Below are 71758 nucleotides of genomic sequence, written 5' to 3'. Positions count from 1 at the left end.
TTAGAAAGAAGGATGTTGTTGTTAACTCTTAAAAGTTCAATTGATGGAATAGATTAGGAAATTAAAGCTGAACTATAATTGTAGTAAGATGAAGTAATAAAAGCAACTGAGCTTGAGAATGGTGTATAATAATATGTCTTGGCTTTAAAAAGAATTCCTGAATAGGTGGTTTTAAATCAGTGATTGTCGTTGTTCAGTCACCCAGTCATGTCTGACTCTTTGCGACCCCATGAACTGCAGCACACCAGGCTTCCCTGTCCTTCACTATCTCCCAGAGGTTGCTCAAACTCATGTCCACTGAGTCAATGATGCCATCCAACCATCTCATCCTCTGTCATCCCTTTCTCCTCCTTCCCTTAATCTCTCCCAGCATCAGGGTCTTTTCCAATGAATCGACTCTTCACATTAGGTGGCCAAAGTATTGGAGCTTCAGCTTCAACACCAATCCTTCCAAAGAATATTCAGGGTTGAGTTCCTGAATTTCCAGGTTGAATTGACTGGTTTGATCTCCTTGCAGTCCAAGGGACTCTCAAGAGCCTTCTCCAGGATAATGACTTCTCCTTTAAATCAGTAGAAGTTATTATCATGAATAGGATTGTTTTGTCTGCCTAAAACTCCTCCCTCCTTTCTCTGAGGCAGCACCTCTTTCTCTTGGTAAATGTTTCTTTCCCCTTTGCAAACATTTGGCTTAAAAAATATGTAATTTTCTTTCCAACTTCAAGCTCCCCACAAACATAATAGTCAGTCCAAAAGGCAGGTATCTAATCCAAACTGAGTCAGTCATGTAACCAACCACCTCACTCCAATTATAATTGATCATATAGGTATCTGGCTGACCCTGGCAAGGCCAATCACATGTCTTTTTCATCACTTTTCAAACTGGACTTGGAGGAGGAGATTCCCTCCTTCTTTGACAGTGAGAATTAAGAGACATGCATCCTTGGAACTGTAACTACGCACGTGAAGGAGGCCAGGCCGGACAAGATCACGGAGCCAATATTAGAAAGAAGCTATGAAGAAAGATGGAGAGCAAAGTAATCCAGGTATAACTACTGCTTTGCATTCCTTCTCGCTGTTACATGGGGGAAAATTTTTCCTTTTTGATTAAGTTAGTTCAAGCTGAGTTTCTGTCCTTCACAACCAAAAACATACCATTTAACTAAAACAAAACAAAACAAAAAAGGATGGGCACTAATACATTTATTTGCTTCCAACTTCATTTCATTGACAGTGTAGTAATGCTAAGTTGCTTCAGTCATGTCCGACTCTTTGCGACGCCATGGACTGTAGCCCGCCAGGCTCCTCTGACCACGGTATTTCCCAGGCAAGGATACTAGAGTGAGCTGCTATTTCCTACTCCCAGGGATCTTCCCAACCCAGGGGTCAAACCCATTTCTCTTATGTTTCCTGCATTGGCAGGTGGGTTCTTTACCACTATGTGAATCTAAAAAGGAGCTGATAATATTCACAACTCTACAGATTAGGATAACTATAACTTTTAGAATCTAAATCATAAAATTCTGGAATAGGAGAGTATTTGTATATTCTTAAAGAATATCTGTTTCCCCAAAGGCCATTTTTCTAGTTGAGTAATCAATCATTTGATGAAAAATAGTAGGATGAATATTCACAGGTTCAAAGACCAGAGAGTGATCTGACCACATATCTCATCTATAAATAAATTTAGAAGTTATTTTCAGCAGCTTACTGTGTGAAAAAACTAATTTGAAAACAACTTCTAGGTGAATCTCATAATTGCTACAATGCTGAGCTTGAAAGAATGTATGAGATCAAAAAAAAAGGAATAAGCGAAACACACATTTAGACATGGCACAGTTAGTGCAAAGCTTCATGTCAGAGAATGGAGTCCAAAGTTCCTGTTTCTGGTGTCTAATGTGAATAGAGATAAGAATGTTTTTGTTGTTTAACCTTTTAGAATTGAATTAAATAAAGCTATTTTCAACCCATTTTAGAAAATAGTACATGTAAATGCAGTCTGTGTATAAAAAGGCATAATTGTTAAAGCAAAACAAAGTGACAAGCAGAGAAGGGAGAAAAACAATTTAGTCGAGTAGATTTCAGGCTTAACTACTAATTTTCAAAAAGATAGAATTCACTTTTCAAGAAAAGTCTCATTCTATATTTAAAAGCTAAGCCAATTTATAAAGTTTAGAAATAGAAAATGGACTAAGACCTCACTACTAATTTCTAGAAAAAGTGTAAATGGCATTCAATATACTAGAAGACAATGCATAAATTATTAATCATAATAGTCACTGAATACATAGTGAAAAGGCACAATAAAAGCAGAACATTTTAACGATTTTACATTCAGTCAATGTAAGCCTTAAACATGTTGTTGTTGTTGTTCAGTTGCTAAGTTGCATCCAACTCTTTGCAACCTCATGGACTGAAGCATGCCAGGCTTCCCTGTCCTTCACTATCTCCCAGAGTTTTCTCAAACTCATGTCCGCTGAGTTGGTGACGCTCTCCAAACATCTCATTCTCTGTCACCCACTTCTCCTCATGCCCTCACTCTTTCCCAGCATCAAGATCTTTTACTGGAACTTCAGTTTCAACATCAGTTCTTCCAATAAATATTCAGGGTTGTTTCCTTTAGGATTGACTTGTTTGATCTCCTTGCAGGGCAAGGGACTCTTAAGAGTCTTCTCCAGCACAGTTTCACTAACGGTAACAAACTACCTCCAATCCAGCTCAGCTTCCTTATCAGATTAACTGGACCCCTCAGACTTACAAGTGGATCCCCCTCCAAAAAAGGCTTGCCAGTTTCGAGGAATAAATGCTATCAACCTCAGTCTCAACTGTTCTATATATAATGTGCATAATTTAATTTAAAAACTTGAGTGGGACAAATTGAGAGAGTAACATGGAAATGTATACATTCAGCCTTGGTGTATTCCTTTCCCTATTTGAAACCAGTCTATTTTTCCATGTCAAGTTCTAACTGTTGCTAGAACAAGAAGACCTGCATACAGGTTTCTCAGGAGGCAGGTCAGGTGGTCTGATATTCCCATCTCTTTCAGAATTTTCCAGTTTGCCATGATCCACAGTCAAAGGCTTTGGTGTAGTCAATAAAGCAGAAGTAGGTGTTTTTCTGGAACTCTCTTGCTTTTTCCATGATCCAGCAGATGTTGGCAATTTGATCTCTGGTTCCTCTGTCTTTTCTAAATTCAGCTTGAACATCTGGAAGTTCATGGTTCATGTACTGTTGAAGTCTGGCTTGGAGAATTTTGAGCATTACTTTACTAGCATGTGAGATGAGTGCAATTGTGTGGTAGTTTGAGCATTCTTTGGCATTGCCTTTCTTTGGGATTGAAATGAAAATTGACCTTTTCCAGTCCTGTGGCCACTGCTGACTTTTCCAAATTTGCTGGCATATTGAGTGCAACACTTTCACAGCACCATCTTTCAGGATTTGAAGTAGCTCAACTGGAATTCCATCACCTCTACTAGCTTTGTTCATAGTGATGTTTCCAAAGGCCACTTGACCACATTCCAGGATGCCTGGCTCTATGAGAGTGATCACACCATCATAATGATCTGGGTCATGAAGGTCTTTTGTATAGTTTCTTGTATATTCTTGCCACCTCTTAATATCTTCTGCTTCTGTTAGGTCCATACTATTTCTGTCCTTTATTGTGCCCATCTTTGCATGAAATGTTCCCTTGGTATCTCTAATTTTCTTGAAGAGATCTCTAGTCTTTCCCATTCTATTATTTTCCTTTATTTCATTGCACTGATCACTGAGAAAGGCTTTCTTATCTCTCCTTGCTAGTCTTTGGAACTCTGCACTCAGATGAGTATGTCTTTTCTTTTCTCCTTTGCCTTTCACTTCTCTTCTTTTCACAACTATTTATAAGGCCTCCTCAGACAACCATTTTGCCTTTTTGCATTTCTTTTTCTGGGAGATGGTCTTGATCGCTGCTTCTTGTACAATGTCATGAATCTCTGTCCATAGTTCTTCAGGCACTCTATCAGATCTAATCCCTTGAATCTATTTGCCACTTCCACTGTATAATTGTAAGGGGTTTAATTTAGGTCATACCTGAATGGTCTAGTGGTTTTCCCTACTATCTTCAATTTAAGTCTGAAATCGGCAATAAGGAATTCATGATCTGAGCCACAGTCCACTCCTGGTCTTGTTTTTGCTGACTGTATAGAGCTTCTCCATCTTTGGATGCAAAGAATATAATCAATCTGATTTCGGTATTGGCCATCTGGTGATGTTCATGTGTAGTCTTCTCTTGTGTTGTTGGGAGAGGGTGTTTGCTATGACCAGTGCGTTCTCTTGGCAAAACTCTGTTAGCCTTTGACCTGCTTCATGTTGTACTCCGAGGCCAAATTTGCCCGTTACTCCCGGTAACTCTTGACTTCCTATTTTTGCATTCCAGGGCCCTATGATGAAAAGGACATCTTTTGGGGGGTGTTAGTTCTAGAAGGTTTTATAGGTCTTCATAGAACCATTCAACTTCAGCTTCTTCAGCATCACTGGTCCAGGCATAGACTTGCATTACTGTGATATTGAATGGTTTACCTTGGAAACAAACAGAGATCATTCTGTTGTTTTTGAGATTGCATCCAAGTACTGCATTTGGACTCTTTTGTTGACTATGGAGCTACTCCATTTCTTCTAACGGATTCTTGTCTGCAGTAGTAGATATAATTGTCATCTGAGTTAAATTCACCCATTCCAGTCCATTTTAGTCCACTGATTCCTAAAATGTCGATGTTCACTCTTGCCATCTCGTTTGACCACTTCCCAATTTGCCTTGATTCATGGAACCTAACATTCCAGGTTCCTTTGCAATATTGCTCTTTACCGCATCAGACTTTACTTCCATCACCAGTCACATCCACAACTGAGTGTTGTTTTTGCTTTGGCTCTATCTCTTCATTCTTTCTGGAGTTACTTCTCCACTGATCTCCTGTAGCATTTGGGGCATCTACTGACCATGGGAGTTCATTTTCAGTGTCCTATCTTTTTGCCTTTCAAACTGTTCATGGGGTTCTCAAGACAAGAATACTGAAGTGGTTTGCCATTCCCTTCTTCAGTGGACCATGTTTTGTCAGAACTCTCCACCATGACCCATCTGTCTTGGGTGGCCCTACACAGCATGGCTCATAGTTTCATTGAGTGAGGCAAGGCTGTGGTCCATGTGATCAGATTGGTTAGTTTTCTGTGATTGTGGTTTTCAGTCTCTCTGTCTTCTGATGGAGAAGGATAAGAGGCAGAGAGGGTGACAAAACAATGCATTTGAATTGTATTTTATATTCAGCCAGTACTCAGTACTGTCAGAGTGCATAGTATCAGGACACAGGTGACTGGCAAGTTCAGTAGCAGGCATGCTAGAAACTTCACGTGTTAGATGTGGCAGCAGAAGGCAGCACGAATTAGACTTACCAACCTAGTGACTTTCCAAGGTGAGTAGATCCCAGGGCAAACATAGATTTGGGGGAAGCAGAGTTCAGCACTTTGAGAAGGTCCCAAATGGGGCCTCAAATGCAGGACATGTCAGCACCAGGTAGTAACCAGGGACACATAATGGTAATTGGCTCATCTATTCATTGAGAGCTGAGCGTTCAGGGAGCAGGATCAAGCTTCCCAGGGAACAGGTGTCCTAGTGGGTGGGGATCACAGACGGAAATGGACACCGAAGTTCTATGGTACTGGTCATTGTAGAGGTCACACTAGGAAAGTGATGACCCAGGAAGCTCATCCAGCCACCACAAACCATCTGTTAGGAGCACTCCTTGAAAACTCTCATAGTACAAACAGCTGTATGTAATCTTATTGGCTAGGATTACTCCACAGGATGGTGATTCTTAGAGACAGGAAAGGCAGAGATGGACAATACCAACATTATAAAATAACGAGTGAAATATTAAAGATGTATAGGGTCCAATTATTCAGGCAATTTAAATAAATCCGTATGAAATTAGATGAGAAAATGCAGAATACACTGGAATATACTGTCACCCAAAAAATTGTAAACAAGCCATAGATGTATTTTTAAAATATCAGCCACCAACCTCCTAACAGTGGGAATTCTGCTAAGAAATTCTCTAACCATAATCCATTTGAATAATAAAAATATTAACAAATTGTTTAATTTCTTGGTATATTAAAAAAATACTTTTAGGAAGTAGTAATTAGCTTAGGAAAGAAATTAAGAATGCAATAAAACTATTTTAAAGTAATAATAAACATATTATTCTATATATCAAACTGTGCTGGGATGTGGCCAGAACAGTGTTTAGAAGAAAATGTACTCATTTCAAGGTCTTTAATAGAAGAAATGTTTAAAAAGAGATATTAAAGAAAAAACACAATATGGTAAAATTCTAGAACAGAATGAAGTTTACATTTAAAGCAAGATAGAAAAATAATGTAAAAGTATAAATGAATAACATGGAAAAAAACTGGTGTAAATTATTTATAAAATTAAGAACTAGCTATTTGAAGAGGGGAAAATTAATAAACTTCTGATAAATTAAGGCATAGACTAATTCTAGTGCATAGAGAAATCTGGATAGATGCCCACACATCTCCTGTCCCATCTCTGAGACTGTTGCAACATCTACCTATTAAAAATATCAAAGCACACACACACGAGGGCACAAGCGCACATACAGATGAGGAGTCATAACCTTCCCCCGATTAACCTTCTTTGTTGGCTTCTTCTCTTTCTGGTCACCAAGTATTGGAGAGGCCGTGCTCTCACCTCTTAGATAGACCCCTGTGTGATGTCCTCTAGGCTCTTGGCATTAAAGGTAGTCTTTTAAAAGTCAAATTTCCAATGTGTTATCTCTATCTTTGACTTTTCTGTAGATCTCTAGATGCTTATATTTAATTCCCTACTCAACATCTCAGCTTCTACGCCTAATATCTTTCTCCAGGCACCCACTCACAGTTTGTTCCTCTCTCAATGCTCTTTCCCTTAGGAAATGACACCACGATCATCCAGCTATTCTGGTATCAAACTTAGGCATTATGCTTGATACAGCTCTCTCTCTCTCTCATTTCGTTGCACATGGAATCCATCAATTCATCTTATTGGCACTGTCTTAGAATATATCTAGGTTTCAGCTGCTTCTTACCACCTCCATTGCTATCACTTTAATCCATATCTTCATCATCTCTTGCCTGGATTTTGCAATGATTCTAACAGCCTCCTGTTTCTATTCAGCACTACCTCCCCCAGGAGACTGGGTGACTCTTAAAAAAAACTTTCCAATGTCTTCCCATCAGACATAAAGGAAAGTTCGAAGTCTTCCTTCCAGTTGCACAGCTGACTGACTCCTTCAATCTAATGCCAGAACACATTATCAAAAAATGGAACTTCATCATCACCAGCCTCCCCATCTCTCCCCGATCCCTTTTCCTGCTTTATTTTTTCTCACAGTTATAGCTACCAAAAACAGTTATAGCAGTTATAACTACCTAAAAGTGAAGTGTTTACTTGCATATTGTTTATTGTCTGCTTGTCTGTCCCTCTGGGTGCCATAGCATTGCACACACCCTGCCCCTGCCCCACCTTTAATATGTAAAAAAATTTAAAAATCTAGGAACAGCAATTTCCAAAAACAGGCAGAAAGGTGGCATGGAAATCTAGAAAGTAGTATATGGTCTGAAGCTGTGGGAAGCCTCCATGTGTCATGGCCAGAGGCAGGTAAAATGAGCAGTACTTTCAACACACTCTAGAGGTTAGAGTTTTTACACAAAATTAAGAAGCTATGACCTCAGTTGAAAACAAGTGTAGTAATAAATACCTGCTAGAGATATAGGCAAGGCTTGGAAGTGCTCCCTGCAACCCATAAATAAGAGAACTGGAGCTGAAGGTCATCGGCTTAGATTTTCTAGTTCCTAGGTCACTTCATGGCAAATAGATGGGGAAACAATGGAAATAGTGAGAGATTTTATTTTGGGGGGGCTCCAAAATCACTGCAGATGGTGACTGAAGCCATGAAATTAAAAGACACTTACTCCTTGGAAGAAAAGCTATAACCAACATAGATAGCATATTAAAAAGCAGAGACATTACTTTGTGGACAAAGGTTCATCTAGTCAAAGCTATGATTTTTCTAGTAGTTATGTATGGAGAGAGAGTGAGAGTTGGACTATAAAGAAAGCTGAGAGCCAAAGAATTGATGCCTTTGAACCATGGTGTTGGAGAAGAGTCTTAAGAGTCCCTTGAACTGCAAGGAGATCCAACCAGTCTACCCTAAAGGAAATTAGGGTCATTGGATAGTCATTGGAATAGTCATTGGAAGGACTGATACTGAAGCTGAAACTCCAATACTTTGGCCACCTGATGCGAAGAACTGACTCATTGGAAAAGACCCTGATGTTGGGAAAGATTGAAGGCAGGAAGCGAAGGGGACGACAGAGAATGAGATGGCTGGATGGCATCACTGACTCGATGGGCATGAGTTTGAGCGAGCTCCGAAAGTCAGTGATGGACAAGGAAGTCTGGTGTGCTGCAGTCCATGGGCCCGCAAAGAGTCGGACACGACTGAGCGACTAGACTGACTGAGGTGGAGCTAGAATGGGTATATTTCTCTAAGTGCATCTCAAGATGTTAACAAAGTGTACCAGCTTTAACCCACCTTTCAGGGGAGAAACTTAGATCAAAGAAAGGATGAGAGAATTATTTTATGACTTCTCAGTACTCCAGGGACAGACAATATATGGAAGTGCTGGGAGAGAAGTTTGGGGGTCATCATCTTGATGGTCTGCACGCCCTCAAGGAAGTTGGCTGTATGTTTCACGAACCTCAGGAAGCTCAGGAGTAGTAGCCTGCACAGAGGTGCATGTCCTGTGGCTTCAAATATCCACAGACAGGTAGCCTCTGGATCACCTCTTTTCAGGAGAACCACAGAGTGTGGTTCTGACCCTTAGCAAGAGCAGCTAAGCATTCCAAGCACAGTTTAACTCACTAGTCTTTTAAATATAGACTGTAAAAATCCAGCAACACTCTTGCATTTCAAACATAGCATTGGCACCAAAACCCAAACTGCTGTACTAAAATCAAGCTGTATCCGCCAGTTCTATATTTATGGACCACAGGCTTTAGAAAATGTAGAGGACAATCTGGAAAGCAAAGTAAGAGAATTTTATGTCAGAATAGCATTTGGTTGGGCGACTCCAGTCCCCAGGAAAGAGCTGTCCTGAAGAGCCCTTACCAAGATAATTGATCACACACGTAGGTCTAAAGCAGGGATGGACACAAAATACACGTTTTCTTGTTGTCACATGACAAAGCTGAAAATCTTATTTTGTTGAGAAGTAAAAACCACCTGGGAGTAGACTTATGAGAATCTGGTCAAATGGTGGGATGAGGACACTTTTTATCTCTCTACTTTTAACTCCATCTCCTGAATATAAGCTCTATTGTCATATGGGCTTCCTACAGCTCTGGGGCTATGTGTTTTCTCCATTACACTAGTCAGACCTGGATGGTAGTAGAAGGAAAAAACTTAAAACTGGACCAACTTAGGGCATATGCTCACTCTTGAACCAATCTGTGGCCAGCACAGCACAGGTCATATGTGCTGTTGAACCATTCTGTGGCCAGAAGAATGTCTAGCACTGTTTGATTAGAACTGAAATAATCACCTTGGCGAGGCTTTGGAGTGTGTGTGTCTGTGTGTGTGTGTGAAATCACTCTGATTGCCTTAGGTCAAATAGTATGGTGGTAGAATTAATTTCACCTAAACTGCATTTACCATGGGATATGAGTAGAATAGGTATTGAGGAATTCATTGGAGTTATTGCTGAATGCTAAATTTCAAATGATTTTTGTCTTCTTTCTTAGGGCTTTTTTTTTGATTTTCAAACTGGCTCCAATGACCTTGCATTTTGTAATTTAAAAGAGAGCTGAAATAAAAAATAAAACTAGAAGTAAAGAGAATCTGTAGCAATGGAAGAAATGTTGAAACTAAGAAATGTTAGGCACACTGAAATCAATTGAGAAGTTCAGTGAAATGAATGACTTGTTAATTAAAATACAATATATCAATACTGAATCAGGATATAAGGAATAAAAAGAAATGAAAGGTACAATATGTAACTTCCTCCCTCCATCTACCCTGTTCAACAGAATTTGAAAATTTTCTTTAAAATTCAAAAAGTAAATGATCCCTTTTTGGCAGAACATGGTGTTATGACTGGGGTAGACATTTGCCATGTTCGGGTCTGACAAGTATCTTTTGAACACCTTACTATTCAGGGAGAGTTTCCCATATTATAAACCCCTCTTTTCTAGGGTAGAACCGAGGTCATGCTCCCCGAGACTCTCCTGCAGTCAGAGCACAGCAGAGACACCTGTACCAGATATTAGTGGTAAAATAAAAATGATAGGAGAAAGAGTGTAGAGTGTGGATCAATTTTGGGCAAACGTTGTGTAGAGCTTCTGCTGTCTGGCCCCAGCGTCGCTCAAGGTGACCACAGGATCCTGGCAGCAGAGGTGGCAGGAGCGGGTACTTTGGCCAGAGCATGGTGATCCTAGTGTCTTTGCTGCATAGGCTCTGACTCTGCCTATCTCTGGTATCTCAATATCTTTGAATAGATTTTCTTTCTGACTAAATGATCTAGAATAAATTCTGTTGCTTGTAATAAGGAATTAAATTGCTTCATTGGCGAGTTTGTTCTATGGGACAACTTTGGACCTATCTTGCAACTTGGCAATCATCTTAAAATTAAATTTTATATTTTAAGATATCTCAAGATCCACAGGTAGTTGTATGAAACAGTATAGAGAAATCCATGTACCCTTTACTTAGTTTCCCACAATGGTAACATCTTGCAAAACTGTAATAAAATTTCTCAGCCAGGAGATTGATGTTGGTATGACATTGATACAATCAACATGTATAACACATCCATCACCACAGTTCAGTTCAGTTCAATCGATCAGTCGTGTCTGACTCTGTGACCCCATGGACTGCAGCACACCAGGCTTTACTGTCCATCACCAACTCCCAGAGCTTGCTCAAACTCATGTCTATTGAGTTGGTGATGCTATCTAACCATCTCATCCTCTGTTGTCCCCTTCTCCTGCCTTCAATCTTGCCCAGGATCAGGGACTTTTCCAGTGAATCAGTTCTTCACGTCAGGTGGCCAAAGCATTGGAGTTTCAGCTTCAGCATCAGTCCTGCCAATGAATACTCGGGACTGATTTCCTTTAAGATTGACAGGCTTGAGCTCCTTGCAGTCCAAGGGACTCTTAAGCCTCTTCTCCAACACCACAGTTCAAAAGCATAAATTCTTCAGCGCTCAGCTTTCTTTACGGTCTACCTCTCACATTCATATATGACGACTGGAAAAACCATTGCTTTGACAAGGTGGACTTTTGTTGGTAAAGTAATGTCTTTGCTTTTTAATATGTTGTCTAGGTTGGTTATAACTTTTCTTCCAAGGAATAAGTGTCTTTTCATTTCATGGCTGCAGTCACCATCTGCAGTGATTTTGGAGCCCAGAAAAATAGTCTCTCACTGTTTTTATTGTTTCCCTGTCTATTTGCCATGAAGTCATGGGACCACATGCCATGATCTTAGTTTTCTGAACGTTGAGCTTTAAGCCAACTTTTTCACTCTCCTCTTTCACTTTCATTAAGAGACTCTTCAGTTCTTCGCTTTCTACCATAACGGTGGTGTCATCTGCGTACCTGAGGTTATTGATATTTCTCCTGGAAATCTTGATTCCAGCTTATGCTTCCTCCAGTCCAGCATTTCTCATTATATACTCTGCATATAAATTAAATAAACAGGGTGACAATATACAGCTTTGATGTACTCCTTTCCTGATTTGAAACCAGTCTGTTCCATGTCCAGTTCTAACTACTGCTTCTTGACCTACATACAGATTTTTCAGGAGGCAGGTCAGGTGGTCTGGTACACTTATCTCTTTAAGGATTTCCCACAGTTTTCTGTGATCCACACAGTCAAAGGCTTTGGCATAGTCAATAAAGCAGAAGTAGATGTTTTTCTGAAACTCTCTTGTTTTTTTGATGATCCAATGGATGTTGGCAATTTGATCGCTGGTTCCTCTGTCTTTTCTAAATCAAGTTTGAAGATTTGAAAGTTCACGGTTCATGTATTGCTGAAGCCTGGTTTGGAGAATTTTAGCATTACTTTGCTAGCATGTGAGATGAGGGCCATTGTGTGGTAGTTTAAGCATTCTTTGGCATAACCTTTCTTTGGGATTGAAATGAAAACTGACCTTTTCCAGTCCTGTGGCCACTGCTGAATTTTCCAAATTTGCTGGCATGTTGAGTGCAGCACTTTACAGCATCATCTTTTAGGATTTGAAATATCTCAACTGGAACTCCATCACCTTCACTAGCTTTGTTCATAGTGAAGTTTCCTAAGGTCCACTTAATTTTGAATTCCAAGATATCCGGCTCTAGGTGAGTGATTACATCATAGTGATTGTCTGGGTAATGAAGATCTTTTTTGTATAGTTATGTGTATTCTTGCCACCTCTTCTTAATATCTTCTGCTTCTGTTAGGTCCATACCATTTCCATTCTTTACTGTGTCCATATTTGCGTGAAATGTTCCCTTGGTATCTCTAATTTTCTTGAAGAGATCTCTAGCCTTCATGTTCCACTTTTACAGCTGTGCCCACTTTCATACTATGTCTACCCTCCTTAACTCCTGGCAATTTGCTCTTCTTTGCTATAGTTTTGGCCTGTAAAGTGTGTTATGTAAATGGAATGATATAGTATGCAATCTCTTGGGAATGACTTTTTCCACTAAGCATAATTCTTTGGAGATTTATCCAGCATGCTGTATGTATCGATAGTTTGTTGCTTTTCATTGTTGATAAAATTTCCATGGTGTGGGTTACTATAGTTTGTTTCATCATCCACCCATTGAAGGACATCTGAGTTGTTTCCAGTTTATCTATTATGAATAATGCAGCCACAAGTATTTGTATACAGGTTTTGTGTGAATATAAACTTTTATTTCTCTGAGATCCATGCCCAGGAGTGCAATTGATGTGTCATTTAGGAGTTGCATATTTAATTTTTTTATAAACTGCCAACTGCTTTCTAGAATTGCTATACCGTCTTACATTCATGGGTAACATATGAGTGATATAATTTCTCTTCGTGCTCACTAGTGTTTGCTTGTTTTAGCCACTCTGATATGTAGTACTGATATCTCATTTAAGTTTTAATTTGCATTTCTTAAATGACTAATGATATTGAACATCTTTTGATGTGTTTGTCATCCTTATATCCTCTTTGAAGAAATACCTTTTCATGTCTACCGCCCATTTTCTTTTTTCAAATTAATTAATTTTTTCTTTCTTTTGTTTCAAATTATGAAAGTATGATAACACATTTATAGCAGACTTGGAAAATACAGAACAAAGTTACATATAGTTCCACTATGGGTGCGTGCATGTGTGGCTAAGTTGCTTTAGTCATGTCTGACTCCGCGATCCTATGGACTGCAGACTTTCAGGCTCCTCCATCCATGGGATTCTCTAGGCAAGAATACTGGAGTGGGTTGCTACAGCATCCTCCAGGGGATCTCCCTGACCCAGGGATATAACCCCCACCTCTTACATCACCTACATTGGCAGGGAGTTCTTTACAACTAACATTACCTGGGAAGCCCGGTTCCACTATATATATTGCCCATTTCCTAACTGGCTTGTTTATCTTTTTAAGGTTGAGCTTTGAGAAGTTTTTCAATGTGTGTGTGTATATGTGTGTGCATGTGTGTCATGTACAGATGACTTCCCTGGTGGTTCAGATGGTAAAGAATCTGCCTGAAATGCAGGAGCCGTGGGTTCAGTCCTTGGGTCCAGAAGATCCCCTGGAGAAGGAAATGGCAATCCACTCCGTGACTTAGTGACTAAAACAACAACAAACAAAGGACATTTAAATCTACTCTCAACAACTTTCAAATATTTGATACAGTATTGTTAACTATAGTCACCATAATAGATCCCCCACATTTATTCATATTATAACTGGAAGTTTTTACACTTTGACCAACATCAGTCCATTTTCCCCACCCTTTGTCACTGACAACCACCATTCTAATCTCTGTCTCTATGTGTTCGACTGTTTTTAGCATATACATGCAAGTGGTATCGTATAATATTTGTATTTCTCTGACTTACTGCACTTGCCATAATACCCTCAGTGTCTATATATGTTCTCACAAATGGCAGAATTATCTCATTTCTTACAGCAGAATAGTATTCCACATATATTCTACCACATTAATATATACTATGTATATATTTATATATACATATACATATATATAATATATACTATGTATATATTTATGGGCTGCCCAGATGGTAAAGAATCTGCCTGAAATGCAGGAGCCGTGGATTGGGTCTGTCTTGTTGGTCGTAGCCATTCTAACAGGTGTGAGATGATATCTCACTGTGAGTTTGACTTTCTTTTCTCTGATGATTGCTGTTGTAGAACAACTTCTCACATATCTGATGTCCTTTTGTGTGCCTTCTTTGGAAAAATGTCTATTCCATTCCTCTGCCCATTTTTCATGAAATTATTTATTTCCTTGGTAATGAGTCACATGAGTTCCTTACGCATTTTGCATATTAACCCTTTATCTGATATACCCTGGTGGCTCAGACCATAAAGAATCCACCTGCAATGCAGGAGACCCAGGTTTGATCCCAGGGTTGGGAAGATCCCCTGGAGAAGGGAATGGAAACCCACTCCAGTATACTTGCCTGGAAAATGCCATGGACAGAGGATCCTGGTGGGCTACAGTCCACGGGGTTGCAGAAAGTTGAACACAACTGCGCAGCTAACACTTCCACTTTGAAAATATTTTCACCCATTCTGTAGGTTGTCTTTTCATCTTGTTGATTGTTTCTATTGCTGTGCAGAAGCATTTTAGGTTGATGTAGTCCCATTTACTTATTTTTGCTATTATTGCCTGTGTTTTTGGTGAAATATGCATGAAATCTTTGCTGAGACCAATGTCAAGAAGCTTCTAACTTACATTTTCTTCTGAAAGTTTCACAGTTTTAGGTGTAAGACCTGAAATTAAATTTTTAACTCATTTTACATTGATTTTTGTGTGTGGTTTAAGATAAAGATCTCATTTCATTTTTTTGATTTGCTTGTGGATATCCCATTTATTGAAGATACTATCTTTTTCCCATTGTGAATTTTAGACTCCATTGTCTATGATCAGTTGACTATATATGTGTGGGTTAATTGCTGGCTTGGCTCTTCCAGCCCATTAGTCTGCATGTCTGTCTTTATGCCAGTATCAAACTTTTTTTTTTTAAGATTGTATTTTGTTAGAGCAGTTTTAGTTTTAAGTTTGCAGCAAAATTGAAACTAAAGTACAGAGATTTCCTATAGTTCTCTACCCGATCCAAGCAAAGCTTCTCCATTTTTGACATCCCCTACCAGAGTGATATGTTACCATTGATTAATCTACATTGATACATCACAATCACCTAAAATCTGCAGTTTACAAGAGTTCACTCATTATATATTATATGTGTTTGGACAAAATTGTAATGACATGTATTCATCAGGGTTGTTTCACTGTCCCCAGATTTCTCTTTGTTCCACTTATTAATCCTACCTTCCTCTTCTGAAACCCCTGGCAACCACCAATCCTTTTACCATCTCCATAGTTTTGCCTTGTCCAGAATATCACATAGTTGGAATCATACAGAGTGAAGCCTTTTCAGATTGACTTCTTTCACTTAGTAGTATACATTGAAGGTTTCTCTATGGTTTTTCATGACTTGCTAGCTCATTTCTTTTTGGCACTGAATAATATTCCATTGACTGGGTACACTACAGCTTTTTAATCCGTTCTCCTACTGAAGAACATCTTGGCTGCTTCCATGCTTTGTCAATTATGAATAGAACTGTTATAAACATATGTTGTGCAGGCTTTTGTGTAGACATAAGTTTCACTGACTCAATGGACATAAATTTGAGCAAATGCTGGGAGGTAGTGAAGGACAGAGGAGTCTGGCGTGCTGCAGTCCATGGTGTCACAAAGAGTTGGACACGACTTAGCAACTGAACAACCACAAAAGTTTTCAACTCCTGTGAGTAAATACCAAGGAGCACAATTGCTGGATCATATAGTAAGAGTATGTTTAGTGTTGTAAGAAACTGCCAAACTGTCTTCCAAAGGGGCTGTGCCTTTCACACCAGCAGTGAACGAGAGTTCCTGCTGCTTGGCGTCCTCACGAGCATTCAATGTGGTCAGTGTTCTGGATTTGGGCCATTCTACTAGGTGTGTGGTGGTATCTCACTATTGTTTCAATTTGTATTACCCTAATGACATGTAGTCAATAAAGGAGACCAGTCCTTCATTAGAAAGACTGATGCTGAGGCTGAAACTCCAATACTTTGGCCACCTCATGTGAAGAGTTGACTCATTGGAAAAGACCCTGATGCTGGGAGGGGTTGGGGGCCAGAGGAGAAGGGGATGAGAGAGGATGAGATGGCTGGATGGCATCACCGACTTGATGGACCTGAGTTTGAGTGAAATCAGGGAGTTGGTGATGGACAGGGAAGCCTGGCATGCTGCGATTCATGGGGTCACAAATAGTCCGACACGGCTGAGCAACTGAACTGAACCGAGCTGAATGATATGTAATGTGAAGTAGCTTTTCAAATGCTTGTTCGCCATTTGTATATATTCTTTGGTGAAGTGTCTTTTAAGATTTTGGAACCATATTTTGATCAGGTTGCTTGTTTTCTTAAGCATTATATGTACATTTTGGATAACAGTTCTTTGTTGGATGTGTCTTTGGCAAGTATTTACTCCTAGTCTTTGGCCTATCTTTCCATCCCATTGACATTGTCTTGCACAGAACAGAAGTTTTAAATTTTAATGAACTCTGGCCTAGTCAACTATTTCTTTCATGGATCATGCATGCCTTTGGTGTTTTAGCTAAAAAGCTTTTGCAAGGCCATAGTCTAGGTCATCTAGGTTTTCTCCTATGTTATCTTCTAGGAGTTTTATAGCTTTAAATTTGATATTTAGGTCTGTGGTTTGGTGTTAACATTTGTGAAGAGTATAAGGTCTGTATCTAGATTCTTTTTTGTTCTTTTGCACTTGGATATCTACTAGTTTTATCATGATTTGTTGAAAAGACTCTCTACTATATAGCATAGGGAACTCTGCTCAATATTCTGTAATAACCTAAATGGGAAAAGAATTTGAAAAGAATAGATACTTGTGTATGTATAGCTGAATCACTTTGCTGTATACCTGAAAGTAACATAAAGTTGTTAATCAACTATATTTCAATATAAAATACAAATTAAAAAAATTCTCTTGCTACATTCTCTTGCCTTTGCTCCTTCATCAAACATCAATTGGCTATATTTATGTAGGTCTTTTTCTGGGCTGTCTATTCTGTTCCATTGATTTATTTGTCTATTCTTTCACCAATACCACACTGTCTTAATTATTGTAGCTATATACTAAGTCTTGAATTGTGTCAATCCTCTAACTTTATTCTTTTCTTTCAATATTATGATGGTGAGTATTTTGGTCCTCCATATAAATTTAAAATCAATTTGTCTTTTTTTTTAATTTTTATTTTTACTTTATTTTACTTTACAATACTGTATTGGTTTTGCCATACATTGACGTGAATCCGCCACGAGTGTACATGAGTTCCCAAACATGAACCCCTCTCCCACCTCCCACCCCATATCATCTCTCTGGATCATCCCCGTGCACCCGCCCCAAGCATCCTGTATCCTGCATCGAACATAGACTGGCGATTCATTACTTACATGATAGTATACATGTTTCAATGCCATTCTCCCAAATCATCCCACCCTCTCCCTCTCCCTCAGAGTCCAAAAGTCTGCTCTACACATCTGTGTCTTTTTTGCTGTCTCGCATACAGGTTCATCATTACCATCTTTCTAAATTCCATATATATGTGTTAGTATACTGTATTGGTGTTTTTCTTTCTGGCTTACTTCACTCTGTATAATCGGCTCCCATTTCATCCATCTCATTAGAACTGATTCAAATGTATTCTTTTTCATGGCTGAGTAATACTCCATTGTGTATATGTACCACCGCTTTCTTATCCATTCATCTGCTGATGGACATCTAGGTTGTTTCCATGTCCTGGCTATTATAAACAGTGCTGCGGTGAATCCATGAATAAGTTGCTGGGATTTTGATTGAGATTGCACTGAATTTATAGATCAGTTGGGAAGAACTTATGTCTTGACAATGTTGAGTTTTTCTTTCCATGAAAATGGAATGCCTTTTCATTTATTTAGTTCTTCTCTGATTTTGCTCATCAAAGTTTTATAGCTTCCCTTATATAGATCTTGTACATATTTTGTTCTATTTATACCTATGTATTTATGGAGGGGGGAGTACTGATGTAAATGTTATTGCATTTTTAATTCCAAATTCTGCTTGTCCATTGATGGAGTGCCATGATGTTTTGAATATATTTTGAAGTCAGGAAGCATGATGCTTCTAGTTTAGTTTTTCTTTCTCAAGATCACTTTGATACTCTGGGTCTTTTGTAGTTCCATATGAAATTTAGGATTGCTTTTTCTATTTCTGTAAAAGAAAATGTCATTGGAATTTTGATAGAGATTGTATCTAATCTGTAGATTGCAGAGTATCAGAGGAATAACCATGTTCACCCGAAGGACGCTATTTCTAGATGATGAAAAACATCTAAATCTCAAGATACGCATGAGATTTGTATAAGAGAAGATAGAATTTTCTTCCCAGCTTTGAGTCAACATTGACTATCTGGGCCTTGAAGCAACAATGCGTGTGCCCAGTGCCTTGCAAAGCCAAATACTCTTCCAATCACTTGATTCTGTTTGCAGATCGGTTACCTGACCTCTTCTGTCATTCTCTGTGTCATAAGGATCTAAGTTTCCCAAGCCTCCCTCCTCTGTGAATTTTAGGGACATTCAGCCAAGAGGAAGAGGGTGGAGGTGGAGTTAAAGCCAGGGTATTTACCCTTCTCTCTCTGCTTCAGGTAGCACCTCCAGTGCCAGCCAGTCATAGCTCCCACTGAACTGCTCTTTCTCCTACTGTCCAAGCTTGCTGAGCAGATCCAACATGACTCCATCTTTGCTGGGCAGCCCCAACTCCAAATCTCTGGTAACTTTCATCCCTTTGTTCTCCAAGCCTAAAGGATCACAGTAACTTCTTGATGTTAATTTTTGGGTTGTCTCTCATGCCCTCCATTTGACTTCTCAATTCTTGCATCATCTGTGCATCCATTTACATGTATCAGATTTCCTGTTTGGAATATCTAGAGTGGTTTCTGTTTTCCTGGGAGGACTCCAAATATTAAAGGCTCTTATAGAAATAATGCCAAGTTGAACAGTTTGAACAAGGACATCAAGGTCTCTTGGTGAACCATGAAGCAGTATAGGAATAACACAGCAATATGAGAGCTACTCTCTTTCACATTATGTTAGTTGTTAAGTATAGGGTTGCTTTGTGACACAATGATATGAAAAAACATTCTATGCCATATACCTGGCATTCCCTAGTGTTGTGCAGTTCACAGCATGGTCACCTGTGTCTAACAAGCTTGGGTAGGTAGATACTACCCAAACATCATTTTTCTTGGTTAGTGACATTTGGTTATTAGTAGGACTAAAGTCAACTCTGAGAGCTAGATAGAAAAAAAAAGTAAGTAAAACTAATTTTCTCACATATAAAAGTGTGTAGGGTGAAGGATGCAAATGGAAAGTGCATGTCATATTATAAATGTATCCAGTGGGCAGTATGAAGACAGATTGTGAGGACCCATGGGAACAAAGAGCTGTCAAAGACGAACAAACAAGTTGTGTTTTTAAGTAGTTGTGAAACGGAAGTGGATTATTTCATTAACTGAAGTTAAAAAACGGCAGCAACCAAAACCTCATAATGGAGCATTTTTCAAAATTACCAACTACTTTGGTGATTTCAACATATTTCTTTTAAGATTTGACCGGTTTTTAAATTTTTATTTATTTGTCTATGGCTGTGCTGGGTCTTTGCTGCCGCGTGGGTTTTTCTCCCACTGTGGCGAGCAGGGGCTACACTCTAGTTGTGGTGTGCGGGCTTCTCATTGGGAAGCACAGGCTCTAGGGCAGGCAGGCTTCGGTATTTGCAGCCCTGGGTTCTAGAGCACAGGCTCAGTAGTTGTGGTGCATGGGCTTAGCTGCTCCACAGCATGTGGGATCTTCCTGGATCAGGGACTGATCGGGGACTGAACCAGTGTCTCCTGCATTGGCAGGCAGATTCTTCTCCACTGAGTCACCAGAGAAGCCCCTAAACAACATTTAAAGTAAAGTAAAGTAAAAAAAAAAAAAATGATATAAATAAACCATGTGCCTACAGACCTGTAGCCCACCGGGCTCCTCTGTCCTTGGGATTCTCCAGGCAAGAATACTGGAGTGGGTTGCCATGCCCTCCTCCAGGGGATCTTCCAGGCCCAGGGATCAAACCAGCGTCTCCTATGTCTCCTGCATTAGCAGGCGGTTCTTTACCACTAGAGTCACCTGGGAAGCCCCAAATAAACCAATAGTCAGTATTAAAAAATAAGTCTGTAGGGATGCAGTTCAGGGCTGGTATGGATCGTCATCTCCACAAAGTCCACAGCCACCCAGACACTAGGTTCCTTCTAGTTCACCGATTTGCTGTGTCTCAAGTGTGAAACTTATTCCTACTATCCATGAAGCATGTCACTTCCAGACAGCAGACTGGAAGGAAAGACCAAAAAAAGCAGGAGGAGGGGCTAGGCAATGGGAAAATGCCAAATATCTCCTAAAGAAGATTTCAAATAGCTACCACATGGCACTTCTGCTTGGGTAACCTTTGGCCAGAACTTCCAAGAGTCAGGGTGAGAGGGCCTAGCTTGTTCCTTCTCTGGTTTCTGCTTATTTTTAAGGGGAGAAGAGAAACAGTTCCCATAAGCTGATGCTGATGCTCTGACCTTGTATCTATAGAGACTTCTAAGACCTCCAAAGAAGGAAGAAATAGAGACTAAAACAGAAACCTAAACTCACAAACTTTGAGTATTAGATTTTACAGTTGTGGAAATTTAGGTAAAAATCACATAGATAGTTTATAAGAAATGTAAGATTGAAAACCAAGTTTTTTGATCCCTAGTTCAGTGATCTCTTTATGATGTATCACCTCATGGGGAAGACTGTTCTTTGTTTTCCCTGTGGCATGTCGTTCCACCGCTCATTCGTGTCTGACTCTTTGGGATCCCATGGACTGTAGTCTGGCAGGCTTCTCTACCCATGGAATTTTCTAGGCAAGAATACTGCAGTGGGTTGTCATTTCCTCCTCCAGGGGATCTCCCAACCCAGAGATAGAACCTGTGGCTCCTGTGGCTCCTGCCTTGGGCAGGTGGATTCTTTATTTCTCAACCATCTGGGAAGCCCATAGCCACAAATTCAGCTGCAGGTCCTCTCCTCAGCTGGTGGGGTTTACTTTTCTATTCCTTGAGTCTGGGCAGGCATTGAACTTGCATTGGCCAAGAGAATATGGCAGAAGTGATACATGAATTTTAAGCCTAGGTCTCTGGAGATTTGCAGCTTCCCCTCTAGTTTTCTTGGAATCCAGTTGCCATGGGGCCTCTAGAGGGGTCCCATGGAGGAGATTAAAGATGCCTTGGTCAACAACCCCAGCCAACCACCAAATAGGTTAGTGAGACCATCCTGGACAAGGCAGCCTTGAACTGCCATTTGAAACCAAACACATAAATGAGCACAGCTGACACTCTAACTGTACCTAATTTACCAAGCCGAAGAATGGAGAGACAATACATTTTTTTAAGGTACCAAATTTGGACATTGTTTACTATGGAACAACAAATAACTGGTATATTCCTTAATGAGCTTATCGATCATATTTCTTGTGGATTTTTTTTTTAAGCTTCACAAAGGAAGACCACATAATGTGTTCAATTCTCCTATTTTCTGTTGTTCCAAGTGGGAAAATCATTGTTCACCAATCCTTTAAGCAAAACAGAATACTCACTGAGCATTAAATAGGACCAGTCCATGCTAAATGCTTTATAGCATTCATGTTATTAAGACAGATCAATGCATAAGCGTGTGCTTCCCTGGTAGCTCAGCTGGTAAGGAATCTGCCTGCAATGTGGGAGACCTGGGTTCAATCCTTGGGTTGGGAAGATCCCCTGGAGAAGGGAAAGGCTACCCACTCCAGTATTCTGGCCTGGAGAAGTCCATGGACTGTATAGTCCATGGGGTCGCAAAGAGTTGAACACAACTGAGTGACTTTTACTTTCACTTTTCATGTATAAGTATACTTCTCTCATTCTTCACATGATAAGGAAAGTCAAGTTCCTTGTCCTTGATCATGCAGCTAATGCAGTTGGTTTAATAAAGGAACTAGACTCCAAGTCCCAAGACCAATTGCCTTTATTCTCTCTTACAACTGTTCCCATAAAATCTGCTCTGTTTAGCTTTTTCATAACAACTGGGTGAAAATTTTCTCTTCTGGGTAAAATCTTGGGGAAGTCCAGTAGCTTTTCAGTTACTTTAGGTAATAAGAAGCACTCCAGTTATTTCTAGCTAATAACGAGGGCATTCTTGTCTACCCCCCAAACTTTGGACTGTTGTTGCTTTCAAAATTTTTCCCCTTCCCAAGTTTGCACTTGCCTCGAGCTTCATGGCTACAGTGGCAAAAGCAGGTCATGGCCAGGCCTCTCTATCTGCCTGTCTCCTTTCTAGCTTGAAGCTGCAGCTTTGGTTCCTTGCAGGCTGATGCTTGGGAAGGAAGGAGAAGTAAGGGATGGAAAAGGATTCACTTTTAATCTGGTGCTAGAGCCCTCTGGATGAGGCCGTTATCCAAAGCTGTCTCTCTTATGGACTCCTTTGTGGGCTCTTCAGAGTTATTTTCACTAAAACCACATGTCTCAAATCATCCAAACTGAGGACCTCCCTGGTGGCTCAGACTGTAAAGCGCCTATCTACAATGCGGGAGACCTGGGTTCATGCCCTGGGTTGGGAAGATCCCCTGGAGAAGGAAATGGCAATCCACTCCAGTACTATTGCCTGGAAAATCCCATGGACAGAGGAGCCTGGTAGGCTATAGCCTATGGGATTGCAAAGAGTCGGTCATGACTGAGTGACTTCACGACTTCACGACTTGGCTTAAGTAAGTAAGTCTGAGTGAAAGTTGCTCAGTCGTGTCCAGCTCTTTGCGACCCCATGGAGTATAAAGTTCATCAAATTCTCCAGGCCAGAATACTGGAGTGGGCAGCCTTTCCCTTCTCCAGGGGGTCTTCCTAACCCAGGGATTGAACCCAGGTCTCCCGTATTTCATATGGTCTCTTTACCAGCTGAGCCACTAGAGAAGCCCCAGAATAATGGAGTGGGTAGCCTATCCCTTCCCCAATGGATCTTCCCGACCCAGGAATTGTACTGGGGTCTCCTGCATTGCAGGTGGATTCTTTACCAACTGAGCTTCCTGCCTTTCATAATTTTGCCTTTATTTTTAATTCCAAAGGTGCCTGTCCATCCTCTTCCTTCTGGGTGGGTCCTCTTCTGGCAGGAAGTCCTGCATCACGTACATTTCATATCAGCTCCTGGCCAGCTCCTTTCCACGGCATCCACAGAGCACAGATGGTGCCCTGAGTCTGTAACAGTGCGCCTGTGTCCACGGCAGTGTTCTTTGCTGTACAGGTATCCAGACAAATTCTTTTGTCTTTATAATGTTCAGACACATTGTTTGCTACTTCCTGACATTTCAAGTTCTTCAAATCATTCTCTGTTATCTCCATATTTGGCTCAAAGTGAGTGGTAAACATGATTCATGGTGAGGCAAGGAAAAACCCACAGTGTCTCCAAACTCTTTTTAGAGAAGACATTCTCTAATGCCTTCAACCTCTCAGCAAATTCTTAGCCTTGTCTGATATTCCATCAGGATCTGAGACAAACCAGAAGTGGAACAATCAGGTTCAGAATCTTTTATCCTTTACTGCACAGATGATCTGATACGATTGCATTGCTCTTGGAAACTCTGAAATGATATAAACAAACACACGCAAGTGGTGATAGCAGTCATTGGTTGTTGGTCTACAATTTGCAAAGCAGTGTACAAAACACACCTTTCTTTATTTAGTCCTTATGATAATCTGTCATGAAAGGTGTTGTTGTTCAATTGCTAAGTCCTGTCCAACTCTTCGTGACCTCATGGACCGCAGTGTACTAGGTTTCCTTGTCCTTCACTAACTCCTGGAGTTTGCTCAAACTCACATCCATTTTATTCAGTGATGCTATCAACCATCTCATCCTCTGTCATCCCCTTCTCTTCCTGCTCTCAATCTTTCCCAGCAACAGGGTCTTTTCAAATGAGTCAGTTCTTCACATCAGGTGAAGTATTGGAGCTTCAGCTTCCGCCTTCTCCTTCCTTCCCATGACAGCTCTAGCCCCAATCATGGAAGGTAAGATGATTTACAGGAATTAGAGGTATGGATTTATTAAGAGATTTTCCCAAGATTGCATGACTGTAACCAGTAGAACCCAGATTCAAATCAACTCCTGCGTGTCTAGAGCTAAAATTCCTGCTTTACAGTAGACCACATCGTTTCTATTGCAAAATACACTGAATGTATTTACTAAGGCTGTCAGGTGAAGAATGATAGAAGCAAGACAAACAGGGAGATGGGGGAGGTTAGACCACAGGAAAGATGTGACGTATTGAGATGTCAACCTCGCTGCCCTGCTGCTGGGAAGGAAAAAGGGAGAGAAGATCTAAACAGTCTGTCAACAGTTCCAGCTAAAGGCAGATCTTTAGAAATAAAGGAAACAGAAAATTACAATCCAGGAAGAGACATTTTTTAGATGATGTTCTATGTGTGTGCATGTATGTGTTTCAATAGAGGTAAAGGGATTAACTGAATTTTAGGGAGAAACAAAGAAAGAAAAAGAGTAGAGGGAATACCTTCCCAGGTTGGAGATATGACTGTGATTCTCAATTTCAATTCAGAGTAAACTTCCCTTTTTGGGTGACAATACAGGTAATCAACAGCTAGTAAATGATATTGGTAGCAGATGCTCTAACTTAAGAATCAGGTGTCAGTAAAAAAAGATGCAGCCCACACATGCACATATGAGGCTGTAGCTGTATATAGACAGATATATCTACATGTATATCAACACACACACACACACAATTGGGCATTACTCAGCCATTAAAAGGGCTTCCCTGGTGGCTCAGTGGTAAAGAATCGCCTGCAATACAGGAGACATGGCTTCGATCCCTGGGTCAGGAAGATCCACTGGAGAAGCAACCTACTCCTGTATTCTTAACATGGGATACGCCACGGACAGAGGAGCCTGCTGGGCTACAGTCCATGGGGTTGCAAAAAGGTTGGATAAAACTTAGGGACTAAACAACAGCAAAACAGCCATAAAAAACAGTGAAATATTGCCACTTGTGACAACATGGATGGAGGGTATCATGCTGAGTGAAATAAGTCAAAGAGAGAAAGGTAAATACTATATGATGTCGTCTATATGCAGAATCTAAGAAACAAAACTAATGAAACAAACTTAACAAAACGGAAGAGTTATAAATGCAGAGAACAAACAGGTGCTTACCAGCAGAGAGGGGTTGGGAGGAAGAAAAAAAAGTAGGTGAGGGAGATTAAAACATGCAAACTTCTGGCATGAGTCATGGTATGAAATGTACAGTGTAGGGAATATAGTAAATACCAATGTAATGTCTTTGTGTGGTGGCAGGTGGTAACTAGACTTGTCATGGTGATCATTTTAAATGCATAGAAATATTGAATTATTATGTTGTAGAAAAGGAGCTAACATCGTGTTGCAGGTCAATTATACTTCAAAAACAAACTAATTTCAAAAGAGACTGAATTTCTGGTTACCAGAGGCTGAGGTGGGGGAGGGGAAACTGGATGAAAGTAGTCGAAAGGCACACACTTCCAGTTATAAGGTAGATAAGTACGAAAGGATGAGAAATATAATTAACACTGCTGCATGGTATATATAAAAATTGTTAGGAGAATAAAAAATCCTCAGAGTTCGCCTCACAAGGCAAAATTTTGTTTCCAATTTCTGTATTTTTTCCTTGTCCTTTTATTTATTTTTTAAAAACTTATTATTTTGTATTGGGGTATAGCTGATTAATAATGTGATAGTTTCAAATGAACAGAGAAGGGACTCAGCCACAGGTATAAACGTATCCATTCTCCCCCAACTCCCCTCCTGTCCAGGCTGCCACATCACACTGAGCAGAGTTCCATGCACTATACTGCAGTTTCCTGCTGTTTTCATTCTGTATCTGTGACATGAAATATTTTCTGCGCTATGCTCTACCAGTAAAGAAGGCTTTTCAAAATGCAGATGTCTGAACCCAGGTTAAAAGAAGCCAGCTACTTTGGAAGCCATCAGCTTCTTCCTCTCCAATAAGTGCTGAGAGTTGGGGGGATTCAAGTCTCAGCCATCTGCCGCACCAGCCATCTTTTACAGCAAACAAGGAATTAGGAAATGAACAATAAACCAGGAATGGTCCCAGATAGCTAGATGCACACGAAAGAATGATTTCACCAAGCCTGGACACTTCTCTTCCCATACATAGAAGATCGCTAAATCTCTTCATGTGAGAGATTTAGGTTTTCTTACTTAACCTTTCAATATTCAGATTACCTGCCCCTTGCTGCAAACTTGTATATAACCTGGCTCCTCCCTTGCCTCCTCAGAGTCAGCTGTCTCAGGGTCACCTGAGATACTGTCTCCCAGGCCCAAGTCCTAACATTCCCACCGAATAAAACTGAACTCTCAACTTATAGGTTGTGCGTATCTTTTTCCAGTTGACTTATCTATATGAGATGATGGATATTTACTAAACTTGTTGTGATAATCATTTCGGGACATACTTCAGTCAAATCATTATATTATACATCCTAAACTAAGAGAGTACTATATGTCAGTTATGTATCAATAAAAACAAAACCAAAAAAACTGGAAGTGGGGTTGCAGTGGGAACCAAGTCAGGGCATCCGGCCAGACAAAGGGGGCTGTTTGGACACCAAAGACACCACACACAGCTGACTGCTATCTATGCAAATTTTTCCAGGCTCTAAAGTTAGACACTGTTTTGTGTTGTCCCACCCTATCAATAACTAATGTTAAACCAGCTCTTGTGGTGCTTACTATGATGGCAAGATACTTTTTAGCAATAACTACCAGGAAGCTCTGAACAAAATAAAGGTTTATTACTTACAAGAACTGGAAATTACATAGCACACCTGGGGCCACACGGTGAGGTTGAGATTAGAAAGAGAGAGAACGCAGAAGCTTGGGGTTCTGCTTTTATTGGGGTCAAGGGCGGGGGCTCGCTCCTTGTTCTGGCTTGCTCTTTATTTGGTGAATTTAAAACATAAAAGGGAGAATTTAAAGCATGGGAAGAGGAATAAAACAAGTAGCCCAAATGGTCAGTTACTGAAACCAACCAGGATCTCTAATACAAAGTGTCCTCAGTAGGGGAGGCGGCCTGGCTCTTTATCTATGGTTGGTGATAGTTGGCTTTGAAGTGGACATCACTTGAAATGGACACCTAGGCAATGTTAAGTCAGGCACTTGCATCACAAAAAAGGGATTACAAAAACCAAGAACTACTTGTCAGGATACCTTCTTCTGGAGCCTAGTTTCCTTGCCAACCCCTGGCAGCTTCATTCCATCTCTAGTTCTTGAACTCAACACAGCTTACTGATGACTTGGCCTCGATTTTGGAGTTTTTCTACTCATGTTTTCCAAAGGATCTCCACCATCTGTAATCCCCACTTATGGTCCACATGGGGTATTATCCAACCAGGGCTGCAGACTGAGAATAAAGCTGTCTGGGTGTGGAATAGACTATAGGACCTTTCCTGATTCTGCCGGCAATTGAAGATCCAAGGCATGAGTGTAAGCCTAAATTCTCACAGTTTGTACAAGTTTAAATCTGCATAATCAAGCTCAGTCAACCCTGAATACTCATTGGAAGGACCGATGCTGAAGCTGGGACTCCAACACTTGACCCACCTGATGTGAAAAGCCAACTCATTGGAAAAGACCTGATGCTGGGAAAGATTGAGGGCAGGAGGAGAAGGGGGTGACAGAGGAGGTGATGGTTAGATAGCATCACCGACTCAATGGACATGAATTTGAGCAAACTCTGGGAGATAGAGAAGGACAAGGAAGCCTGGCATGCTACATCCATGGGGTCACACAGTTAGATAAAACTTAGCGACTGAAAAACAAGAACAGCAAATCAGGATCAAGGATCAGCGGTGAAGGATGTGTGCTAGACCCGAAAGAGGGGACAGAGCCAAGAGTCAGCAGAGAACCAGAAAGAAATTAAGTGATCCAGGTCTAAATGAAATTGGGAAGTTTTGAAGAAAATGTTTTCTGCGGAAGTAGGGTGGCGTTTGCATGAGTGGACATGCTGGTGTAAAGTCTCACGGATGAAGGAATGCCACGTCACCACATGTCCTGAGATGCCCTGCAGTGCCTGAGGGCAGAACAAGAGCCACCATTTATGTGGCATAAGAGTCTGTAGGCTTTCCTCATGTAGAAGGCTGACCCATTTAGGTTCCTGCCATTTCTTTCCTGGATAGTTTTTGCTGGTTTCATTTAGGTGTTAGTATTTCTGCTACCACACAAGTGAATCAAACCCTCTCACACCAGCTAGAAAGTATGTGAGGTTTTCAATAAAGTAGGTGCAATGGTTTGGATTATTATTTGCTGCTGCTGCTGCTAAGTTGCTTCAGTCGTGTCCGACTCTGTGCGACCCCATGGACGGCAGCCCACCAGACTACTCCATCCATGGGATTTTCTAGGCAAGAGTACTGGAGTGGGGTGCCATTGCCTTCTCCAGTGGATTATTATTTAGCTGATATTAATTATTCTCCCTCTCCTGTGGGCAAAGTATTCTCCTTCCTGGTCCATTGATGTTGGCTTTGACCATATGATTAACTTTGACCAAGTTCAGTTCAGTTCATTTCAGTCACTCAGTCGTGTCTGACTCTTTGCGACCCCATGAATCATAGCACGCCAGGCCTCCCTGTCCATCACCAACTCCCGGAGTTCACTCACACTCACATCCATTGAGTCAGTGATGCCATCCAGCCATCTCATCCTCTGTCGCCCCCTTCTCCTCCTGCCCCCAATCCTTCCCAGCATCAAAGTCTTTTCCAATGAGTCAACTCTTCGCATGAGGTGGCCAAAGTACTGGAGTTTCAGCTTTAGCATCATTCCTTCCAAAGAAATCCCAGGGTTGATCTCCTTCAGAATGGGCTGGTTGGATCTCTTTAACCACAGTTCAAAAGCATCAATTCTTCGGCCCTCAGCCTTCTTCACAGTCCAACTCTCACATCCATACATGACCACAGGAAAAACCATAGCCTTGACTAGATGGACCTTAGTCGGCAAAGTAATGTCTCTGCTTTTCAATACGCTATCTAGGTTTGTCATAACTTTTCTTCCAAGGAGTAAGCGTCTTTGAATTTCATGGCTGCAGTCACCATCTGCAGTGATTTTGGAGCCCAGAAAAATAAAGTCTGACACTGTTTCCACTGTTTCCCCATCTATTTCCCATGAAGTGATGGGACCAGATGTCATGATCTTCGTTTTCTGAATGTTGAGCTTTAAGCCAACTTTTTCACTCTCCTCTTTCACTTTCATCAAGAGGCTTTTTAGTTCCTCTTCACTTTCTGCCATAAGGGTGCTGTCATATGCATATCTGAGGTTATTGATATTCCTCCGGGCAATCTTGATTCCAGCTTGTGTTTCTTCCAGTCCAGCGTTTCTCATGATGTACTCTGCATATAAGTTAAATAAGCAGAGTGACAATACACAGCCTTGATGTACTCCTTTTCCTATTTGGAACCAGTCTGTTGTTCCATGTCCAGTTCTAACTGTTGCTTCCTGACCTGCATACAGATTTCTCAAGAGGCAGGTCAGGTGGTCTGGTATTCCCATCTGCCGGAAGCCAGTGTGAGGAATCCCGCCCGTGACAAGGTCATGAGGAAGGAAGCTGACATACGCAAGGCGTGCTCAGACTTCAGGGGCCCCTCTGGAAATTCCTAAGCATGTACCCCAATAAAAATCTGCCGGCTTTTGTGCTCTGCTTTTCCACTCTTCTGGCATTCTCTGGGAAAAGTCAATTCAGAGCTTTAGTCTTCTGCATTTGAAAGAGTGTTTCAATCCAAAAACCCCTCTGATGGCTTTCTAGCCTGCCTGCAGGACTCGCACAGCTGCAAGTGTGATTGTTTGAGGCCTCCTGACCGCAGGAGGCACGGGAAGCTGAAAACATCCTAGGAATGTAGGGCTTCCGAGGAGTCAAAATCTTTAGAATAGGACTGATGAAAGGTTTCATTTGTTGAGTCAATGCTTGCTGCTGAATTTTCATATCCTTTATTTGTAGATATAGTTGGTATATAGAAAAACAAGTAGTAGACCTGGTATTAGCAACATTAGATCTTTGAGTTAAGTACCTTCTTTGTTATAACCCACTGTGCCTTTGTTCTATAGAGATATAACTTTAGCACTTTAAGGAAATGCAGATTAAAGAAAAACAGTTAGGGGAAACGAAATTAACATTCATTAAGGAAGAGAGCCAAAAAGTGTTAACAAGCCTCTTGGCCAGAAGATAATGTAAATCACCTGAGACCTTTTGTATACAAAATGATATACAGAAAGAGTCTGGGCTGTGAATGCTACATAATTTTGTGTTACCCATTGATCTCCATGTTTTATCAGGAGTATAAAAGGCCTTCTGAACAATAAAGGATGGGACCAGTTTCTCGAACTAGTCTCTCGGCCTGGTTTCTTGGGAATCTGGCTCCCCCCGTGTCTCTCTCTCTCTCTTCTTCTCTCCCTTTCCCTCTCTGCTCTTTACTTTAATTTCAGGCTGAATTTCCATCTGGGGCGCGGAGGCTCACCAGGTCTACTTACTTGCCCTGGCTGTTAAGACCCGCGCGAAAGGGAGCCTAAGGCGAGGCACCCTTAGATATTCAAGCAGGCCCCGGTGGCCCAACGTAGATGGTGCAAATTCCTTGTCTGGAATTTTATTGGTCTTCCGCGTAAACCAAGCTATTCAGCCCTCTTCCTCCACTTAATCTTCCTACTACACTATAGTTTCTTAATCTAATCTTATGTTAATAAATAAACAAGTATTTCCACGCCAACGCCGTCCACCCTTCAAATTCCCTGGATCCACCGGGGCTGGACCCCGGCACCCATCTCTTTCAGAATTTTCCACAGTTTCTTGTGATCCACACAGTCAAAAGCTTTGGCATAGTCAATAAAGCAGAAATAGATGTTTTTCTGGAACTCTCCTGCTTTTTCGATGATCCAGCGGATGTTGGCAATTTGATCTCTGGTTCCTCTGCCTTTTCTAAAACCAGCTTGAACATCTGGAAGTTCACGGTTCACGTATTGCTGAAGCCTGGCTTGGAGAATTTTGAGCATTACTTTACTAGCATGTGAGATGAATGCAATTGTGCGGTAGTTTGAGCATTCTTTGGCATTGCCTTTCTTTGGGATTGGAATGAAAACTGACCTTTTCCAATCCTGTGGCCACTGCTGAGTTTTCCAAATCTGCTGGCATATTGAGTGCAGCACTTTCACAGCATCATCTTTCAGGATTTGAAACAGCTCAACTGGAATTCCATCACCTCCACTAGCTTTGTTCGTAGCGATGCTTTCCAAGGCCCACTTGACTTCACATTTCAGGATGTCTGGCTCTAGATTAGTGATCACACCATAATGATTATCTTGGTCATGAAGATCTTTTTTGTACAGTTCTTCCATGTATTCTTGCCACCTCTTCTTAATATCTTCTGCTTCTGTTAGGTCCAGATCATTTCTGTCCTTTATCGAGCCCATCTTTACATGAAATGTTCCCTTGGTATCTCTAATTTTCTTGAAGAGTTCTCTAGTCTTTCCCACTCTGTTCTTTTCTTCTATTTCTTTGCATTGATCACTGAAGAAGTGTTTCTTATCTCTTCTTGCTATTCTCTGGGACTCTGCATTCAGATGCTTATGTATTTCCTTTTCTCCTTGGCTTTTTGCTTCTCTTCTTTTCACAGCTATTTGTAAAGCCTCCCCAGACAGCCATTTTGCTTTTTTGCATTTCTTTTCCATGGGGATGGTCTTGATCCCTGTCTCCTGTACAATATCATGAACCTCATTCCATAGTTCATCAGGCACTCTATCTATCAGATCTAGGCCCTTAAATCTATTTCTCACTTCCACTGTATAATCATAAGGAATTTGATTTAGGTCATACCTGAATGGTCTAGCGGTTTTCCCTACTTTCTTCAATTTGAGTCTGAATTTCATATTAAGGAGTTCATGATCTGAGCCACAGTCAGCTCCTGGTCTTATTTTTGTTGACTGTATAGAGCTTCTCCATCTTTGGCTGCAAAGAATATAATCAATCTGATTTCGGTGTTGACCATCTGGTGATGCCCATGTGTAGAGTCTTCTCTTGTGTTGTTGGAAGAGGGTGTTTGCTATGACCAGTGCATTTTCTTGGCAAAACTCTATTAGTCTTGGCCCTGCTTCATTCCGCATTCCAAGGCCAAATTTGCCTGTTACTCCAGGTGTTTCTTGACTTGCTATTTTTGCATTCCTGTCCCCTATAATGAAAAGGACATCTTTTTGGGTGTTAGTTCTGAAAGGTCTTGTAGGTCTTCATAAAACCGTTCAACTTCAGCTTCTTCAGCATTACTGGTTGGGGCATAGACTTGGATAACTGTGACATTGAATGGTTTGCCTTGGAGACAAACAGAGATCATTCTGTCATTTTTGAGATTGCATCCAAGTACTGCATTTTGGACTCTTTTGTTGACCATGATGGCTACTCCATTTCTTCTGAGGGATTCCTGCCCACAGTAGTAGATATAATGGTCGTCTGAGTTAAATTCACCCATTCCAGTCCATTTTAGTTCACTGATTCCTAGAATGTCCACATTCACCCTTGCCATCTCTTGTTTGACCACTTCCAATTTGCCTTGATTCGTGGACCTGACATTCCAGGTTCCTATGCAATATTGCTCTTTACAGGATCGCACCTTGCTTCTATCAGCAGTCACATCCACAACTGGGTATTGTTTTTGCTTTGGCTCCATCCCTCCATTCTTTCTGGAGTTATTTCTCCACTGATCTCCAGTAGCGTGTTGGGCACCTACTGACCTGGGGAGTTCTTCTTTCAGTGTCCTATCATTTTGCCCTTTCATACTGTTCATGGGGTTCTCAAGGCAAGAATACTGAAGTGGTTTGCCATTCCCTTCTCCAGTGGACCACATTCTGTCAGACCTCTCCACCATGACCCGCCCATCTTGGGTTGCCCCACGGGCATGGCTTAGTTTCATTGAGTTAGACAAGGCTGTGGTCCTAGTGTGATTAGACTGACTAGCTTTCTGTGAGTATGGTTTCAGTGTGTCTGCCCTCTGATGCCTTCTTGTAACACCTACCATCTTACTTGGGATTCTCTTACCTGGGCGTGGGGTATCTCTACATGGCTGCTCCAGCAAAGCGCAGCTGCTGCTCTTTACCTTGGACGAGGGGTATCTCCTTACTGCCGCCCTTCCTGACCTTCAACATGGGATAGCTCCTCTAGGCCCTCCTACACCCGAGCAGCCACCGCTCCTCAGGTTCCTCCTCCCGGCTGCTGCCCCTGGCTTCTGGTGAGGGGTGGCTCCTCGGGGCCACCGCCCCTGGCCTCGGGTGCGAGGTGGCTTCTCCCGGCCACCCCTGACCTCGGACATGGGGTAGCTCTTCCCAGCTGCCACCCCTGACCTCTGACTTGGGTAGCTCCTCTCAGCCAAAGGAACCCTGATAAACCTGAGTCTTAATTGTTGTTATTGTTTAGTCATTAAGCCGTGCGTTGTAACCCCCATGAACTGTAGCCCACCAGGCTCCTCTGTCCTTGGGATTTCTCAGGCAAGAATACTGGAGTGGGTTTCCATTGTCTTCTCCAAGATCCCTGCAATCTTCCCAACCTAGGGATTGAACCACATCTCCTGCATTGCAGGCATATTCTTTACCACTGAGCCACCCACCTGGGATGCCCGAGTCTTAATTGCTGGTATGGTTTGGCTTGAACCTTGCACTCTGGTGATTCTTTATGGGAAAACATGGCCTGCTTAGCTTCTGCCCCTTCAGCCTGGGCCCTGGAAGAAACACACGCAGCAGACTTACAGAAACATATAGCCTAGATCCAGGCCCTTCCCAAATGCAGCCCAAAGCACAGATGAGCATGGCTTACATCAGCAGAGACACACTAGATCTTTGAACATGAGGACAAATGCTTGTTTTTGCAACCACTGAATTTTGCATGATTTGTTATCAGGCATTATTATAGTGTTAGTTGACTAAGACAGTAGACTTAGCAAGATCTTATGCAAATTCTTTTTGAGGACACATATATTGAATTGAAACCTGTGTTGATTAGAGTCTCCTACATCCAGAGTATTGCCCTGGACATCTGTTGAACTGCGAAGAAGAGAGTGGTGCACACGTGCTAAGTCACTTCCGTCATGTCCGACTCTTTGTGACCCCATGGACTGTAGCCTACCAGGCTCCTCTGTCCATGGGATTCTCCAGGCAAGGATACTGGTGTCGGTTGCCATTTCCTTCTCCAGGGGATCTTCCTGACCCAAGGATTGAGCCTGCATCTCTTTTGTCTCCTGCACTGGGAGGCAGGTTCTTTACCACTAGTGCCACTAAAAAGCCTGAAGAGAGTGGCAGCTTGGAGTAGATACCAAGAAAAGTGAGGATGAGGATCCCCCTTTTGAGGTGTGTCAACTTACATGTTACAAACTTCAGGCTTTGGGGTGTTACCTTCAAGTTTTTGCCATATTCAATACCAACCAAACTATTACTGTTAAATATATTTTGGTTGATTTACTATTTTATTTGAACAGGGATTATGTATTCTAAAGTGAAAAGTGAAAGTGAAAGTTGCTCAGTCATGTCCAACTCTTTGCGACACCATGGACTATACAGTCCATGGAATTCTCCAGGCCAGAATACTGGAGTAAGTAGCTGTTCCCTTCTCTGGGGAATCTTCGCAACCCAGGGATCAAACCCAGGTCTCCTGCATTGCAGGCAGAGTCTTTACCAGCTGAGCCACAAGGGAAGCTGAAGAATATTGGAATGGGTAGCCTATGCCTTCTCCAGCAGATCTTCCTGACCCGGGAACTAAACCAGGGTCTCCTGCATTGCAGGTGGGTTCTTTACCAGCTGAGCCACCAGGGAAGCTATGTATTCTGCTGCTGCTGCTGCTAAGTCGCTTCAGTTGTGTCCGACATTGTGCGACCCTGTAGACGGCAGCCCACCAGGTTCCCCCATCCCTGGGATTCTCCAGGCAAGAACACTGGAGTGGGTTGCCGTTTCCTTCTCCAATGCATGAAAGTGAAAAGTGAAAGTGAAGTCGCTCAGTCATGTCCGACTCTTTGGGACCCCATGGACTGTGGCCTACCAGACTCCTCTGTCCATGGGATTTTCCAGGCAAGAGTACTGGAGTGGGTCACCATTGCCTTCTCCATATGTATTCTAATCATACCTATAAAAGAAAAAATATGTATACAAATTAAAATACTAAGAGCATTCCATCTACTTGCCACTTAAATTGTTTTAAAAGCTATAAATTCTTCTTTACCAAATGTGATCCTCAACTCTCAATAATGGCTTTTTTTTTTGAAAGAGCAGTTCAAAATGCTCCAAACTGATCCAGGAATGTGTTTCTTCCTTGTTTTATCAAACTCCTCAGCATTGCCTACAACGTCTTTCTCTGGCTCATTCAGAAACAAGTTTATTGCCCCTTAGGAGGTAGCTTCTTAGTTGCTAGTACCAAAATCAAGCAGTCTTAGGAGATAATTGCCACTGATGGATACACCTAAGAGTGCCATCATGTGAGGACAAATGGCACATTCCTGATTTTGATACCTTAACCATTCTGGATGGTGGCTGATTGCATACCCACAACAAAGACCACGGTTTTCCAAAGATTAGATGTTTGAGTGTTTGGAGAATAACATCCCTCAAGGCAGTCACAGAATAAAGTCAGGTCAGCAAGGATAGATAGTTCAAAGAGTTTAAACAAAAGACTGACTAGGAAGAGATTTCCAAACACTAAATCTTAGTGACTAAGAGATTTAATTGTTAAGGCTTTGTTTCCATTCCCAGCTCTGATAATTATTGACTTTACAACTCTGGGTAAGTTTATTGTACTGGATAAGGGAATGGCAAACCACTTCAGTATTTTTGCCTTGAGACCCCATGAACAGTATGAAAAGGGAAAAAGATAGGACACTGAAAGATGAACTCTCCTGGTCAGTAGGTCCCTTATGATTAAACAGTGGAAGTGAGAAATAGATTTAAGGGACTAGATCTGATAGACAGAGTACCAGATGAACTATGGATGGAGGCTTGTGACATTGCACAGGAGACAGGGATCAAGATCACCCCCCAAAAAAAAGAAATGCAAAAAAGCAAAATGGCTATCTGAGGAGGCCTTACAAATAGCTGTGAAAAGAAGAGAAATGAAAGGCAAAGGAAAGAAGGAAAGACACACCCATCTGAGTGCAGAGCTCCAAAGAACAGCCAGGGAGCGGTAAGAAAGCCTTCCTCAGTGATCAATGCAAAGAAATAGAGGGAAACAATAAAATGGGGAAGACTAGAGATCTCTTCAAGAAAATTAGAGATACCAAGGGAACATTTCATGCAAAGATGGGCTCGATAAAGGACAGAAGTAGTATGGACCTAACAGAAGCAGAAGATCTTAAGAAGAGGTGGCAAGAATACACAGAAGAACTGTACAAAAAAGATCTTCATGACCCAGATAATCACAATGGTGTGATCAATCACCTAGAGCCAGATATCCTGGAATGTGAAATCAAGTGGACCTTAGGAAGCATCACTACAAGCAAAGCTAGTGGAGGTGATGGAATTCCAGTGGAGCTGTTTCAAATCCTGAAAGATGATGCTGTGAAAGTGCTGCACTCAATATGCCAGCAGATTTGGAAAAGTCAGCAGTGGCCACAGGACTGGAAAAGGTCCATTTTCATTTCAATCCCAAAGAAAGGCAATGCCAAAGAATGCTCAAACTACCGCACAATTGCACTCATCTCACATGCTAGTAAAGTAATGCTCAAAATTCTCCAAGCCAGATTTCAACAATACATGAACTGTGAACTTCCAGATGTTCAAGCTGGTTTTAGAAAAGGCAGAGGAACCAGAGATCAAATTGCCAACATCCGCTGGATCATCGAAAAAGCAGGAGAGTTCCAGAAAAACATCCATTTCTGCTTTATTGACTATGCCAAAGCCTTTGACTGTATGGATCACAACAGACTGTGGAAAATTCTGAAAGAGATGGGAATACCAGACCACCTGACCTGCCTCTTGAGAAATCTGTATGCAGGTCAGGAAGCAACAGTTAGAACTGGACATGGAACAACAGGCTGGTTCCAAATAGGAAAAGGAGTACGTCAAGGCTGTACATTGTCACCCTGCTTAATTAACTTATATGCAGAGTACATCATGAGAAATGCTGGGCTGGACGAAGCACAGGCTGGAGTCAAGATTGCCGGGAGAAATACCAATAACCTCAGATATGCAGATGATAGCACCCCTATGGCAGAAAGTGGAGAACTAAGAGTCTCTTGATGAAAGTGAAGGAGGAGAGTGAAAAAGCTGGCTTAAAGCTCAACATTCAGAAAACTCGGATCATGGCATCTGGTCCCATCATTTCATATCAAGTAAATGGGGAAACAGTGGAAACAGTGGCAGACTTTATTTTTCTGGGCTCAAAAATCACGGCAGATGGTGACTGAAGCCATGAAATTAAAAGACACTTACTCCTTAGAAGAAAAGTTATGACCAATCTAGACAGTATATTAAAAAGCAGAGACATTACTTTGCCAGCAAATGTCCTAGTCAAGGGCTGGTTTTTTCCATCAGTTATGTATGGATGTGAGAGTTGGACTATAAAGAAAGCTGAGCACTGAAAAATTGATGCTTTTGAACTGTGGTGTTGGAGAAGTCTTGAGAGTCCCTTGGACTGCAAGGAGATCCAACCAGTCCATCCTAAAGGAAATCAGTCCTGAATATTCATTGGAAGGACTGATGCTATAGCTGCTGCTGCTGCTAAGTTGCTTCAGTTGTGTCCAACTCTGTGTGACCCCACAGATGGCAGCCCACCAGGCTCCTCTGTCCCTGGGATTCTCCAGGCAAGAATACTGGAGTGGGTTGCCATTTCCTTCTCCAATGCATGCATGCATGCTAAGTCACTGATGCTGAAGCTGAAGCTCCAGTATTTTGGCCACCTGATGTGAAGAACTGACTCATTTGAAAAGACCCTGATGTTTGGAAAGATTGAGGGCGGGAAGAGTAGGGGACAACAGAGGATGAGATGGTTGGATGGCATCACCGACTCAATGGACGTGAGTTTGAGTAAAATCCGGGAGTGGTGATGGACAGGGAGACCTGGTGTGCTGCAGCCCATGAGGTCACAAAGAGTTGGACACAACTGAGCAACTGAACTGAACTGACCAAAGTTTACTGTACTTCCATGTAGCTCAGTTTTCTCATCTATAAGATGCGGGGCGGGGGGGGGGGGCGGGGGGAGATCTTATCTCCCTCATGGAATTACTGTGAAGACTGAATGGGAACATATACGGAAACAAAGTGTTCATTGTAGCCCCCAAACATAGGAAGTGCTCAGTAAAAACTGTTCTGAATGTGGCTGCTATGATTTTTGACATCATTATAGTATCAAACAAAAGATCTTGGGATTGAAATGCACAGAACCATGAAAGCAATCCGGAGGTAGTGTCAGTGAAGATAAGTGAGCGTCTGCTCCCTGGGCTTTGCGTTGGTTGTGAGCTGGAGCTGCCTTGCCTTGGAGTTCAGTCGGGAGTGTGGAGGGACGGGGCGTGGCCATGGAGGCGTGGATGCTGGTGATGATGCAAGGTGGAAGATAAGGTGCTTTAGGCTCCAGAGGCAGCAGCCAGAACAGAGGCTTCTCCGCCTTCACTAAGGCAGCGGGATGGGGAGGGCTGGCCTGGCAGCCTTATCTCTGAGGTTGGCCCGGAGCCTAAGTGGCTGTTTACAGGGCTGGTTATAGGGCACGCTTGTGCCTCAGCTTGCTCTTATCTAATCTGAATTGTCCTTGTTATCATTTCCTCGAGAAACTGCAGCCCAGAGGACTTGGTTGGTGGAAAAGGATCGGGGAGGGGGTTAGGTGTGAAAGAAGCTAGAAGTCCATCTGTAGAGAATTGGATTTGGGGGGAAGGGAAGGGAACAGAGAAAGCATGGTGGATTTGTATCTAAACAGACCAAAACCTCTCAAAGTCCTGAGTCATCGTTTTGTTCTCAACCCTGAACCTGCTGGCATGACTGTTCTGCAGGTGTGCTCAGGCACTCAGTTGTCTGACTGTGAACCCACGGACTATAATAGCCAGCCAGGCTCCTCTGTCTGTGGGATTTTCCAGGCAAGCGTACAGCAGTGGGTTGCAATTTCCTCCTCCAGGGGATCTTCCTAACCCAGGGATTGAACCTGCATCTTGCATCTCCTTGCATTGGCAGGCTAATTCTTCACCACTGAGCCAGCTTAGGAAGCCCCCTAATATAGACAGATGAATTTTAAGAATCAACTCAGTGGATCACTGTTCTCTTAGACATTCAGAAAAAAAATGGGGAAGCTCATATGTGGCTGCTATGCACTGATTCCCACCCCATTCCACCCCACCCCACCCCCATTTAATTGGTTTCCATGACTTTGTTTTCCTCTGTAGATGTCTTCTTTCCATGTGTCCTCCCCTCTGCCCTCACCCAGCGCTAGGCCTCTCTACATCACTCCTGTTCCACAGCACCAGCACTGTGTCTCTTGTCTTTTATTAGTCCAGAATCCTAGCGCCAGCCATTTGTAGGGATTATTTTCATCATGTCATACTCTTCCTCAAAGCCTTTGGTCACTTTTTTTCTGACGTTGAAGTTGTGACTTTTCTTCAAAGTTTTCATGATGCTTTACAATATGGTGTCCGTCAACATAGGAACTTTATTCCTCATCTCCAGCCGTGGAGCTGACCGTCCACATTCCAACAAATATACCATAACACGGTACTGGTCAGGAAATACTGCCAAGGTATCATTAGTGTGACTGTCCTAGTGAATCCCATTTTGCCTGAGATGGGGAAACAAAGAATGATGATGAAATACTTTCTTTCAGAAATGTGCTAAGACCCCAGGTGAGTACTCAGTATGATGTGGGAAAGAGAATTTCTGGCTTAGAATGCAGTTCATTCCTACAAGTCTTTACAAAACATCTTATGAGGGTATGAAAGAGAAAGGAACCTTGTTCCTGTTACCAAAAAGTTTGTAATCAATAGAGAGATGATATACAAGTTTGCAAAGTCACTTCAGTCATATCAGACTATTTGCAACCCTATGGACTGTAGCCCACCAGGCTCCTCTGTGTGTGGGATTCTCCAGGCAAGAATATTGGAGTGGGTTACCATACAAGGCAACTGGGTAATAGCATAAGAGGGTCAGTCATGCCTCTCTCAACTGGGAAAAAAAATGCACACCTCGAAAGTTGAGAATTATGTTTTATCTGGTGGACTTAATGAGGACTTAAGTCCAGGGTACAGCCTCTTAGATAGCTCTGAGGGACTGTTCTAAAGACGTAATGGAGGAGCCAGGTTATATAAGAGTTGTTGCAAAAATAGCAACAACAAAAAAGGTAGTAGAATATCAAAAGTATCTTAGTCACCCAGTTGCGCCTGACTCATTGTGACCCTGTGGACTGTAGCTCGCCAGGCTCCTCTGTCCATGGAATTCTCCAGATAAGAATACAGGAGTGGGTAGCCATTCTTTCTCCAGTGGATCTTCCCGACCCAGGGATCGAACCTAGGTCTCCTGCATTGCAGGTGGATTCTTTACCACTGAGCTACCTGGGAAGCCCATCAAAAGATTACTGCTAATTAAAGAAAAAACCATACATCTCAAGTTCATGACTTTAATGCTTGTCTATGTATGGGAAGATGCAGTCGTCAGGACTTATTGACATTATTCCTTTGATATGTACTGTACTATCTAGGGCCAGTATCCTATTTTTCCTCCATCCTGAATCCTCTCAGCATGCACCGTTGGGGCAGCTGCAGTGGCTGATGGCTTGATGGCTGAAGCATCCTTTGCTTTCCGATATGACAGGTGACATTCTTTGTCCACACTTCATTCTTTGTGGAAGGATGTGAGACTGGGTGAGGTAGTCAAAGGGAAATATCATCCTCACTTTCCAAATGGTGAAACTTACCTGCCTGAGAGTTTAAGTGGTCATTCACAGACACAGAGCTAGTAATGAGCAGGTTAGGGTCTCCTGGCTTGTCGTTCTTTTTCCTGGACTGTCCTGCCTGCATCCTGCAGGGCTGTGACACTCCCAGGGAAGCCATTAAGCATGCCTGGGAGCAGAGGGAATGGGCATGGAACTGGAAGGCCTCCTGGGGAGGGGACATTTGAGCTGAGAATTAAAAGGCTCAAGATGTTTCCATCACATTAGAAAGGAGAGGAGAAAGAATATTCCAGAAATAAAGAAAGGCTGTGAGCAGAGGCATAGAGCAAGGCAAGAAGAGCCGCCTAGGGCAGGATTGCTTGGGGAATGGAGACTGCCTCCTTTTGCCTCCCCTGAGAGGCTGAGATAAAGGAGCCAGGAGAAGCTGGGGTGTCTCCAGACCGATAAACAGGCTCCACCCAGAGGCCAGTAGCATGTGTGTGGGGTCAGGGACTGCGGGTGGCACATGCGCCCTTTCTCCAGGAAAAAGGAACTGGGGTGGGGGTCAGAGCGAGGTTATTTCCTGAATCCCCGTGCTCAGACTCAGCACCTAGAGCAGAAGCGGGACGGATTCTGAGAGCAAGAGAGACGGCCAGACAGACGGCAAGTCCCCTGGAGAAGCCCATTCCCTTTGGGAGTCAGACGCCTAGGGTGGGAGGTGGAGCCAGCTGGTGTGTGTGTGTGTGTGTGTGTGTGTGTGTGTGTGTGTGTGTGCATTCTCTGTCCCCTTCCAGAGAGGAGGGATGTGGGACTTGGAGAGTAGGAACTGGGGAGGAGAGGCAGGTGATGGGAGACCGAGGGATGGGGGGAGCCTCAGGAAGAGAGTTTCATTCTGAAGCCCGCCTAGGAGCACTGCTCTGGGATGAACATACATGTATGTGTGTGTGGTGGGGGAAGGGGGGGTGCAGGTAGCGGGGTAGATGGGCAAGAGCAGGTCTCAAAATGACCTGATATAACTCTCTGTGATGTGCCCCCTTCCTGAACCAGCTTCTCTGCCCTGCCTCCTCCTCATCCAGTTCAGGAGGGTGGACACAAAGAGCTGGTGGGGAAAGCCATGTGGACTGAGCAAGCGAGTGGACCGGGGACAGGCAGGAGGCGGGAGGTAAGTGCGCAGGGCAGCGTTCTGACCACCCTTCCAGCTCCCAGGGGTCCAAAGAAGACTGGATTTGGGAGAATAAGGGGCGTTATCTCTGTATCAGGGGGTCCCAGCACCAACTAGCCGGGCAGAGCTCTGGCAACCCTTCCAGCACCCAGGGGTCCAAAAAAGACTGGGTTCAGGAGAATAAGAGGTGTTATCTCTGTACCAGGGGGCCCCAGCACCAAGTAACTGTACCTTCTTCCTCCTTTCCCCTTCCCTCCTCCATCCCAGTTCTCTCCATTGTGTGTTTTTTATTTCCTGGTTCTTGGCACAGAGATCTCCAAAAGAGGAGCCACCCACCGCACAGGATGGATGGTGGCAAAAGACCTTGCGGGCGCTAAAGACCCTTCTGCTCTTCAGTATAATCCTTGGTCTTTCTCTGCTGCTTTGGGGCTACGTGTTCCAGGGCTGTGGTCCTTGTAAGCAAGATCCTAGATCCCCCCACAGCCCACTCTCCATCCACCCATCCATCCTCCCAAGACCCACCATACATCCTGACCCCTGGGGGCCCTGGGTTCCCAGCCTCGTGCCCCGTGAATCCCTCTCCTGCCCATCAGTCAGACCATTTCCTCCTCATCAGGGTCTCTGTCCCTTTCCCTAACCAGACACTTCTTTGCTTAGCCCCTTGGGGGGAGTCCTCATTGCTTCCTCTTTCGCAGCTCTGAGCTTTTCCCCACAGCCCCTTGCAAGACGTCTGTGTGTCAGGACATCCTGGATCTCTACCTGGCCTCTGGGAACATGAGTGTGGCCCCCTGCACTGATTTCTTTAGCTTTGCCTGTGGAAACATCAACAGGACTGGCAGTCCTTTTCAGGCTCTTGCAGAGGAGAACAGGCGCCGAGTTCGAAGAATCCTGGGTAAGGGAATCAGGATGGAAGGTTTTCTTGCTGGAGGTGCCATGGAGCCTGGAATGACCACGACTGTCCCCTCCAAGCCTGTGTGGCTGGGGAACAGCCAGCTTGTGCAGTGCTCCACTGGCTCCTAGGGAACTTCTGGGTTTGCCTGTCCATCCCCATGCATTTCCCGGCAGATCCTGCCTCTCTTCCATCTCTTCTGGTCCCTCTCCTCCTCATTTCTTTACCTGGTCCCTACCCCCTCACCTTTCCCATCCATCCACAGATATCTGTGTTATCTCCCTTAAAATTTCAGTCTCTACCCTGTGCCTGATGTCTTCCCACACTGGCGTCTCCTCAACACCTATTGCACTTTAATGATTCTCCCCATCGCCCTCATTCTCCAGCCTTCAAGTCCTTCTTGTCCTCTAATGCTCCCTTGCGGGTGTTACCCTCTCACTCCCATCATTCCCCAGATCCCCACTCTCACAGTTATCTCCTGTCCTCTCTGAAATCTTAGACCATGGCATGCCAGTTGAACTAGAAGGAAGCTGAAACTGGGGTGCCGGAGATGGGTGATTGGAGATGATGGTGGGAGGAAAGAAGGGGCAGAGTGGGTGAGACGTGATGGAGGGGCTTCATCTGATTGTGTGTAAGGGAGGGAATATCAGTTCAGTTCAGTTCAGTTCAGTCACTCAGTTGTGTCCGACTCTTTGCGACCCCATGAATCGCAGCATGCCAGGCCTCCCTGTCCATCACCAACTCCCAGAATTCACTCAGACTCACATCCATCGAGTCCGTGATGCCATCCAGCCATCTCATCCTCGGTCGTCCCCTTCTTCTCCTGCCCCCAATCCTTCCCAGCATCAAAGTCTTTTCCAATGAGTCAACTCTTCGCATGAGGTGGCCAAAGTACTGGAGCTTCAGCTTTAGCATCATTCCTTCCAAAGAAATCCCAGGGCTGATCTCCTTCAGAATGGACTGGTTGGATCTCCTTGCAGTCCAGGGGACTCTCAAGAGTCTTCTCCAACACCACAGTTCAAAAGCATCAATTCTTCGGCGCTCAGCCTTCTTCACAGTCCAACTCGCTATAGAAGGACACAAAAGACATGCTGGAGGAAGGGGAGGACCAAGTTAAAAACCCTGGAGGTAGGAAGATTTCTGTAGCTGGTGGTTCTTTTGAAAAGAACTGAGAGGCGAACCGTCAGGCAGGAACCCAGGCCACCAGGAAGTAGGAAGGTGATCTCAGGATGTTGGTGGATGGTGATGTGGACTGAGGAATGACAATGCAACCAAGGAGATGCATTTTCTCTATAAAGGAGCCCAGAGACCCTGTTGAGAGTATCAGTTGGAATTTGGAAGAAATAAATGTATCCCTTTGCCCTCCTTCTTCTGATGGAAAAGAGTGGAGGTGGGTGTTCCCCACATAGCAGAGGGCCAGGCTTTCAGGTAAGGTACAGAGATAAAAAGAAAATGTACCCTTCAGACAGATTCTGTGGCCCACAATACAACAAAAAGATTTCAGGGGGCCTGAGTGAGTGGGGTTAGATAGGAGAGGGTGGAGGATTCCAGTGGTGTGTGTTTGGGTAATTGTCACGTGTGTGTTTGTTTCCTGGGATCAGAGAGAGGGCAGAGTCTGGACTAGGGGAGCCCGCACCGGTCTCTTGGCTTTGCCAAACCCTTCCTCATGTTCTTCCGCTCCAATCCCTTGAAAGTTCCCTGATTTCCCTGATTTTTCTAATTCCGTCATTCATCTCCCTCTTGCCTCTCGTTTCTACTCTTTCTGCTTTTTCCATACTCCAGTTATTCCATCTCTTCCCCCCACACCCTTGTCTCTTCCTCTTTATTGCCCTTCTTACATTTCCTTTCCTTTTTTTTTTTTTTCTTTTTCTTATGGTAGACATTCCACTTGTCTTGTGGAGTATGAGATCTATCTTACTCACACCCACCCCCCCAAACCGAGGATTGAACCTGGGCCCTTGGCAGTGATAATGCAGAGTCCTTACCAGGGAATTTCCTCACCTTTCCTTTATCTTCCTTTTTGTCTTCTCCATGTTCTTATTCTTCCAACAAATTGATCCAGCTCATGACTTGCCTGGTGGTGCAGTGGTAAAGAATCTGCCTCCCAAGGCAGGGAACGTGGGTTCAATCCCTGGTTTGGGAACTAAGATCCCATATGCCATGGAGCAACTAAAGAAGCTTACACACCTCATGAACACAGCAGAGCGAAAAAGGAAAAAAAGAAGTTGTTCCCCTCATCCTCATCCCTGGGTTCTTCCCCTTCCTTCCTTTTCCCTGAGAATCCGCCCTTCCTTTCCTATAACCTTTCCATCTCCCACCTTCCCTGCTTGTTTCTAAGCTGCCTCAGTCCTTTAATTCTCCCCCACTTCCTTTCTAGAGACCCCAGGTTCCTGGCACTTGGCCCCTGGGGAGGAGAAAGCCTTCGGATTCTACAACTCCTGCATGAACACGGATGCCATTGAGGCAGCAGGGGCCGGTCCCCTCAGACAGGTTATTGAGGAGGTGAGACTGGCACGCCTACTTTTCTGGATGCAAAAAGCACACAAGACCAATGTGTGCTCAGGGCTGCCATTTTTTCTTCCCCATAGAGGATGGATCTCTTTCCTAGGGGTTTGGGAGGGAAGTGGACATGGCAATGATTGGTGGACACATCAAGACCTTGGCTGAGGGTAGGAAAAGGGGGACAAAGCTGGAGCCCCAGAAGGAACAGGGGACTCAGGGTAGAAGTCAGGATGTAGCAATGGTGGTGAGGGCTGTGTTGTGAGAGACTGTATCCCTGTGCTGAGCGCTGTTTCTTTTCTTCCCAGCTTGGCGGCTGGCCGATCTCCGGTAACTGGACTGTCTCCGGTAACTCGACTCCGTTAGATTTTAACCAAACTCTGAGCCTTGTGATGAGTCAATATGGTCACTTCCCATTCTTCAGAGCCTATTTGCAACCTCTTCCCACCCCTCCATACCTGCCAGTCATCCAGGTGAGGGATGCGCTGGCAAAAATGCAGGCCTGCCTCAAATTTGTTCTTAGACCAAAAAAATGTGCAATCCAGGAAAGCGACTTAACTTTGTTGTTATTGTTCAGTCACTATGTCCTGTCTGACTCTTGGAGACCCCGGACTGCAGCACACCAAGCTTCCCTGTCCTTCACTATCTCCTGGAGTTTGCTCAAACTCATGTCCATTAAGTCAGTGACGCCATCCAACCATCTCATCCTCTGTCATCCCCTTCTGCTGCCCTCAATCTTTCCCAGCATCAGGGTCTTTTCCAATGAGTCAGCTCTTCCCATCAGGTGGTCAAAGTATCAGAGCTTCAGCTTCAACATCATCCTTCCAATGAATATTCAGGGTTGATTTCTTTTAGGATTGACAGGTTTGATCTCCGGGCTGCCCAAGGGACTCTCAAGAATCATCAGCACTGCAACTCAAAAGCGTCAATTCTTCAGCATTCAGCCTTCTTTATGGTCCAACTCTCACATCCATACATGACTACTGGAAAAACCATAGCTTTGACTATAAGGACCTTTGTTGGCAAAGTGATGTCTCTCCTTTTTAATACACTGTCTAGGTTTGGCAGAGCTTTTCTTCCAAGGAGCAAGAGTCTTTTAATTTTGTGGCTGTAGTCACTGTCCACAGTGATTTCAGAGCCCAAGAAAATAAAACCGGTCACTATTTCCACTTTTCCCCTTTCTATATCCCATGAAGTGATGGGGCCAGATGCCATGATCTTAGTTTCTTGAATATTGATTTTTAAGCCAGCTTTTTTACTCTCCTTTTTCACCCTCACCAAGATACTCTTTAGTTCCTCTTCACTTTCTGCCATTAGAGTGGTATCATCTGCATATCTGAGGTTATTGATATTTCTCTCGGCAATCTTGATTTCAGCCTGTGATTCATCCAGTCCAGCATTTCGCATGATGTACTCTGCACATAAGTTAAAGCAACAGGGTGACAATATATAGCCTTGACATATTCCTTTCCCAATTTTGAACCAGTCAGTTGTTCCATGTAAGGTTCTAACTGTTGCTTCTTGGCATGCATACAGGTTTCTCAGGAGATATGTTAGGTGGTCTGGTATTCCCATCTCTGAGAATTTTCCACAGTTTATTGTGATCCACACAGTCAAAGGCTTTACCACAGTCAATTAAGCAGATGTTTTTGTGAATTCTCTTGCTTTCTCTATGATTCAATGAATGTTGGCAATTTGATGTCTGATTTTTCTGCTTTTTCTAAATCCAGCTTGTACACCTGGAAGTTCTCAGTTCTTATACTGTTCAAGCCTAGCTTGACGGATTTTGAGAATTACCTAGCTATCATGTGAAATAAGCGCAATTGTGCAGTAGTTTGAACATTCTTTGACATTGCCCTTCTTTGGGATTGGAATGAAAACTGACCTTTTCCAGTCCTGTGGCCACTTCTGAGTTTTCCAAATTTGCTGACACGTTGAGGGCAGCACTTTAATGGCCTCACCTTTTAGGATTTTAAATAGCTCAGCTGGATTTCCATCACCTCCACTGGCTTCGTTGGTAGTAATGCTTTCTAAGGCCTACCTGACTTCACATTCCAGGATGTCTGGCTCTAGGTGAGTGACTGCACCATTATCTTTAGAGACATTAATTAATGTTGGAACCAGGGACTTGAGGTGAGATTAGGTAAGAGAGCAGCAGGACCAGTTCTGGGAAGACCATCTTTCTGGTCTTCCTTGTTGCTTATCTGAATCATCCCTGGAACACTGGACTCGTTCCTCCTGTGCCTGTACTGCTCTTCTCTTATTTACTTTTCAGTTTCCCCAGAGGGAGCTTTTTAAACCAAGAGCTGATTATGCTATTGTCTCTGTTTAAATGCCTTAAATGGCTCACTGGGTCTTCAGGATCTGGTTCTTAATCCTTAAGGAAGCCTTGCAAGTCTCCCTCTTACAAACTCCTCCACCCTTATTTCCTCCTTATGCCCCAAGGCAAGCTCGTGCACTTATAGCTCCGAGGATAGTTCTCTGTTCTTTGCATGTGTGGCTCCCTTTGCCTGCAACACCACTCCTCAATTTGTACACTCAGCCTGGAAAATTCCTATTTTTCACATTTTGGTTTTGATGACTATCCCTTCCAGGATGTCCTCACCCTTCCCCTGACTGCAATGGAGGTGGGCCTCTCTGTTCTCCCATTTCACGTGTTCTCAGCCTTGAACCCTGTGTTGAAGACTAAGCCTCTTAAAGACAGGTTCACACTTTATTCATCTCTGGTCCTCGAGACCTTGCACAGGGCCAGACATCTGGAGGCCCATGCCAGGTGTTTGTTGAGTGGGTTAATAAAACCTTGGAGGCAGCGGTATTGTGGGAGGCAGTGTGATGCTATATATTTGGCCCCTATTTTCCAAAATTCCACAAAATTACACTAGCATGAATATACAAGAACTGATAATCCTTGTGAGGTATTCTCAAGTTCAGCTCTCAGGGTGTGCTGAGGAATGTAACTGGTGCAGCCTTGGGAAATTAGTTAAGATCTGAAATGGTTAAGGAGAAGCTCAGAGTGGAGAACTGGGCTGAGCCTTGAAGCCTGGTTGATTCACCTAGGTGACAGTGAAGCTAAAGGGACTTAAAAGGGCTGTAGGGAAGTCCTGAGATTAGGGAGGAGCCAGGAACAGTGTGACCCCTCTGTGGGTCAGTGAGGAGACTGGTCTCTTGAATAGAGGATTTGGGGTTGTGGGGTGCAGTGGGAGGCAAAAGTAAAGCTGAAGACATGAGGTTGAACCTGACTCTTCCCAGCCTACAACATCAGACTGAGGTGATAACTTTTGACATAATAAGTAGGCGCGGGTGGCGGGGGGGGAGCTATGGAGTCCTTTCAAATGTGCTGGTTTTACATAATGCCCAGGTAGAGTCAGCGGTTTTTGAGGTCAGCCCGGAGGTGCTGAGGAATCTAGCTGAGCAACCTTGATTCCAAATGGAGATGATTATGACAGAAATGGAAATTGGGGCCAGGAGGATGTAGACAACTTCATCCTAGTGGTGACTGATGGTCCATGGTGATTCAAGAGGACCTGGTGACTGGCTGAAAATCAATAAAAGAAGTGGAGAAATTAGAAAAGGACCCCACAGAGTTGGTTTGGTGTGCATGGAAGGAGGGTGGCTCCCGTAACCTTGAGACTAGATGGTCTCTGAGGGGAAATGCAGGTGGAGAAAATGACTTGAAAAGGGACACCCCAGTGAGGTGGGGTCAGAGAGGAGGAAGAAGGGCCAGGAAGTGGGAGTCAAACCAGTTCCACTGAGTCACAAAGAACAGGGGAGAGGACAGTTCGGGAGGGAGGTGTTATCTTTGATTCCAGACACTTCTGAGCTCAGAAAAGTAAGGAATGAGGAGACACCACTGGAAACCTTCTGGTTGCTGTTGTTCAGTCCCTAAGTCTTGTCTGACTCTTTGTGACCCCATGAACTGCAGCACACCAGGCTTCCCTGTCCGTCCCCATCTTCCAGAGCTTGCTTAAACTCATGTCCATCGAGTCGATGATGCCATCCAACCGTCTCATCTTCTGTTGCCTGCTTTTCTCCTGCCCTCAATCTTTCCCAGCATCAGGGACTTTTCCAATAAGTTGGCTCTTCCCATCAGGTGGCCAGAGCATTAGAGCTTCAGCTTCAGCCCTAGTCCTTCCAGTGAATATACAGGGTTGATTTCCTTTAGGATTGGCTGGTTTGATTTTCTAGACATAACATCAAAACAATCATGAAAATGGATTCAGCTTGTATGGAGTTAGGAAGGAGGGACGTTGAAGTAGCCACATAGATGACTTTTAGTTTTTTAAAGTTTGGACATGAAATGTGACAAAAGAGTCAAGTGAAAGCTTTTTTCAAGATAGCAGAAAAGTTTATAGCTCCAGGTAGAAGTAGGGGATTGAAGTCAGATAAGACAAGCCAAAAACATGGGAGAAAAAACCTTCAGGACAGAGATAAGGACACACCAGTGCCAGAACTAGGGTGAGGCACACAAGGGGAGTGGGCTATCATCCTGGGGTGCAGAATTTAAGACGGTATCAAAAACTCAGTAATCAAATAGTATTTCAATAAATATTTTTTAAAATGTCAAAATCAATGCAAAAAATGTGACATTTTGTTCATTGTGAATTAAAAAAAAATTTTTTTTTTCCTTCCCCAAATGGATCAAAACTCTATTGCAGACTTTTGGGGAGATAGCGATGATTTTTAAAAATGATCAAAAATACATTGTGGATTTTAGGGGAAAACGCATGATGAGTAAAGTTTTGCTGTTACATTCTGTATGTTTTTTTTTAAAGCATTAATTTAGATTTTAAAAATTTCAATGAAAACATGATTGATCTTGATTACTGAGTTTTCAGTACCTCTCTTTTCTTATGGAGCATAATTGCTTTACAATATTGCGTTAACTTCTGCTGTACAACAAAGTGACTCAGCTGAATGTAGACATATATCCCCTCCCACGTGAGTCTCTCTCCCACGGCCCCCTCCCACTCCTATAGGTCGTCACAGAGCACCGAGATGAGCTCTCTGGGCTGTGCAGCAGGTGCCCAATAGCTATCTGTGCTAAGCATGGTAGTGTAATTATGTCAATGCCAGTCTCTCCATTTGTCCCATCCTCCCCTTCCCGCGCCCCCACCAGTATCTGCTTATCCATTCTCTGTGTCTGCATCTCTGTTCCTGCCCTGAAAACAGATTCATCTGTAACAGTTTTCTAGGTTCCATATATATGTGTTCATAGATGATGTATATTTTTTCTTTCTGATTTACTTCACTCTGTATGACAGACTCTAGGTCCATCTACATCACTACACATGACCCCATTCCATTCCTTTTTCGTGGCTGAGTAATATTCCATTGTATATAGGTACCACTTCTTCTTTATCCATTCCTCTGTCGATGGACATTTAGCTTGCTTCCATGTCCTGGCTATTTGCACCCAATATGGGCATCTCACACCATTTATCCTAGACCTGGCTCTGGCACAGGCAACAGTTCCCTACAGGACATGGGTTATTATGCTTCTCTCTTGCTGAGCACCCCCAAGCTGGTTGAAATACCTTCTTTGTACATTTGCATGTTGGTACATTTGCATGTTGGTCCCTTAGCCCCAGTCTCTCTCTTTTTTGGCTTTCCCACTCCTCCTCTTGGCCCCCTGCAGTCCATTACCTGAGTCTCCCTTCCTGGTCCATCCCCATAGCCCCACACCTGGCCTCTCCTTCCTCCACATTCCCCACTTCTCTCAGCCTCTCTTGTGTCCAGATAGACCAGCCAGAGTTTGACGTTCTCCTCGAGCAAAAACAGGAAACAAACTATGCCCAGGTAAGATGGTGCCGCAGACCAAGGTCCTGACCTCTGACGCTGGAGAAAGGCAGGGGTCGATGGTGGCTGTGACTGAGGTTGCCTTTTCCCCAGATCCTGCGGGAATACCTGCATTACCTGAATCGCCTGGTAACCTTGCTGGGAAGAGACCCAAGCCAAGTGCATGATGACGCCTCCTTTTTCATCTTCATTAACTCACAGCTGAACCAGATGCTGAAGTCTGGGGAGCAGCAGCGGGCCCAGGGCAAAGTCTTCAAGATGGTCACAATTGACCAGTTGCAGGTGCCTTGAGCCAGGGGCTGAGGGAAAATGGGCATGAGGGTCTCACTCCCAAACTTTTTGATCTTCATGTCTTCTTTCTCCTCACTTCTTTAATTCTTAGTCCACCCCTAACTTTCCTGACTCCATCCTTTCCCCAACCGCTCCCCTTCCCAATCCCTCTTCTATCCCAAGGGAAGGGAACCCCCCTCTCTTTTCCGGTCCCCCCTCAACCTCTGTCTCTCTCCTTTAAGAGAGTGGCCCCTGCCATCGACTGGTTGTCCTGCTTGCAAGCAACGTTCGCACCGATGTCCCTGAGCCCCTCTTATCGCGTCGCAGTCCATGACCTGGAGTATTTGAAAAACATGTCGCAACTGCTTGAGAAGCAGCTGTTGAAGCACAGGTTTGCCCCACGTCGGGGGTGGTGATGGAAAGAAGGTCTGAGGACCTGGAGGTCTCAGAGGCAAAGGACACTGGAGGAGGCAGGCTAGTAAGGGCCTTGCAGGAAGATAGGAGCAATCCAGGGCCATGTGAGGGCAGGGAGTGGGTGGGATGGACAGCCTAGGAGGGCATAGAGGAAACAGGAAGAGGGGCTTGGAGGGCATGGGTAAGGAAAACGCACACGAAACGAGGGATCCAGGTAACCAGCAAGACACAGGGTGTGCTGAATGGAGCAGAGGACGGTTTCGGCATTTGGTGTCTTAGCAGCTGAGGGGTGTAGGCGGGAGAAGGAGGCACATGGAGGAGTTGGTGGAGGAGACGAAGGCTGGGAAAGCTGGGGAAAGGCTGCTTCTCAGCTGTATTTGAGGATTCTAAGCCCATTGTGGGAAAGATCAGGAAGCTCTTGATGGACCCTGAAGGTCGGGAGAGGCAGGGTGAGGCTCCGTGTTGGGCTCACTGCTGGCCCTGAGACTGTGTGGCTGCCCCTTGGATACAGTGGCTTCCTCCCGGGACCTTGGACTCTAAGCCTTTCTTCATAGTAACTCAGTGGCAGCAACATCTAGAAGCTTCTTCAGAGGGAAGCAAACAACCATTCACACGGGTGCGAACAGGTCTGTGTAAGGATAAAAGTCAAACCCAGTGAGAGAGTTGCCAGCAGGGCAGAGAAACATCCTGGGTCCCAGCTTTGGTGTTCTTAAAAGATGCCTCTTAAGAGGAGCTGAGGTGTCCTGGTTGTGGAAGTATTTGAATCTGTTTTGTTAAATCGAAGTCCAGCCTTCTCCCCACTGTGACTTGAGAGGTCTCCTTCATTTGGTTCTTTCTTCCGTCATTCTCCACCATCAAGCCAAACTACAGCAAGCAAGTGTTAGTGTTAGTCACTCAGTCATGTCTGACTCTTTGTGACCCCGTGGACTGTAGCCCACCAGGCTCCTGTGTCCATGGGATTTTCCAGGCAAGAATACTGGAGTGGGTAGCCATTTCCTGCTCCAGAGGATCTTCCTGACCCGGGGATCAAACCCAGGTCTCCTGCATTACAGGTGAATTCTTTATCATCTGAGCCACCAGGATAGAAAAACTCTTCTTAAAACAGACAAAAGTTTTGCACAGTGGTTGCCAGGGCCTGAAAGGTGGAGAAATAGAGAAAGGTTGGTGAAAGGGTGCCAACTTTTAGTTATAAGATGAACACTCTCAAGATCCAGTGTATCGGGTAGGTCAAAAATTTGTTCTGGTTTTTTTGTAATATAGTATGAGAAAGACTGAAGGCAGGAGGAGAAGGGGGCAACAGAGGATGAGATGGTTGGGTGGCCTCATTCATTCAGTGGACATGACTTTGAGCAAACTCTGGGAGATAGTGATGGACAGGGAAACCTGGCGTGCTGCAGTCCATGGGGTCACAAAGAGGTGGACATGGCTGAGCAACTGAACAACAACTATGGAAAAACCTGAACGAACCTTCTGGCCAACCCAATATAATATGGCAACTATAGTTGATAACATATTACAGGCAGAGCTCATTTAATTTTGCTTTGCTGTATTTCACTTTGTAGATACTGTTTTTCCTTTTTTTTTTTTTTTTTTCAACAAATTAAAGGTCTGTGGCACCCCTGTGTCAAGCAAGTCTGGGGGCATCATTTTTCCAATAGCCTCTGCTCGCTTCATGTCTCTGAGTTACATTTGGGTGATTCTCATGATTTCTCACCCCTTTTCAGTATTATTTTAATGGTTAAAGTGATCTGTGATCCGTGAGCTTTGATGTTACTATCCCAATCATTTTGGAATTTTTTTCACAATGAAGTGTTTTTAAATTAGGGCAAACAAGAAAAAAAGAAAAGCTCTTCTTGACGTGTTCACATGCCGAGTAGTTATTCTCTATAAGTAAGGTTTCCTTCGTAGCTCAGATGGTAAAGAATCTGCCTGCAGTGCAGGAGACCTAGGATCAATCCCTGGGTCAGGAAGATCCCCTGCAGAAGGAAATGGCAATCCACTCCTGTATCCTTGCCTGGAAAATCCCATGGACAGAGGAGCCTGGTGGGCTGCAGTCCATGGGGGCTGCAAAGAGTCGGGCACAACTGAGCGACTGACACACACACGTACAAAGGGAGGGTTTTCTGGTGGCTTTCCCAGAGCCTGGGGGTATATCATCAGTCTCTTTTCTCTCCACAGGGACTTCCTGCAAAGCCACATGATCTTCGGGCTGGTGAGGACACTTTCACCAGCCCTGGACAGTCAGTTCCAAGAGGCACAACGATTGCTGAGCCAGAAAGTGGGGGAACTGACAGGACGCCCACCCATGGTGAGGAGAGCAGGGGAGAAATTCTCTTGGGTGGGGCACTGACCAAGTATCTGCCATCTGGCGGGATACATGTGGACATAGCTCCCTGGGAAGGGGTGTGGGAACTAGATGCCCCCCAACATCTGGGCCTTCCACAGAAGCCCTCAGCGCTTACGCTGAGAGCTGGGACGCCAGGGAGCAGACCCTTGGGCGCATGTCTGGCTACCTCCAGGGGCTTTTTGCTGAGTATTAAAATCTAGATAGAAAGCTCTAAGCTGATCAAGAACTGCTTTTCCTTTGTCATGATCTCTAAACTATTCACCGGGTTATCCTGAGCGCTGTGACTTGAGCTGTACATACAGGGTTCACTAGAGTGAGACGCGGTGCGGCGGGCAGGAGGTTCGCTAGAGCAAGACGCGGTTTAACGGGCAGGAGGTGCCCTAGAGCAAGAGATGGTGTGGCGGGCAGGGGGTTCCCTAGAGCAAGAGATGGTGTGGCGGGCAGGGGGTTCCCTAGAGTGAGACGCGGTGCGGCGGGCAGGAGGTGCCCTAGAGCGAGACGCGGTGTGGCGGGCAGGAGCCTTCGCTCTGTCTAGGTGGCTCCAGTGTTCCGTGTCCAGATGTGCTTCATCAAGAGCTCATCCCTGATACCCCTGGGGTCTGTCAGCCACACTGTGGGCTTCGTGGTGCCGATTCTGACATATCAGAGTGCAGGGCTGTGTACCAAACGTGCTCCACTAACCAAAGTCCACTCTGACCGTACTCAGGACCGTGAACTTTGAAATCCTAGGTGGACACATCCCAATGTAAGTGGAAGCATCTAGAACATTAGATGGCCTCCAGCCTCTGTGACGCTTCAGGGCAATCTTGTTCATCACTGGGTTTCTTTTTTTAGTAATTTGTGGATCATTTCTCTGCCTTGGAGGAATTCGTGGCTTTGGCAAATCTGAACTATCTATAGAATTTGAAGAAGGGAATTGTAAACATAGGGAGTGGAATGTAGTTATTGCCTATGGAGACTTTAAACTGTGTTAAGCATTTTTCTAAGCCCTTTAAATGTAGGAGTTGATTTGATCCTCACAGCAGTTCCATGAGGAGGGCAGACCATGCTGTCCTTGTTTTATTGGTAGGTAAACTGAGATCCGAAAGTTAAGGATCTCATTCAAGGCAGTATAGATGCTAGCTCGTTAGAGCTAGGATTTGAACTCTGGCTTCAGCATCTGTGTGCTTAATCATTGCAAAAAACAAACAAAAAAACCCCAAAAACACAAAACAAAAAAAATTCTCTAGGATATTCTCTCAGGTGGGCTAGTCCCCAAGAGCCTTCTGCCCAGTCTTTCTCTTGACTCAGAGGAGACAGTGCCCCAGGCCCTCATAGTTGGGATTGCTAGAAAATCCCTGGCAACAAACAAGTTCGTGTAAATTCCAGAACCGAGGTCTGGTAGTACTTTTGGAAGGGTATAAGAATGCCAATGTTGACATTCACATTTAAAACATTTAGAAGGCTCACAAATTTCTAAAGTCATCACCCTTTATACACACATATACCCTTCACATATATATATTATAAACCTTATCTCTCCCCATTTTTTGCTGGTTAGTTACTAAGTCACGTCCAACTCTTTTGCGACACCATGGACTGTAGCCCACCAGGCTCCTCTGTCCATGGGATTTCCAATGTAAGAATGCTGGAATGGGTTGCCATTCCCTTCTCCAAGGGATCTTTCTGACCCAGGGATCGAACCCAAATCACCTGCATTCAACAGGCGAACTCTTTACCGCTGAGCCACCGGGGAAGCTTTTAGGATATGTAATTGTCCATGGACTTTAAAGCTGAGTCAGACTCTACCAACAGATAGTTCTGTGACTTGACGAAGCCCCTTCCCTGGTCTGGAATGGTACCAAATATGACGCATAATAATAATAGCTGAAATATGTCGAGTAGTTACTCTGTATCAGGCAGTGCTTATTTTATTTACTACTCTCAGAAATGCTCTGAGGGCCTTAAAAGGACAAGCAACTTTCCCAAGACCAAACACCTCGTAAGTGAAGAAACAGACTCCAAAACAGGTCTGCCTGACCTGTGAGGTCACATTTTTAACAACAAACTGCAGGGTTGAGAAATAGTGGGTGGTAACAAAAAATGCTTTGGCAAATTCTTTCTATAAAGATCAAGATAGTAAATTTTTTTGGCTTAGTGGTCTGTGTGAGCTGTGTTGCAACCACTTATTTCTGTCCTTGTAACATAAGAGCAATCATATGCTCAGTAGATGAATGGGTGTAGCTGTGTTCTAAGAAAGGTCTTGTTTAGATGCTCTCTGAATTTCCAAGAGGGAGAGATCAGGGTTTAAATGGTCAGTGAGATAGCTGAGCAGGAGGTAGGCCATAAGGAAGCAGTGTCTAGGGAGAGGAAAGTGTTTTCCGGGAAAGGAAAGAATGTCATCTCATTGCGACAAGGGAAGGCTAGTTGAGGTTTGGTGCAGTGTGAGGGACCCTCTTGGTGGCTCTGGCTGAGAAGAGGTGACAGGGCTTGCTGGAAGGCTGTCCTGCTTGCCTGGAGGGTTGAGAATCAGCCTGGAAACCAGTGCAACTGAAGCAGAGAAAGCAAAGTGTAAGAATAGGGAGGAAATCAGTGCTTCCCGGGTGGCTCAGTTGGGCAAAGAATCTGCCTGCAATACAGAAGACATGGGTTCGATCCCTGGGTCAGAAAGATCCCCTGGAGGAGGGCATGGCAACCCACTCCAGTATTCTTGCCTGGAGAATCCCATGGACAGAGGAACCTGGGAGATTACAGTTCAAGGGGTCACAAAGAGTCAGACACGACTGAAGCGACTAAGCATTGGCGGGGGTGTGCGACCCCATAGACGGCAGCCCACCAGGCTCCCCCGTCCCTGGGATTCTCCAGGCAAGAACACTGGAGTGGGTTGCCGTTTCCTGCTGCTGCTGCTGCTGCTAAGTCGCTTCAGTCGTGTCCGACTCTGTGCGACCTAGGAGGGGATTATACCAGGCCCTGGTCGGTCACCGTAAGGTCTTAGGTTTTTCTCTGCATGTAACAGGGGCCTGTAGAAGGATTTATCTGTTTTATGTTTTAAAAGAACATATTCTGTAGGTAAGCAGCAGTCTCCTGATGGATGTTTGGTGTGAGAGGGGGAGTGGAGTCAAAGACACCATGCAGCTTTTGGCCTTAATTGGACCAAAATGTGTATTTCCATCTGATGGTCGTGAATTACAGATGTCTCACTATGTTCTTCTGAATAAATTCCAATTTGTAATGCTCTTATTCAGAAGGGCTGTCAGGTCTCATCTGACCATATTTTGTTTATTAATTTTGGGTATATGTAGTCAGTGAAAATGGCTGTTAAGCCAAGTTTTTCTCTTATTAAACTTGAGAAGCTGAGTTTGGGAAATTAAAAGCAGAACTTCACATTTGTGTCTGTTAAGGGTAAACTATTTAGGTTTACGCCAACAACATCTGTGTTTACTCAGGGGATTTTAGCCTTTGTTTCAGTGATCTGTGATTTCTGCCTTGAGTCATTTGTGATTTTATTTACTGAGTCTTCATCTGGATTACTGGTAAGATTCTGCAGAGGAAAGAGTATTAATTCAGGTTATTGAAGACCAGTGTAGTCAGCAATCCGTTTATGCAACAAATATTAATTGAGTCCCTATTTTATGCCAGACACTTCTCCAGATTCTTTGGATTCTTCATGAACAAAATTGATGGAAATCTCTGTCCTCAAATGTTTCTATTCTAATAGAGACAGAAAGACTATAAGCTAAATAAAATACATTGGATGGTATTGAAAAAAACTGAAAGTGTTAGTCATTCAGTCACGTCCCATTCTTTGTGACCCCATAGACTTGCCCGCCAGGCTCCTCCATACATGGAATTCTCCAGGCAAGAATACTGGAGAGGATAGTCATTCCGTTCTCCAAGGTATCCCGACTCAAGGTTCAAACTCAGGTCTCCTGCATTGCACACAGATTCTTTACCATCTGAGCCACCAGGGGATGGTATTAAGTGTTATGAAAAAATAAAAAAAGGAAAGCAGGAGAGAGATACCTAGAGTGGACATGTTACAATGTTCAGTGGGGCAGTCAGGGAAGCTTGTACTAAATTGGAGACATTAATCACTGACATTCCCTTCTGGGTCAGCCAGTTCAGAATTCACTCAAACAACACTGTTATTTAACATGGATTTTTCCATCGATTTCACAAGGACATAACTTACGGTTGTACCAGATGGTATCTTGAAATCAAGATAGCACCAACAGAATGGAATAGAGCTTGAGAATTTACAGAGCATGTTCTGTGTGGTATTTCCCCTGTTCTCCCAAGCAGCTCTGTGAGCTAGGCGGAACAGGCATTAGGCTCCTACGTATAGCTTGTGTAATTGAAGTGCGAGGGTGTAAGTTATTACAGTAATTCACACTTAGTAAATGCTGAATTCTCTATGCAGTGGCAGAACCACCGTGATCCTGGAGCATGAATCTGGCTCTTGGGTGTGTTTCGTTGGACTCTAAAGATTTTTACAAACTTGTCTTGAATGGCTGACTTTCAGAAATTAGGCAATGACACACAAAGAGAGTTCCAGCCCTTTTGGTTGTTGTTTTCAACGTGAGTGCTGAGGTAGCCTCTTCCCAGGGCAACAAATGACTGGAACTGAGGGATGCAGCCAGTAGGCCTGGATATGGGGTTGCCATCACCCCTTCTGGTCCTGGGGTTCTGATGTTGGGCTGCTTCTGTTATTTATGGTACCTCACGGCCCCTATTTGAGTTTCTGACTCTTGATCAACTGTTCATTCTAATTTAGTGACTCTTTAAAAATGACGACATTTATTTTTAGTGCTATAAATATATTTATTCTTATAGTCACGTTACTTTTAGAAACTATTTTATATCGAACTATAGTTGATTAACAGTACTGTGATAGTTTCAGGTGAACAGCGAAGGGACTCAGCCATACGTATACACGTATGCATTCTCCCCCAAAGCCCTCCTCCCATCCAGGCTGCCACATAGCACTGTTCGCACTTTCCTGTTCTTTACAGTAGGCTCTTATTGCTCAGCTGCTCAGTCGTGTCCGATTCTTTGCAACCCTGTGGCCTGTGGCCCGCCGGGCTCCTCTGTCCACGGGATTCTCCAAGCAAAGACACTAGAGTGAGTTGCCATTTCCTCTGCCAGGGGATCTTCCCAACCCAGGGATCCCACCCATGGGTTGAACCCACGTCTCCTGTGACGCCTGCATTGGCAGGCAGATTCTTTACTACTAAGCCACCTGGGAAGCCCTCAGGTCCTTGTTGGTTACCCCTAAAAATGATGACATTTGAAAATAATTTTGACATTATTCATTCCCAGTTATCCTACACTGGCCCTCAGAGTGCTAGTCACTCAGTTGTGTCCCGGATACTGAAGCGGGTCGCCATTTCCTTTTCCAGGTAATCTTCCAGATCCAGGGATTGAACCTGGGTATCCTGCATTGCCAGTAGATTCTTTACTGTCTGAGTCACCAGTGAAGCCACCAGGGGCCCCAGAAGTTACACATGACTTTCCAGGTGTTCAAAAATAATTGGTTTAATGATTCATTCTAGAATTGTGTTTCAAAATGCGCATTAAGGATTCCTGGCTCACCTGTAATCTCTAAAATCTACTTTCCCCTTACTGAAAATTGCACAGAAGTCCACTCCCCTCCAGACTCTTGGAGTTTTTCTTGATTTCTTTCATGTTTGTCATTACCCATGGTTCAAAGGTTCTATCTGCAAATATTTTTCTTTCTTTTTTTAAAATTTATTTTATTCAAGTAGAGTTTTTACAGTGTTTGTTAATTTCTGCTATACAGCAAAGTGATTTAGTTTTATATATATATATAATTTGTAGAGCACGTTCTGGGTAGTATTTCCCCTGTTCTCCCAAGCAGCTCTGTGTGTATATATGTATATACACACACACATTGTTTTTGATATCCTTTTCCATTATGGCTCATCACAAGATGTTGAATATAGTTCCCTATGCTATACAGTAGGACCTTGTTCATACACTCTCTATATAATAGTTTGCATCTGCTAATCCTGAACTCCCAATCCATTCCTTACTCACATCCCTACAATTTTTTTTTCTGTCTCTTGACCTATTGAGCCTCATTATCTTGGATTTGAAGTATTTCTTCCTTCCTTTATATTTTAACAGTGATTTTTTTTTTCTTTCTCTACAATTAATATGGTATACTCTATCATCTCATGTCTCGAGAGACAACTCAGATACTGATAACCCCCAGCAGATGAATACGTAACCTGTCAGCCTCCACCCCTGAGACTTAACATTCATTTATAGATCCTGGAAGTTACTTTCCTGCATATAGAACATACGATTCAGCACAGTTGTCACAAGAAGAGTCACAGAGTGGCACAGGGACAGCAGTGAGTGGTCCAAGGTGGTCTCCGTATGCTTCAGGAACCAATCAGGGTCTACCATGGCCCAGGCTATGGGCTCTAGCATGGAGCTGACAAAGGCTGCTAAGGGCAAGTATAGGCAAAAGGGATCAGAAACAACTCAAGAACCAGGAGGGGCAGACAGGGCAGGCAGATCCACATGATCAAGCTCAAGGCTCATGTGCTCGCTGCTGTCCTGGGTGCAGCCCTCCACCCGCTTCAGCTGTCTGCTGAGAAGCAGTCTCAGAACTGAGCTTGTCCTCAGGAGGCTGCAGGAGATGAACCCAAAGGTGGCCGGCAGAGTCTGCACCTGTCACCAGCATTGCTGTCAGACCCAGGGGCCTTTCTATTTGTTTTTCATGTTTGTGGGCTTCAGAGCATCAACTAATACAGTATCAAAAGTGTCTGAGTCCCTTCTCACCAGCAGAAGGTCCTTAATAGACCTCATGGCGAGGGGGCAGACAGGAACACAGAGACATGGGCAACTGGGTCTGGAGCAACCTCCAAAAAGGCAACCATTCCAATAGGCAGGCCCAAGAGTGTCTTCAACAACAGTAGTGGCTTTCCTTTCTCTTTCCTCTTCCATTGGAAGCCCCATGAGCAATCTCCAACCTTAGGACCAGAATGTATGGTGGCAGCCTATGTCACTTTCCTGCCAGGAGACCCTGGAGGGTAAAGAAGCAACAGGAATGAAGTCTTGTGACTTCATCCCACTCAACCCAAATTAGCATATTAACATGTTTTTCCTAAGTCCCCACTCAGCTTTCCTTACTCTTGCTTCCTTCAATTCATCTCTCACATGCCCTGCCTCATCTCTTCAACACCATCCACACCAGCATCTCTCTCTTGTTCCTTATTCTTTCCATCCTGCTGTTTAAAACCACCCTGATCGCCAAAGTCCTCTTTGAGTTTTTATCTATCTGTTTCTCCACCTTTGAAGGTATCCATCATCTCATCCTATATTCTTTTTAAAAAAATGTATTTCTTTTGTTTTATTTATGTGACCGTGTTGGACCTTAGTTGCAGCACACGGGACCTTTGTTGCATCATGTGGGATCTCTAGTTGTGGCACTTGGATTCTCTGGTTACGGTGTGGGCTCCAGAGCACATGGGCTCGGTATTTGTGGTATGGACTTCATTGCTCTGTGACATGTGGGCTCTTAGTTCCCCAACCAGGAATCGAACCCATGTTCCCATCCCCTGCATTGCAAGGCAGAGATTCTTAATCACTGGACCACCAGGGAAGCCCCTAATCCTATATTCTTTTCCCTGATTCGGCAGAAATCTCCTTAGCTCTCCGAATTGCATATATTTAGTCTTTTCTTTTTTCCTCTGCTCCTACCAAGCAATATGGTATCTAAAACTCAATTTGGCTCTGATAACTTTCTTCTTTATAAGAGAAGGTCTTACCATTTGCAGAGTCGGGGAGGAAGGCAGGAGGCAGGGAAAAATTTCCTTCTTCAGTTCCTAGTTTGGGTAAAGAAGCTTGAGAGGAGGGGTGTCTTCACTGGGATCCCTGAGCCGTGCGCATGGTGGGAGGGGTGTGTGGTAGGCAGGGACGAGGTGGCAAGCAGATCTGCCGAAGTGAGAGGCTTGGCTCTGTGTGTGTAGTAGTCACTCAGTCGCATCTGACTCGTTGAGACCCCCTGGACTGTAACCTACCAGGCTCCTTTGCCCATGAAATTATCCAGGCAAGAATACTGGAGTGAGTTGCCATTTCCTTCTCCAGGGGATCTTCCTGATCCAAGGATCAAGCCAGGGGTCTTCTACATTGCAGGCCGATGCTTTACCGTCTGAGCTACTAGGGTTGAATCTAGTCCTGTCCTTCCCAGGAGCCCTTTAGTTATCCAGAGGGATGCTTCCCAGAGGCCTTGCTTTCGAATTCAGTAGGCAATAAACAAGGATAGTTTGCCCAGCCCAGGCTCATGACTAATGCTGGAGAAGTTCTGAGCCCCTTTGCGCTAAGCAGCAAACCCCCCCTGTGTGTCACCAAAACGGTTTATAGACCAAAGGGAGACAGATGCAGGAAGTCCAGAAAAGAGAACATCCCCTGGGGGAGAGGGTCTAGGCAAGCCTGGCCTGGAAAAGTGGATGAGGAAGAACTCTTGACAGGAGCCGCTCATTTCAGCTTTGTCTCTGCAGCCGGTCCACCCTCGCTGGATGATGTGCGTGGAGAAGACAGAAGCTTTCTTTGAGCCCACACTGGCCGCCTTGTTCGTCCAGGAGACTTTCAGATCCAGCACCCATAATGCTGTGCGTGAGGGCTCCTCTTCAGCTGACGTCCCCTCACCCCTTCCCACCCAACCCATCTTCTCGACTTTGCCCTTCCTGATGGTTTCCATGGTCAGAGAACCAGGCAGTTAGAGAATCCAGAGAGGGACACGCAGCACCCCTAGAGTCTGCATGGTTCAGTCCTGAGGCACAGAGTCCGCACGGCACACACCACCCTGAACAAGCCACCCGGCTTTACTGCTCATGTGTTTCTTCAACCATAAAATGAGAAAACTGAACTCCGTGACCTCTCAGCCTACTCCTTTCTGTCTATGATTTTTGAACTACTTGTGAAACTATGTAAGAATGGCAAGCTATCACTGTAAGAACCACCCATGGTAACTACTGAATACCTCGCAGTGGCTACCATGTGCGTGGTACTCTGGTAAGCGATTCACATGAACTGCTTTAATTCCTGGTATCACAGAGGGGTTAAGTGATTTACCCAAGACCACACAGCTACCCCAAATAGTGGAGTCAAGGTTTGAACTCAGGTTGCCGATGTTGTCATCTGTTTTCCTCCATCTAGAAAGGAAGTATGCAGGATGGTAGACAGCGGAGAAAGTAACTCCACAGTCAGGCTGCACAGCTGGGACGGCTTTAGCTTGTTGGGAAGCGTACGAACCCGGGAAGATGGGGAGAGGAAATGCAGGCCTTCAGAAAGATGGCTGAGGAGGGCTCTTGAGAGCAGAGAAGGGGATGGTGGTCCTCTTCCTCCCCCAGCTTTCTGAACGGATTGCCTGGCCAAAAGGATGGTGTCTCCCCTGCAGGCTGAGGTCTCCCCACAGACAGGAACTGTCTCCCCCGTCAGCTCTTAGGAGTCACCCGTCCCCACCTTCCTGTTCTGTGCTTGGTACCTCCTTTCCATCGCCACAGCTCTCTGTGCCCTGAGTTTTTGCTCACCCAGCAGATACCACTTCATCTTTCCGAGGTCTTCCTCCTCCTGGCAGCTCCTCAGGGCCAAGGCCCCTTCCTGGAGGGCTGGTGGGCAGGACCCAGGACTAAGACTGATCCTGATCCCATTTTCTTCTCCCTGTGCCCTCCTGCCTGTAGGCCATGGAATTATTCACTACCATCAAGGATACCCTCATCTCTCACCTTCATACAGTTCCCTGGATGGATGGAGAGACCCGGGCAGAGGCCCAGGACAAGGTAAGGCCAGGAGAAGGAGACAGCATGGGGATGTGTAGTGGGTGTTAGCGGAGCTGGGATCAGGACAACACAGTGACTGGGGAAGGGTGCTCAGTGCACCAGGCAAGTGTCACCGCCAACGTGCCGCACGGACACCCTGGTGACACCACCAGAGGAGGGGACAGGGCAGTGAGCCGGAGAAAGCCCCTATGATGGACCCGAGGTCATTAGAGTCCTCTGCCTTCATGCCTTCCCAGCTTACCCAACTGCAGGTGAAGATGGGGCCCTCGGAGTGGGCCCTGAAGCCAGACCCGGCCAGACAGGAATACGACGACGTGAGTACCCCCCGGCCAGGCCCTTTCTGATCCTCAGCTTCCTCATCCTCTGCGCTATCTGAGTAGCAGACAGTCATTTTTCCTGGTTGACCCTAACCCACCCCTTCCCTGCCCTGGTAATGACTGGGCTCAACGGGTGAGCAGCCACACAATGGGGCTTCCCTGGTGGCTCAGTGGTAAAGAACCTTCCTACCAGTGCAGGAGACATAAGAGACACAGGTTTGATCCCTGGGTGTGGAAGATCCCCTTGAGGAGGGCATGGCAACCCACTCCAGTATTCTTGGACAGAGGAGCCTGGTGGGTTATATAGTCTGTGGGGTCGCAAAGAGTCAGACATGACTGAAGTGACTTAGCACGCACAGCCACACTGTAGGTTTTGCCAGCAGAAGAACAGAACTTTTTCAGGTAATGGTGTGTGTGTGTACACACTCACACCCATGCATTTGTGTGACTTGCTTGAGTGTGTGTGTGTGTGCTAATATATGTGAAGCTGGTTTGCAGTAGCACACAAACTGGTGTGTTACTGCAAACTTGAGTGTGTGTGTGTGTGTGTGTGTGTATGTCTGTGTGCTGATGCTCGTGAAGCTGGTTTGCAGTAACACACAGTGGTGTCCTGGCGCCAGCTTTCCACCGTTGTGGGGATGTGTCTGGGTCAGGACTTAACTGCCTGCCTCAGACAGCCACATCAGGGTGTATCAGTGTGTGTCTGCATTTGTCTCCATGTATTTGAGTCACGTCCTGGCTCCTCCCAGGTGCAACTTGGACCCAGCTTCCTCCAGACCTTCCTGAGTTGCGTCCGCTCCCGCCAAGCCAGAGTCATCCAGGGGTTCTTGCAGCCTTTCTCCAGTCACAGGTATGAAAGCCAGGGAGATACAGACACCCAGAGACAGCTGTCCATAATTCCCAGGAAAGACACGGAGGTTCAGGGGAACAGCAGCAGTCCTTCAGGAAGGGCTTCAGGTAAATGATGGAGCTGGAGTTTGGGTGTGCTCTTCCCGCAGGTGGCAGGTGCCTCCCTGGGGCCTCAAGGCTTCCTATTCAATACCTGACAACGTGATGGTCTTCCCAGCCGGGCTCCTCCAACCCCCATTTTTCCACCCTGGCTACCCCAGGTATGGGCCATTCTCTGAGGTGGGCAGGAAGTCTCCTGAGAGTCATGGACCAGTGTTACAATGAATGATGGACGGGACTTGTGGTTGAAGAACTGGGGCCAAACCTTGGAAGGATTCTGAGGGTCAGACGAGCCCTTGTCTCCCTAGAGCTGTGAACTTTGGCGCTGCTGGCAGCATTATGGCCCGTGAGCTGTTGCACATCTTTGACCAGCTCTGTGAGTAGCAGCAGGCCATTGGCAGGACTGGCAGGTGGGGCCATCGGGAAGGTGGGTGAGGTCCCCAAAGTTGGCCCAGAGGAGGAGGCAGGGAGGCTGTGCCAGGGCTCCAGCCCTGGGTGTGTCCTGGAGCTCTTGCAGCTCTCCCAGGAGCTAGCGCGGTTTGCAGAAGCCCCACGTCTTCATCTGGGCATCACTCCTCACCGTTTCCCCCGCGTGCCCCATTTTCAACAGTACTCCCCGGGGGCTGCCCGGCCTGTGACACCCGTGCCCTGCAGAAGGCACTGCTGTGCCTGGAACGCCTCTATGCTGCCTTTCCGTCACCCAGGGGAACCTCCTTCGATGTCTCCCGCACGCTCCTGGAGGATGCTGCAGACGCCGGGGCACTGGCCATCGCGCTGAAGGTAACACATCCCAAGGGCTGGGATCTAGTTTTACCAGTAGAGCAGATAGCCTGTCGCTAGTGTTTCCTTCCACCATCCCTCATGCAAATATGCAAAGCTTTCTGCCCTTCACATCCCTACTGAACCGCTGGCAACTTGAGGACTCCCACCCCCACTCCACAAGCCCTCTTCTCGAGGCTATCCACTGGTCTTACAGCAAGGATGTCTTCTCCTGGTTCAGATCAGTGTGTCAGTGCTGAACTTGGGAAGGACCAGGAGCTGGTTTTGGATATTGTATATAGGGCATCAGACTTCCAGCTGGCTATGGGTCTGGAGCCTAAGAGCAACTCTCCATCCCACCCCCATATCCAGGCATACAAAAAGAGGCTAGTACTGTTCCGTGGGGAAACCATCCTGCCCGGCCTAGACCTCAGCCCCCGGCAACTCTTCTTCCGAAGCTATGCCCAGGTAAGCCGCCGACATCTCCCACCAGGGCTTAATCCACGTCAGATAAATACCCTCCCATTAATGCTCAGAGAATCTCTCCTGCCTGAAACATCTCCCCCCAGTGTCCCCAACCCTCTGCTGCACAAATCCACACTGTCACCCTTTCATACTTGTGCCCTGGGGACCATCCTTCATCCTACTATAAATTCTTCTACGGAGTCTAGCACTCTCTTCAAAAAAAAAGAGAGGAAAAAAAAAAAAAAAAAACTTCATTCCTAAATTCCTCCTTGAGATGAGACCAACTTTTGTCTTCTCTCATTTCTTCTAGAAATACAGATGCCTTCCAAAAGAGCCTTAACAGACTATCCACGGATCATATTCCTCCTTGGAGACCCCGCCCCTAGGTGGGGTCCACACCTGACATATCCCCCTGCCCAGTGCCCTGTATTCCCTCAGAAGACACTGTCCCCAGTTCCCCAGGACACTTGTAGACCCCCACAGAGTTCTCACAACAGACCTGCCTCTAGGGCACTTTTAGATGTTATGATGACACAGTTCCGCCCTCACCAGATACCCGCTGCCAGACTAAATGACCTACAAATGGCAAATATCTTCTTCCTCCCTGAGGCTGGGAGCGCTCTGTCCGTGCTTCTGTCTTTGTCTGCTGTCCCTGGTCACCAGGCCTGCTGTGTCCTGCTCATCCGATGCTCTGCTGTTCTCCTCACCCCGTGTGGACCTCTTTTTCTCCCCAGGTGATGTGTAGGGACCCCAGCACCCAGGATCCTCAGGACATTCACAGCCCTCCTACCCTTCGAGTCCACGGTCCCCTAAGCGACAGTCCAGCCTTCACCAGACACTTCCGCTGTCCCGAGGGGGCCCTCCTGAACCCCTCCAGCCGCTGCCAACTCTGGTAACCTGGCCGGTTCCCAAAGAGATCTCAGTACAGGTGTATCGGCATCTCTGCGCCCCATCCCGGGAATCAGGGCAACAGGTCCTCTGCCCTTCCATTCCAAAAATAAAAGCTGGCCCTTGGCTTCTGCCTGTCTCTTAAGAACATTGTCCTGCTATGCCTTGTGCCTGCTGCTGCTGCTGCTGCTAAGTTGCTTCAGTCGTGTCCGACTCTCAGCGACCCCATGGACTACAGCCCACCAGGCTCCTCCATCCATGGGATTTTCAAGGCAAGAGTACTGGAGTGGGGTGCCCTTGCCTTCTCCGTCATTACTCTCAGACATGCCTTGTGCCTAGAAGTCAGAAAAAATGAGAGCAGACCAAGCAGAGTTCCATTGACGTCAGCTAAAGAAGCAATCACTGAGCTGAAGGTTGGTGGGCCAAAGGTCGCGCCACTCAGCAGACCGCTTAGAAACAGAATGAAGCTGCCCCCAGCTGCTTACAGGAGTTGATTGTTATTACTTTCATTGTTGCTGCCTCCTCTCCCTGTTGAATAGAGCCAGGAGAGGCTAGGGGAGAGAAGGGCAGGGGTCTGGTATCTCAGCTCTTGGAGATGGCACTCAGAGCATGGGGAAGCAAGTGGGCAGTGGCTCTGGACAGCCCACAGGCCAACAAGGGGTCTCTCTGATGCTGCGACCTCAGGGAGAGGGCCACTGGCGGGAGCCAGAAAGCCACGTGGTCGTTTCCCTTGGGAGAAGCGCCCTGGAGCCCCGGCGGGGAGAGGGTCAGTAAGCTATCATAAAGCGGAGGTAGATGTCCAGGTCCTCATCCAGGAACCAGGCCACCACCTCCGCCTCAATGTCCCTCATAAAAAAACCATGATGCTGGCCAGGTTAAAGCAGAAGGCAAGGTCGAACAGGTGGTCACGGATCGCCGCCACCTCTGAGGTCTTGTCGTCCTCCTGCTGGGCCATGTCCACCACCTGCCACGTCTCGCCCACTGAGGAGGCCATGAAGTGCTCTTCGAACTGTTCTCGATCTTGGTCTGGAATGGGGCAAGGGGACGGCATGAAAGGAGGGGTTCTGACTGCCCTCCCGTGCTCCTGCACTGCCCTGGAGACAAGAAGGAGTTGGGGAACGTGGGTACCCCTTGGCCCACACCCTTATCCTTGACCACAGAGGTGATGCTCCTGGCGAGGGGTGGGGTGCAGTCTCTCCTGGTCTGTGTGCCGTCATAGTCCCCACTCAAGAACACACACATCCCACTGCCAATGCACACTGCCTCCTCCAAAGTGTCACCTCATTTGGGGAGTGAGGGGCCATCTTAGAGAAGGAAGAACTTCAAAGACCCTTTCTCCACCTCCACAGGGCCCCATGCGCATCAGCTGGCCCCACCGTGCCCTGAACACGGCTCTGGCCAGGAGCCATGCCTCTAGACCGTTTACGGGACACTCGCGCTGCAGCAGTGCAACAGGGCTGGGGCGATCGCCCATGATCCAAACCCACCTTAGCTTCCCCCTCCGGCCTGACCAGTGATCTGGCTCCACAGAGCCCTGATCCTCAGCTCCAGGCGTCCTCCTCCTTCCCCTACCTGTAGAGGGTGTCTTCTCTTTCTGACTCCTCTCATCTAGGCCTGAGCTCCCTCTCTGGGTCTTCACCCCCTTGACTCGCAGCAGCAGCAGGAGGGCGCCCAGGAATGCTGCCCTGTAGAGCTGGGAGCCCAAGGAGCTCATGGGCCTGCCCAGCCGCTGCCGTTGGTCTTTGCTTGTCCCAGTGCCCAGCTGGCTCCCCCGCCTCCTCCCTCCCCTGTCTGTTGTCCCGGCCCTTCCCCCTTCCCAGCACCGTTTTCTCCCTTCCCTTCCAGAGGACCTCTGACATCATGAGCTCTGTGACATCACAGCTGTGGGCTCGACCCTCATCCCAGCTCCCTAGAGAGTTCCACTGGCAGGCAGGAGCATGGAGAGTAGTCTGCAGGGGACAACAGAGGCTCCGGGGAAGACTGCCGTGGACCTCAGCAGTGGAGGGCCATGGCAGTGACCCAAGAGTCCATGCAGTCCTTTCACGGCCATTATGTCATGAGATCTGCATCGCCATACCATTATATAGATGAGGAAACCGAGGTTCACAAGAGAAATGACTTGCCCACTGAAGGTCACACAGATAATAAGGTGCAGAGCAGGGCTCTTACTGATTCTTTAGATTTTAAAGATCACATCTTCGCACCCCATTCTTCTGTGCGGCCTTTCTCAAAGGAAAGCGACTTGCATAAACTGAGGCCCAGACCCATGTCCAAACGAGTCTCTTCAAGTCCTGGGCTGTGCGTGAAACTCAGTCCATCCAAAATGAGGGCAGGGGAGGACCTAATTGGAGGAGGAGGTAGGTAACTGCTTTGGGTGTGAGAACAGAGTCGTCTGGACCCAAGTGGAACTGCCCTCTCCTTCCTTGCGCTCCCCTGGACTACCCTCAGTTCTAGCTTTGCCCTCTTGTGCTGACACACTGAATGCGTCCTGCCTCGTTTCACATCCTGCTGTCCTCAGACAAAGCTCTTAAAGACTCAGTGTCTAACCTCAGTCTCTAAAGGGCGGAAGGAAGAGAGTCTTCACAGAAAAACCGGCACGGCAGAGGCGAGGATCCCAAGGAATGGATCTCAAGAAACCTGCCTTCATGTCCCAGTGCCTGCCCTGCCCGTAACCCTGCTGGGCACAGACCCGTTGGCAGTAATAGGTTGGGGCTAACTGACATCTGCTTCCTGGAGCAGAGGGCTGTGGAGACGAGATGAAGGCCAGCTCTGGAAAACCAGAGTCAGATACAGGCCATGAGGGACAGCCGGGTGCCAGGACCGTGAGCTCACATCACTCCCGGCATCCACACATGCACGCCTGAATGAACCGTCAAATGTGTCCAGAAATGTGTGCTCTTCCTCAAAGAGGGCAGATGGCCGCACGGCAGGGCGAGCAGAGCCTCCTTCCCAAGGATGCTGCCTGTGCCAGCTGACAGGCTTACTGGGAGACTCTCTCCTGGATGGCCAACACAGCCTCCTACATACTTCCGTGATCCAAGCCTGGTGACAGGGTGACTGCGGAGCAGTACAGGAGGTCACCTGATGATGGGAGAGGCAGGTTTCAGTAAGCAGGTGACCCTGTTCACCCCTCCCTTGCACTCCTTGACCTGCAGGTCCAGGAAATGCTGCTTGCATGGAAAGAAATCACTAACCTCCTCCTGGCTATTTGGGGGAGAAGCTTCCACGTTCCTGGCTAACTGAGAAGCCCTCTCCAACTCTGTGAGTTTGGACGGGTTGGATGGTTGGGGTTGGGCCTGCCTTAGGAGAGCAGCTAGAGCCGAAAGGACTAACTGGCTGGCACCGAACACCACAACTCTAATTTCCTCACCAGACACCTGCCCGATGCCCTGTGCCTAGGAGATAAATCTTCATGGGAAACCAGGAATCCGTTCATGGTTTTTTTTTCTTATTACAAAAGTATATTTTAAAAATTATGGAAAAACAAATAATTCCACCATCCAATGACAATAAGATAGTATTCAAATTCTTTCCCTACAGGGCTGCAGGCAGGTAGGGTGGGAGTGTATGACCTAAATATTGAAATCCAGGTTTACATGTTGTCCTCCTTTCTGGGCTCCTTTCTTCTGGGCTCCTCCTTTCTGGACTCAGACGGTAAAGAATCCACCTGCAGTGAGGTACACCTGGGTCCAGTTCCTGGGTTGGGAAGATCCCCTGGAGAAGGGAATGGCTACCCACTCCAGTATGTATAGCCTGGAAAATTCCATGGACAGAGGAGCTTGGCAGGCTACAGTCCATAGGGATGCAAAGAGTCGGAAACAACTGAGTGACTCACACTTTGCTCCTTATCATATCAGAATAAGAGGTCTGGTGCCTTTGATGCCAATGGGCTCTG

The 71758-nt window shown here is 45.0% G+C and overlaps 2 protein-coding genes across 2 annotated transcripts; one reads left to right on the top strand and one right to left on the bottom strand.

Annotated features, from left to right (window-relative positions):
* Window positions 1-42432: 42432 nt before the first annotated feature.
* Window positions 42433-67871, top strand: KEL (Kell metallo-endopeptidase (Kell blood group)). The gene is made up of 18 exons (XM_052638825.1): window positions 42433-42480; window positions 42791-42935; window positions 43196-43372; window positions 45747-45871; window positions 46177-46341; window positions 51605-51664; window positions 51758-51946; window positions 52177-52325; window positions 54527-54656; window positions 63206-63316; window positions 64388-64486; window positions 64723-64800; window positions 65553-65653; window positions 65802-65912; window positions 66060-66127; window positions 66362-66531; window positions 66883-66978; window positions 67710-67871. Exons 1-18 carry the CDS (start codon window positions 42433-42435, stop codon window positions 67869-67871), a joined length of 2184 nt encoding a protein of 727 aa, XP_052494785.1.
* Window positions 67872-68641: 770 nt separating this feature from the next.
* Window positions 68642-70131, bottom strand: LLCFC1 (LLLL and CFNLAS motif containing 1). Its single transcript, XM_052638420.1, is given in 3 exon segments — window positions 68642-68889; window positions 69436-69603; window positions 70068-70131. Coding segments are annotated over 3 exon segments (480 nt in total).
* Between the last annotated feature and the right edge of the window lie 1627 nt (window positions 70132-71758).

Source organism: Budorcas taxicolor, chromosome 4, assembly GCF_023091745.1.
Source record: "Budorcas taxicolor isolate Tak-1 chromosome 4, Takin1.1, whole genome shotgun sequence".
NCBI classification, from domain to species: domain Eukaryota; kingdom Metazoa; phylum Chordata; class Mammalia; order Artiodactyla; family Bovidae; genus Budorcas; species Budorcas taxicolor.
Note: the sequence above shows the minus strand (reverse complement) of the source record. Positions and strands in the feature narration are given on the sequence as shown.

Excerpts from the sequence above, each read along its gene's own strand:
- KEL (XM_052638825.1), top strand. The coding sequence starts at position 42,433 with ATGTGGACTGAGCAAGCGAGTGGACCGGGGACAGGCAGGAGGCGGGAG. Across the intron at positions 65,654-65,801 it reads CAGCCTTTCTCCAGTCACAG|GTGGCAGGTGCCTCCCTGGG; the intron begins GTATGAAAGCCA and ends CTCTTCCCGCAG. Across the intron at positions 66,979-67,709 it reads TCTTCCGAAGCTATGCCCAG|GTGATGTGTAGGGACCCCAG; the intron begins GTAAGCCGCCGA and ends TTTTCTCCCCAG.